Source organism: Callithrix jacchus, chromosome 10 (assembly GCF_049354715.1).
Source record: "Callithrix jacchus isolate 240 chromosome 10, calJac240_pri, whole genome shotgun sequence".
Lineage (NCBI taxonomy): Eukaryota > Metazoa > Chordata > Mammalia > Primates > Cebidae > Callithrix > Callithrix jacchus.
Window position 1 is genome coordinate 33659099 of NC_133511.1, and position 72089 is coordinate 33731187.

Consider the following 72089-nt stretch of genomic DNA (forward strand, 5'->3'; position numbering starts at 1 on the left):
GCAGGGAAGAAGGGGGAACTATTTTTAAATATAATATAAAAAGAAATTATGCTAAATATATAGACAGTGAAACATGGGAATGAACTTAATCTTGCTGGGGGCCAGGAGAAAAGAGGACACATTTCACAGAGAATGTGGCATTTGAGCTGAGTGTGAAAAGGCACGTGGAGTGGCATTCTAGCCTGAAGAGTGAAGATTTGGAGCCTAGGAGGAAGAAGGAGGCCAAAGGGCAGGACCCACAGACGGTTGCAGAGCATGGGCCTCCTCTGTCTGGGATGGATTAGGTAAAAAGTCATCTCATCATCTAAAATAACTCTAGGGAGTAAGGCCTGAAGAGAATTCCGTGCACCCAATCCCTGCACATTGGCGGCCTTCTGAGGACAAGAGTGTATTTGTATTCCAAACCCAACTCACCCATGCAAACCCTTGAGGCTCCTGGGTTTGGAACTGGGAGGGGTCTCAATTCAGAGGCTTGGCAGGGAGGCAGCTTTCACCTGCACTGTCGCCTTCCCTCTCCTGTTGTGGGAAGGAAATGATACACTTCTGCCCATCAGGAATCTAAGTTTGTTCATCGGCAGCATTCATTCTGAGTCTTCTCCCTACTCCTTCAAAGCCCTGGGTGGTGGATGTCTCGATGGAAACACAGTTTTTCTATTTTAAAACGTTCCCCCAGGAGTAGGAGGGAAGAAAGAGCTACGATCCCGCCGGTGTTGTACTGCTCATGGCAGCATTTACTGAGGCACTTAACAAACGAGCAGATCGCTTTCAGAAGCTCAGTGTGCAACTGCTCTGTCCCTGCCATGCAGGTGTTATTATCATTCCCTGTTTCACCCACGAGCTCAGAGACATGAACACGCTTGTCCAAGGCCACACAGCCAATCCAAGGTTTGATCACTCAACACCATTTATTGAATGTCTACTATATGCCAGGCACTGGGCGGCTCCCGAGGTCAGCCCACCTGGGAGCCATTTCACAAACCCAAACTGAGGACAGGAGAATAAGCGGGCCTCAGAGGACAGGACAAAGAACAGTCTATGTTGGCCAGACCCCCAGGCAGGAGGCAGTGAAAGTATTAAACCATAACACTCTTCCCAACTCCAATTTCTCCCAACAATTTTGGCTCAAACCGACTCTGGGTGGTGAGGGGCTTTAATTGTCCCATTTTCCAGAGAGGTAAGCTGGATGCACTGAATGACTCATCTCTTCTCTTCGAAGAAAAGGGGTGCAGCAGGGGAGGGAGGATAACACAGTGACCACCAGCTCTGCCCAGAGACGGTCCTGCGGATTTGCTTGGAGTGCCTCACCCGATACCAAACTGAGAGAAGGACGTTATTAACTCATTGATGGAAAAATGCCACATCTAGAGATATTACATGACTTAATCACTGCCACACAGCTTGGCAAAGGCAGGGCAGTATGGACGCAGTCCTGCAGCCCCCATTGCTTTCTCCTCCCACAACCACACAGCTCCCCAGACTGTTGGCCACAGGCCCTGAGAAAGGGGCCACCTGGTGCAAATTCAAAGAAAAGCACCCTTTTCTTTCATTTCATATGGCATCATTTGACCTTGAGGCCCAGGGGAGTAGAGTGTGTGCACACGTGCAAAGGCACACACAGCCTGTGTGCACATTTCTGCAATATGAGTGGTGACATTGTCCTGTGAGGCTCAGGGAAAGACCGCACACTCATGCTGTTGGTTGGGTCTCTTCTCTGCAGAATGCAGGACCAACCCCTTCTGGTTATATTAGATTAAAGTCAAGGGATCCACGACCAGGGGCAGGGGGTGCTTAATGGGCTCAAATTGGGTGAGATTACCCACTACCTGCTCAACCAAATTGTCTATAACTTGCTCCTCTCCTTTTTGTTAAATTTCCTGGACCAAAGCAGGGCAGAGCACCTGGAGGTGGTTACAAGTATAATTAGCAAAAGATGTTCCCAAAGGCCAGGTGAGGGGCAGATGAAGTAAGCAGAACGTTCTCCTGACACTGATCACAGAGTTGCCAAGTTCTCTTCTGACTGGGAAAAGCACCATGCTTTATCCTTGCGTGTCTCAGCCCTGGCCTCAGAACAACTGTCTCAGAATCCCTAAGACAGAACTGATAAAAAGGTAGGCTCCTGGGTTCCATCCCAAACCTCCAGATGAATCAGGGTGGTATCCAGTCCTCCACATGTTTAGTAAGTACCTCCTAGAAGGCAGTCCGATGCCCAGGAAGGTTGGAGAAGCTCCACTTTGCCGAAGCCTTTGAGGAAGTAGATTCAGAACCTGGGTCCTAAAAGGGGGTTCAATAGCTCTGGGACTCTGATTCATGGTGCTGCTCCTTCCTTTGTCCACCGCTGCCCTTAGGGTCCCCATTCCATCCCTCTTACAAGGCATCCTAGCTAATCGAAGAAGCCCCAAGGTGCCTGCAAGCATGACCTGTGGCTTTGTGGCATGGCAAGGTGAATTCTCTTCCCCAGAAATCAATACCAGTCCCTGCTGCACCCAGAGCCCAATTGCACCTTTTCCGCCCATAATAAAATATAAGGTCTACTGTCCACTGCTCACTCCCAAATCCTGGAGTCAATTTTGCCCAGAGTGGGTAGAGGAACTTCTCCCCACTGGAAGAACAAGCGCAGGGCTAGCTGCAGGATCTAATTGGGTGGGGGGGGGCGGGGGGGCGGGTGCTGGTAGCTTGCGCACAGGGCACTTGGTGGGAAATGAGCAATCAGCAGCTGGGGCATGAGTAGGGGATGGGAGGGCACCCTCCAGGGTCTCGCAGCCTGCACCACTAGACCAACAGCGTCACCTGCTGGCCACAAGATGCCATACCACACTCCTTCCAGTCTAGGCCCCAGGCAGTCTCAGTAGGCACAGAGAACCAGAGGAGCCCCCTCCTCAGAATGAGAGGAGTCCTGGGCCCAGCAGGTCCTCAGGGTAGCCCCTCTTTGAAGCCCATAGAGCCAGAACTCTGATTCTTCCTTGAAAATGTGCAGACCCCACGTTGACCAAACGTGAATCTCCGACAGCACACTGGCTCCCAAATATTTTTATTTTTCCTAAATGTTTGTCTGTGGTTCCCCAGCATCTTTAGAGGCCCTTATAATCTTTCTCCTTCCAGTGTAAGCTCTTAGAGGGCAGAGACTATTTCATTCTGGACTGACTAGGTCACCGACTCACATTACAAAAGGCTTAGGAGACTGTTTTAGGAAAGTGAAGACCAACAATCAGCAGTTACTGTTGCTGGAAAGGGTTGGTGCCTCTTCCCGATACAGGAATCCTCACAGCTACCCAGCACTGGGGGTCTACCAAGTGGTGGGCATGTGATGCCCACTCTTCAGGGATACTAGCTCACTTGATCTTCACCAGGACACAGAATCACAGAGAGGCGAAGCCATTTGCTGAAGATCTGACAGCCGCTAAGTGGTAAAGCCATGATCCCATCCGGGCAATCCGAAGCTGGAACCCGCCTTAGCAGTTATGCTACACTGCCCCCCAGAAGCCCACAGGTACACACACGCTGCTAGTAAGCGCATCGTCCTTGCTGAAAGCGGCTGCTCACTCAGCCTTCCCGCCTCCTCCTCCTAAGGCAGAGGCTGCTGTGCCTGCCCTTCTCCCTTGAATCCTGCTCAGGTACCAGGCTTCCCTTGCACGACCGCTCAGCCTTCATTTTCGGGACCTCCGGGCCTGTCCACAAACAGGTGCCTATGAAGACACAGAAAACGAGGGCCCCGAGAGGGCGGAGGAGGCAGAGAACTGAAGTGAGCACTAACAGCAGCAAGAGCCCACCCAGTCCCTTACTCCTTCCGCAAATGTTTACTGGGCACCGCTGTCCCGCACTGTGTCTGCGGCGCGGGGGAAGCGGCAGGCAGTAAAGGAGGAGGCGATTACAACAGCAGCAACGGTCCGCAGAGAGCAGCGGGCGAGTGACCACGGACGGCGGCCGCGCCCCGAGGAAGCTGCGGTGTGGATTTTCTCCACTCGCCGCCCGGCCCCGAGAAGTTCTGCGCTGTCCTCCGCACCCCGATCAAACCCACCGGCTGGGGACCTTCTGGCTGTGGACCCTGTGGTCCCGACACCCTGAGAATAAGCTCGAAGGAGGCGGGCGGGGGAGGGCAGGTGCTCCGGGAGCGAGCGGGTAAGGGCGCAGGGCCGGGAAGGGGGCGCGGGACTGCCGGTGACGCGAGGCTGGGGGGAGGAGCTGAGAGCCGGGCCTGGAACTGGGGAGGGGCGGAGGGAGGAGCTCGGGCCGCAGGTGGGGGAGCGTCGTGAGCGGGGGGCGGGGGGGCGAAAGCCGGGGAGGAGCGCGGGGCTGGGGTGGGGTGGGGCTCGGGGATGGGGGAGGGGCGCGGAGGTGGGGGAAGAGTGGGGGAAGGGTGGTGACCCCGGGCCGCCCCGTGCCCCCGCTCCCGTTCCGGCTGGCTGCGGCAAAGTTTCCCAACTCGCGGAGAGCAGCTGCTGCCTCCTCTGGTCTGTTTTTCCCCCTCTCAGGATGGAAAATGAATTTCGAGCGTCGCTGCGGAGCCTGCCAAGTAATTGGAAACCATGTCGAACACTGCGTCTGGCTGCTCGGCAAAGGCGGGGTGGCCTCCTCTGTCGAGGTTCCCGGTCCCTCGCGGCGGGTCAGGCCGCGCCCTCCCCGGGCCGGCCCGAGAAGGGAGACGCCGCAGCAGCCGCCGGGCGCGGGCCCGCGTGGGAAATGGGGCAGTGGCCGAGCGCTGCAGCCGTCGCAGAGTCCGCCGGCGGTGTGGGCGCCGCGCCCCACTGGCCGCTGAGCCCCGAGAGGGCCTGGGCTCCCGTGGGCCACCTACTCCGCGGCCGCGCGGCGCCCTGATTGGGGCCCCACTGGAGCCCGGGGCGTCCCTGCACTCTCCATTCCTTCCGCCACCTACCACCGCCCTCCACCTGCTCCTACCCTGCTGAGCCCCCGCCGGGCAGCCTAGTGCTGGGCGCCCTCTCCCGCATCTGAGACCACCCGCCTGGTTTTCAGGTCCGGGTTTGGCTGGGTGCCTAACCTCATCCTCTAGGAATGGAACAGAGCCCCACCCCACCTCGGTGGGCATCCCAGGACAGTGGCTTGTTCTTCACAACATTGGGTGCGGTTCATGGAGCAGCACCTCGCAGCTCCCTGCAGTGACCCACGCAGGAGGCGCCTGCCCTGGTGAACGTGGGCACACCCTCCCTGTCTCCCTGGTTGGCTCTGCCTGGAAGAGTCTGTCTCACGGGAGACCTTCCTGTCTCCTTCCAGAATTAACAAGGTCCTATTAGGAAGTGACCCGCATGAAAGGACAGGCCAGCACCGCACATTGCCACCACCACCAAGTAGTCCCTTGATAGACCTCAACCTGTGGCCCCCTGGAATGGCTCCGTGCACCTGCCACCCCCAGTTCTCACCCCTCACCCCAAAGGATCCATGACCCACAAAGCCTTGATTAGCTCTTTCAGCTCCATTTAACTACACAAATGGCTTGGTCACAGCTGACTGGTCCCAAATTTGCCAGTGATTTTCTTTTAATTTACGGTAGCTCAGTCCCCCTGTAATACAGGTAGAGGAGGCATATTTGTTCCCAAACTCCCTCCTGAGGTTAATCATGCACAGAACAAAACTCCATTTGAGCCACTTAATGATTTCATTTCCACCCTAGGTTTGAGGGAGCTGTGGCTATAATACTAATATGGGTCCCTCTCTCCCCAAACTCCAGATGCGTGAGAGAGACATTGGGAGCCCCTGTGGGTGCCTCAGCCATTCCTACCCAACTGCTGGCCTCCAGCACCTTCTGCAAGCCGTGTGTTCCCCATCTTTTACTGGGCTCATCTTCCCTGGGAAGCCAGGTCTGACCAGCGTGGTGCTCTTGCATCCCTATTCTCCCGGGTCCTCTGCCAGGTCTCATGGGATTATTTTGCACCCACCTGTCCACCTCTCAGCACCTGACCCACCTCCCAGCCTCTTCTCCTGCCATTCCCCCCCCCCCCGCACCCCCGCCCACCATACCGGGCATTCCAGACTTCAGACAACAAAGCCCGGTTCCCGAACCCTCCTCCCTCCTCCCAACATGGGCTTTCCCTTTGCCTGGAGGACCCCTCCTTGGTAGTCAGAGCCTGACGAAAAACTCCGCTCAAACGTCACTGCCTCTGGGAATCAGCTGACACTCTTTCTCTCAAGCAGAGAAAATCACTCCCTTCTGTGCTCTACCATTTATACTCTTTTGGCTTTTTTTCACACAATATTTCATTATTTGTTTGCAGTCAGCCCTTCCACCCGTTTGAGCTCCTTGAGAATGTAACAGAATATTCACCTGGGTATCCTCACACTCACAGCACGGGCCCAGTGCTGGGCATAAATGGTCCACAAATATTCTTGGAATGAATAGCTGCTATATGGTTCAGGTGGATGTGAACTGTATTCACAACGACACAAAGACACTCAGAGACGCTCCGTCTGCAGAGGCTTCCGAAATGGTGCTAAACTCTACTGGCCCAGCCTGCAGGAGCTGACTCAAAGGCAAGACCAGGGCACCTTCAGGAAATGTGTTTTTGTGTGGAAAGAGCACCATCTGGTGGTTTCCAGGGAAACAGCCTCTCAGCTGCAATAGCGGAGAGAAAGGACTCCCTCCCCTTGCTTGCCTCCCACGGCCACCAGGTTCAGAGAAACGTGTTCCCTGCAGCAGCACCATGGGCTCTGGCAAGCCAAGCACCACTCCCTGCCTTCCCAAGAAGGCTGAGTGAGCGTTTGGAGGGGCCCAGCCACCTTGAGGGCTCTGAGGAAGGCTGGCTCACCTCCTCTCCACCCACTCCTCCACTAACATCCAGGCTGCAGCACTCCCGAGCAGACCGGACCCCCTTTCCAGCAGCCTGGACTTGTGCCACTTCTCTGCCTTCAGTGTTCCCCAAGCTTCCCCTGGACCCGTGCCTGCCAACAGGGCCCTGTCCATCACCAATAAAACAGCCTAAGGGGACCCAAACTCAGGACCCAAACTGAACTAATCTCCGCAACTTAGGCCCACCCACCTGAGCTAATGGCAGCACCATCCTCCAGCGGTGCCCCCCAGGACCTTTCTTCTCCCCCATTCCAGGAGAATGTATCGCCAGGTCACCACTCCCATCTCACACTCACCCGCCACTGCCCAGTGGACCCTTCCTGGGCTCTCTGCTCTCATCCTTTGCTGCAACCTGTCTCCACGTGTAAAACCACTTTCTGCTTTAACATTCCTGCACATCCTGTTTCCTTTCTCTGCTGGGATGAGGCAGGATCTTTAACAAGGTTTCCACACCTCACATGGCCCACCCGACCTCTAGACAGCCTCCCCCGTAGCCCCTCTCACTCCATCTCTCCCAGCCAGCCAGAGTAGCCTTTTGGTGTGCCCATGAAGCCAGGCTTCTCTCCCCTCTCAGAGCCCTCTCACTTGCTGCTGCCCAAGGCTGGCTGCTCTCTGCCCCTCTGCCTGGTTACCTCCTACTCATCCTCTATTCCCTCAGCCTACCCCACTGGTGCACGCAGGCAAAGGGAGGCTGGGAGGGAAACGTGGTAGGGAGAGAAAGTCCAGGTGTCTTGGCCCCTAAGAAAAGCGGGGCAGAAGAGGAACCTCAGCCTCTCTCCTTTCCTTCTGCAGCATCTGGTGGATAAATCTCACCATCAACAACAACCGAAGTGATCCTTCATCCAGCTCTGCTAGAGAGGACAGAGGTCAAGGGCACTGGCTCTGGCATGAGATCACTTGGATTCAAACTCTGGCCATGCCATTTCATGGCTGGGTGACATTGGGAAAGCTATTTAGCCTCTCTGAACTGCCTGTCCCTCCTCTTTAAAATGGAATGATGATTTTAAAGTAAAAAAGAAATCTAGGTTTTCTTCTCTGAGTAACGCCAGTTCCCATTATATGTAGGACTTCGCCTTTAGAGTAGTTATGGAAATTGTGACTCACAAATAATGAGTCTGTGTAAAATTAATCTCCCCCATCAAAATGAAAGTTCTACCAGGGCAGGGACCAGCTGGGTCTTATTTACTGCTGTCTTCCTAGGGCTTGCCTGGGGCCCATGCACAGCATAACAAAGTGGTCAAGAAAGCCAGGCTGGTGTTCCAGGAATTCCCAGTCCCCAAAGTGACTCTGATCAAGGTACTTAACCTAAGCCTGGTGTTATCTCCTCTCTAATAATAATAATACTATCTATGCCAAAGGCTGCTTGGCTTAGTGCTTGCATACATTTCAAGTGCTTAGATAAATAAGACCAGGCATATAGAAAATGCTCAGTGAACATCAGTGGTTATTCTTGTGGACACTGAATAAATACCTCAATGAGACTTCCAGGTGCTAGTCTGACACGTAAAGAGCTTGGAAGTCAGCACTCCCATCCTAACAATAAGAAAACTGAATAAACTGAAAATCAACAACTTTTCATAGATCCATCAGAGAATTAAGCTCAGAAGGCAAACCACTAACCTGGAGATTGGAGAGGCAGAAAGGTGGATACGGAGCATCACAACTTACTGGACAGAAGCCCAGGTGCAGAAAACTCCACAGGGACCAGTGCTGGGCAGGAAAACCTAAACTACCAAAACTGTAACTGACAAATTGCTGGAGGCTAAATACGGACAAGGTTGACAATTTAAAAGTCCAGGGCCCAATCAAGTGTGGGGGATCCCCTCACTTTCATGAGTCTGGCCTTTAGGAGCTCTACCAACTCCTCACAATGAAGACTGAAGAAAATCCCGTCATGTTTCCCAGGGGGGAACGGGAAAGTAACCACTTTTTAATATGTCCAAAGCATTCTGTTCTCCTTAACAAGAGCAACCCCAAGGCACATAATCGTCAGATTCAACAAGGTTGAAATAAAAAAGAAAATACTAACGGCAGCCAGAGAGAAAGGTCAGGTCACCCACAAAGGGAAGCCCATCAGACTCACAGCAGATCTCTCGGCAGAAACTCTACAAGCCAGAAGAGAGTGGGGGCCAATATTCAACATCCTTAAAGAAAAGAACTTTCAACCCAGAATTTCATATCCAGCCAAACTGAGCTTCAGAAGTGAAGGAAAAATAAAATCCTTTGTGAACAAGCAAGTACTCAGAGAGTTTGCACCACCAGGCCTGCTTTACAAGAGCTCCTGAAAGAGGCACTACACATAGAAAGGAACAACCAGTACCAGCCATTCCAAAATCACACTAAATGCTAAAGAGCATCAACATAATGAAGAATCTACAACAACTAATGGGCAAAACAGCCAGCTAGCATCAAAATGGCAGTGTCAAATTCACACATAACAATATTAACCCTAAATGTAAATGGACTAAATGCACCAATCAAAAGACACAGACTGGCAAATTGGATAAAAATCCAAAACCCAGCAGTGTGCTGTATCCAGGAAACCCATCTCACATGCAAGGATACACAAAGGCTCAAAATAAAGGGATGGAGGAAGATTTACCAAGCAAATGGAGAGCAAAAGAAAGCAGGAGTTGCAATTCTCATCTCTGATAAAATAGACTTTAAATCAACAAAGATCAAAAGAGACAAAGAAGGCCATTACATAATGGTAAAAGGATCGATACAACAAGAAGAGCTAACAATCCTAAACATATATGGACCCAATAGAGGAGCACCCAGATACATAAGGCAAGTTCTTAATGACTTACAAAGAGACTTAGACTCCCACACAATAATAGTGGGAAACTTTAACACTCCACTGTCAATATTAGACAGATCAACCAGACAGAAAATCAACAAGGATATCCAGGGCTTAAACTCAGACCTGGAGCAAGCAAACCTGATAGACATTTACAGAACTCTCCGCCCCAAATCCACAGAATATACATTCTTCTCAGCACCACATTATACCTACTCTAAAATTGACCACATAATTGGAAGTGAAGCACTGCTCAGAAAATGCAAAACAACTGAAATCATAACAAACAGCCTCTCAGACCATAGTGCAATCAAGTTAGAACTCAGAATTCAGAAACCAACCCAGAATCGCACAGCTTCGTGGAAACTGAACAACTGGCTCCTGAATGTTGACTGGATAAACAAGGAAATGAAGGCAGAAATAAAGAAGTTCTTCGAAACCAATGAGAACGAAGACACAACATGCCAGAATCTCTGGGACACATTTAAAGCAATCTCTAGAGGAAAGTATATAGCAATAAGTGCCCATATGAGAAGAATGGAGAGGTCCAAAATTGACACCCTATCATCAAAATTGAAAGAGCTAGAGGAGCAAGATCAAAAAAACTCAAAACCCAGCAGAAGACAAGAAATAACTAAGATCAGAGCTGAACTGAAGGAGATTGAGACACGAAAAACCCTCCAAAAAATCAATAAATCCGAGAGCTGGTTTTTTGACAAGATCAACAAAATAGACAGACCACTAGCCAGATTGATTAAAAAGAAAAGAGAGAACAACCAAATAGATGCAATAAAAAATGATAAAGGGGAAATCACCACAGATTCCACAGAAATTCAAACCATCATCAGAGAATATTACAAACAACTCTATGCACATAAACTAGTAAACCTGGAAGAAATGGATAAATTCCTGGACTCCTGTGTCCTCCCAAGCCTAAACCAGGAGGAAGCTGAAACTATGAATAGACCAATAACAAGGTCAGAAGTCGAGGCAGCAATTAAGAGCCTACCACACAAAAAAAAGCCCAGGTCCAGACGGGTTCACAGCCAAACTCTACCAGACACACAAAGAGGAGCTGGTACCATTTCTTCTGAAACTATTTCAAATAATCCAAAAAGAAGGAATCCTACCCAAATCATTCTACGAGACCAATATCATCCTGATACCAAAACCCGGCAGAGACCCAACAAGAAAAGAAAACTTCAGGCCAATATCCATGATGAACATAGATGCAAAAATCTTCAATAAAATATTGGCAAGCCGATTGCAACAGCAAATCAAAAAACTTATTCATCATGATCAAGTAGGATTCATCCCGGGGATGCAAGGCTGGTTCAACATACGCAAGTCTATAAACGTAATTCACCACATAAACAGAACCAAAAACAAAAACCACATGATTATCTCAATTGATGCAGAGAAGGCATTTGACAAAATTCAATAGCTCTTTATGCTAAAAACCCTCAATAAATTCAGTATCAATGGAACGTATCTCAAAGTAATAAAAGCTATTTATGACAAACCAACAGCCAATATCATATTGAATGGGCAAAAACTGGAAGCATTCCCTTTGAAATCTGGCACTAGACAAGGATGCCCTCTTTCACCACTCCTATTCAATATAGTACTGGAAGTTCTAGCCAGAGCAATCAGGCAAGAAAAAGAAATAAAGGGTATTCAAATAGGAAAGGTGGAAGCCAAATTGTCTCTATTTGCAGACGACATGATAGTATACCTAGAAGACCCTATTGCCTCAGCCCAAAAACTCCTGAAACTGATAAGCAACTTCAGCAAAGTCTCAGGATATAAAATCAATGTGCAAAAATCACAAGCTTACCTCTACACCAATAACAGACTTAAAGAGAGCCAAATCAAGAATGAACTGCCATTCACAATTGCTACAAAAGGAATAAAATACCTTGGAATACAACTCACAAGGAACGTAAGGGACCTCTTCAGGAAAAACTACAAACCACTGCTCAACGAAATCAGAGAGGACACAAACAGATGGAGAAACATTCCATGTTCATGGTTAGGAAGAATTAATATCGTGAAAATGGCTATACTGCCCAAAGTAATTTACAGAATCAACGCTATCCCCATCAAGCGACCATTGACTTTCTTCACAGAACTGGAAAAAACCACCATGAACATCATATGGAACCAAAAGAGAGCCCGCATAGCCAAGTCAATTCTAAGCAAAAAGAACACAGTGGGGGGCATCACACTACCGGATTTCAAACTATACTACAAGGCTACAGTAATCAAAACAGCATGGTACTGGTACCAAAACAGAGATATAGATCAATGGAACAGAACAGAGGCATCGGAGGCAACACAACATAGCTACAACCATACAATCTTTGATAAACCTGACAAAAACAAGCAATGGGGAAAGGATTCCCTGTTCAACAAATGGTGCTGGGAAAACTGGCTAGCCATGTGTAGAAAGCAGAAACCGGACTCCTTTCTGACACCTTACACTAAATTTAACTCCAGATGGATTAAAGACTTAAACATAAGACCCAGCACCATAAAAACCCTAGAAGGAAATCTAGGCAAAACCATCCAGGACATAGGAGTAGGCAAGGACTTCATGAACAAAACACCAAAAGCATTGGCAACAAAAGCCAAAATAGACAAATGGGACCTAATCAAACTCCACAGCTTCTGCACAGCAAAAGAAACAGTCTCTAGTGTGAATCAGCAACCAACAGAATGGGAAAAAATTTTTGCAGTTTACCCATCTGACTGATATCCAGAATTTATAAAGAACTCAAACAGATTTACAGAAAAAAAAACAAGCCCATTCAAAAGTGGTCAAAGGATATGAACAGACACTTTACGAAAGAAGACATATATGAAGCCAACAATCATATGGAAAAATGCTCATCGTCACTGGTCATCAGAGAGATGCAAATCAAAACCACATTGAGATACCATCTCATGCCAGTTAGAATGGCGATCATTAAAAAATCTGGAGACAACAGATGCTGGAGAGGATGTGGAGAAAAAGGAACACTTTTACACTGTTGGTGGGAGTGTAAATTAGTCCAACCATTGTGGAAGACGGTGTGGCGATTCCTCAAGGCCTTAGAAATAGAAATCCCATTTGACCCAGCAATCCCATTACTGGGTATATATCCAAAGGACTATAAATCGTTCTACTACAAGGACACATGCACACGAATGTTCATTGCAGCACTGTTTACAATAGCAAAGACCTGGAATCAACCCAAATGCCCATCAATGATAGACTGGATTGGGAAAATGTGGCACATATACACCATGGAATATTATGCAGCAATCAGAAATGATGAGTTCGTGTCGTTTGTAGGGACATGGATGAATCTGGAGAACATCATTCTCAGCAAACTGACACAAGAACAGAAAATGAAACACCGCATATTCTCACTCATAGGCGGGTGATGAGAAATGAGAACACATGGACACAGAGAGGGGAGTACTAAACACTGGGGTCTATAGGGGGGAAAGGGGAGGGCCAGTGGGAGGGGGAGGTGGGGAGGTATTGCCAGGGGAGAAATACCAAATGTGGGTGAAGGGGAGAAAGCAAACAAAACACACTGCCATGTGTGTACCTATGCAACTGTATTGCATGCTCTGCACATGTATCCCAAAACCTAAAATGCAATAAAAAAAAAAAGAAAAGAAAATGCCAGTAATCAAAAACACTATATAGAAAAAAGAATGTCGTTGAAGGACTCATAGGTAGACTGGACAAGGCCGATGAAAGAATTGGAGCTTCAAGAAATGTCAGTAGAATTTCCCAAACTGAAAGGCAAAGAGAAAAATAAAATAATGGGGAAAAAAAGTGAAACATTTTCCAAAAGCTGTGGGACAATCACCAAATATGTAACATATGTGTAATGGGGAGACCAGAAAGAGAATAAAAAGAGAGAGGAATACACACAAAAAAGTTTGAATAATAGTTGATAATTTGCCAAAATTAATGACAGACACCAAACAACAGACCCTGGAATCTCAGAGAACACCAAGCAAGATAAATGCAAAATATAAATAAATAATAATGAGAGGATCCAAGATGGCCAAATAGGAACAGCTCCGAGTGCAGTTCCCAGCAAGAACAATGCAGAGGGTGAGTGCTCACTGCATTTCCAAATGAGTTTTCACTGCCCACAGACCAGGAGATTCTTGGAACAAAAAGTGCCATGAGTTTTCAGCATGGCTGGTGCCACAGGTGGCACACAGAAACTCACACAAATCTGGGTGGCCATTTCAACTGGTGCCTGGAATGCCTGGGAGACAGAGTCACTCATTCAACTGAAAGAGAGAGGGCTGAGACAGGGAGCCAGGCGATCTGGCTCAGCAGGTACCACTGCCACAAAACAAGCAATCTGAAATGCTCTGGATTCAGAGTTTCACAGCAAGTGCAGCTGGACCCAGGACGATCCAGCTCAGGAAGGGAAGGGCATCCACCACCACAGAGGCAGTCTGCCAGTACCGAGGCAGTTCACATAGCAGCTGGGTGGAGGCTGCAGCAGCTCAGCAATACCTCTGCTGGCAGACTATGACTAGACTATTCTGTGCAGGGCAGGGCATCTCCGAAAAAAGGCAGTAGCATGTCAGGAACTTATAAATAACGCCAACTTTCCCAGATCAGAGCACCTGGGAAAAGAGGCGGTTATGATTTCCACTGCAGCAGACTTAAAGTTAGCTGCCCAGCAGCTGTACACAGAACAATAGAGCTCCCAGCACAGCACTTGAGCTCCTGTAAGGGATACACAGTTTCCTCAAGCAGCTCCCTGACCCCCATATACCTAAAGAGACACATCATAAAGCAGAGCTCAGGCCAACATCTGGCAGGTACCCTTCTGGGACAAAGCAACAGAAGAAGAAATGGACAGCAACCCTTACTATTCTGCAGCCTCCATGGGTGATCCCCAGGCAAGCAGGGTCTAGAGTGGACCTCCAGCAGTCCTGCAGTAGAGGGGCCTGACTGTTAGAAGGAAAACTAAGAAACAGAAAAAAATAGCTTCAACATCAACAGAAAGGACATCCACTCAGAGAACCCATCTGAAAGTCACCAACGACAAAAACCACAGGTAGATAAAGCCACTAAGACTGGAAGAAACCAGCAAAAAAGGATGAAAACACCAAAAGAAAGAACACCTCTCCTCCTCCAAGGGATCACAACTCCTCACCAGCTAGGAATCAAAGATGGATGGAGAATCTGATGAATTGACAGAAACAGGCTTCAGAAAGTGGATAATAACAAACTTCTCTGAGCTAAAAGAACATGTGCTATAACCCAGTGCAAAGAAATTAAGAATCTAGAAAAAAAGGTTAGATGAGCTGCTAACTAGAATAAACAGCTTAGAGAAGAATATAAACAACTTGATGGAGCTGAAAAACACAGTCCAAGAACTTTGCAAAGCATACACAAGTTTCAATAGCCGAATTGATCAAGCAGAAGAAAGGATATCAGAGATTAAAGAGCAACTCAATGAAATAAAATGAGAAGGCAAGATTAGAGAAAAAAAGAGTGAAAAGAAATGAACAAAGCCTCCAAGAAATATGGGATTATGTGAAAAGACCTAATCTATGTTTGATAGGTGTACCTGAATGTGATGGAGAGAATGAATCCAAGCTGGAAACCACTCTTCAGGATATTATCCAGGAGAACTTCCCCAACCTAGCAAGGCAGGTCAACATTCAAGTACAGGAAATACAGAGAACACTGCAAAGATATTTCACAAGAAGAGCAACCCCAAGACACATAATCATCAGATTCACCAGGGTTGAAATGAAGGAAAAAAATGCTAACAGCAGCCAGAGAGAAAGGTCGGGTTACCCACAAAGGGAAGCCCATCAGACTCACAGCAGATGTCTCTGCAGAAACCCTACAAGCCTGAAGACAGTGGGGGCCAATATTCAACATCCTTAAAGAAAAGAACTTTCAACCTAGAATTTCATATGAAGCCAAACTAAGCTTCATAAGTGAAGGAGAAATAAAATCCTTTACGGACAAGTAATTGCTCAGCAATTTCATCACCACCAGGCCTGCCTTAAAAGAGCTCTGGAAAGAAGCACTAAATAAGGAAAGGAACAATCATTACCAGCCACTCAAAAAAAGTACCAAATGGTAAAGACCACTGACACAATGAAGAACATGCATCAATAACAGGCAAAACATCCAGCTGGCATCAAAATGGCAGGATTAAATTCACACATAACAATGTTAACTTAAATATAAATGGGCTAAATGCTTCGATCAAAAGACACAGAATGGCAAATTGGATAAAAAGTCAAGACCCATTGGTGTGCTGCATCCAGGAAATCCATCTCACATGCAAGGACACACATAGGTTCAAAATAAAGGGATGGAAGATTTATCAAGCAAATGGAGAGCAAAAAAAAGCAGGAGTTGCAATCCTAGTCTCTGATAAAATGGACCTTAAGCCAAGAAAGATCAAAAGAGACAAAGAAGGGCACTACATAATGGTAAAAGGATCAAAGCATCAAGAAGAGCTAATAATCCTAAATACATACGCATCCAATACAGGAGCACCCAGATACATAAAGCAAGTTCTTAATGACCTATAAAGAGACTTAGACTCCCACACAATAATAGTGAGAGACTAACACTCCACTGTCAGTATTAGATCAATGAGACAGAAAATTAACAAGGATATCCAGGACTTGAACTCAGATCTGGACCAAGCAGACCTAGTAGACATCTACAGACCTGGCCACCCCAAATCCACAGAATATACATTCTTCTCAGCACCACATTGCACCTACTCTAAAATTGACCACATAATTGGAAGTAAATCACTCCTCAGCAAATGCAAAAAAACGGAAATCATGACAGTCTCTCAGACCACAGGGCAATCAAATTAGAACTCAAGATAAAGAAACAAACTCAGAACAGCACAACTTCATGAAAACTGAACAACCTGCACCTGAATGTCAACTGCATAAACAATGAAATGAAGTCAGAAATAAAGATGTTCTTTGAAACCAACAAGAATGAAGACACAATGTACCAGAATCTCTGGGACAGATTTAAAGCAGTGTCTAGAGGGAAATTTGCAGCAATAAATGCCCACATGAGAAGCAAGGAAAGATCTAAAATCGACAGCCTATCATCAAAATTGAAAGAGCTAGGGAGCAAGATCAAAAAAAAATCAAAAACTAGCAAAAGACAGGAAATAACTAAGATCAGAGCAGAACTGAAGGAGATAGAGACACAAAAAACCCTTCAACAAATCAATAAATCCAGGAGCTGCTTTTTTGACAAGATCAACAAAATAGACTACTAGCCAGATTAATAAAAAAGGGAAAAGAATCAAATAGATGCAATAAAAAACAAAAAAAGGGGATATCACCACCAATTCCAAAGAAATACAAACTACCATCAGAGATTACTATGAACAACTCTATGCACATAAACCAGTAAACCTGAAAGAAATGGATAAATTCCTGGACATTTGCACCCTCCCAAGCCTAAACCAGGAAGAAGTTGAAACCTTGAACAGACCAATAACAAGGGCTGAAGTTGAGGCAGCAATCAATAGCCTACCAACCAAAAGAAGTCCAGGTCCGGAGGGGTCCACAGCTGAATTCTATCAGAAATACAAAAAGGAGCTGGTACCACTCCTTCTGAAACTATTCCAAACAGTACAGAAAGAGGGAATCCTTCCCAAAACATTTTATGAGACGAACATCATCCTGATACCAAAATCCATCAGAGATTCAACAAAAAAAGAAAACTTCAGGCCCATAACCATGATGAACATTGATGCAAAAATCTTAAATAAAATACTGGCAAACCGATTGCAACAGCACATCAAAGAGCTTATCCATCACCATCAAGTAGGCTTTATCCTGAGGATGCAAGGCTGGTTCAACCTACACAAGTCTATAAAGGTAACCACATAAACAGAACCAAAAACAAAGCCACATGATTATCTCAATAGATGCTGAGAAGACCTTTGACAAAATTCAATAGTCCTTTATGCTAACAACTCTCAATAAACTAGGTATCAGAGGAACATAGTTCAAAATAATGAAAGTTATTTACCACAAGCCTACAGCCAATATCATACTGAATGAGCAAAAACTGGAAGCATTCCCTTTGAAATCTGGCACTAGACAAGGATGTTCTCTCTCATCATTCCTATTCAATATAGTATTGGAAATTCTAGCCAGAGCAATCAGGCAAGAAGAAGAAATAAAGGGTATTCAATGAGGAAAGGAGAAAGTCAAATTGTCTCTCTTTGCAGATGACATGATTGTATATTTAGAAAACCCTATCATCTCAGCCCAAAATCTCCGTAAACTGATAAGCAACTTCAGCAAAGTCTCAGGATACAAAATCAATGTACAGAAATCACAAGCATTCCTATACACCAATAACAGACTAACAGAGAGCCAAATCATGAGCAAAATCCCATTCACAATTGCTACAAAGAGAATAAAATACCTAGGAATACAACTAACAAAGGATGTAAAGGACCTCTTCAAGGAGAACTACAAACCACTGCTCAAGGAAATAAGACACAAACAAATAAGAGAAACATTCCATGCTCATGGTTAGAAAGAATCAGTATTGTGAAAATGGCCATACTGCCCAAAGTAATTTATAGATTCAATGCTATCCCCATCAAGCTACCAGTGACCTTCTTCACAGAACTGGGAAAAATCACCTTAAACTTCATATGGAACCAAAACAGAGCCCACATAGCCAAGACAATCCTAAGCAAAAAGAACAAAGCCAGGGGCATCACGCTACCTGATTTCAAACTATTACAAGGCTACAGTAATCAAAATAGCATGGTATGCAGACCAAAACGGAGATATAGACCAATGGAACAGAACAAAGGCCTTGGAAGTAACACTACACATCTACAACCATCTGATCTTTGACAAACCTGACAAAAACAAGCAGTGGGGAAAAGAGTCCCTGTTTAATAAATGGTGTTGGGAAAACTGGCTAGCCATGTGCAGAAAGCAGAAACTGGACCCCTTCCTGACACCTTACACTAAAATTAACTCCAGATGGATTAAAGACTTAAACATAAGACCTAACACCATAAAAACCCTAGAAGAAAACCTAGGCAAAACCATTCAGGACATAGGCATAGGCAAGGACTTCATGACTAAAACACCAAAAGCATTGGCAACAAAAGCCAAAATAGACTAATGGGACCTAATTAAACTCCAGAGCTTCTGTGAAGCAAAAGAAAGAATCTTTAGAGTGAACCAGAACCAACAGAATGGGAAAAAATTTTTGCAATCTACCCATCTGGCAAAGGGCTAATATCCAGAATCTACAAAGAACTAAAACAGATTTACGAGAAAAAAAAAAAAACAAACAAACAAACAAACAAAAAACCATCCAAAAGTGGGTGAAGGATATGAACAGACACTTTTCAAAAGAAGACATATATGAGTCCAACAAACATATGAAAAAATGCTCATCATCACTGCATTAGAGAAATGCAAATCAAAACTACATTGAGATACTACTTCATGCCAGTTAGAATAGCAATCATTAAAAAATCTGGAGATAGCAGATGCTGGAGAGGATATGGAGAAACAGGAACAGTTTTACACTGTTGGTGGGAACGTAAACTGGTTCAACCATTGTGGAAGACGGTGTGGCAGTTCCTCAAGGACCTAGAAATAGAAATTCCATTTGATCCAGCAATCCCATTTTACTGGGTATATACCCCAAGGATTATAAATAGCTATTATAAAGACACATGTACACGTATGTCCATAGTGGCACTGTTTACAATAGCAAAGACCAGAAACCAAACCAAATGCCCATCAATGATAGACTGGACAAGGAAAACGTGGCATATATACACCATGGAATACTACGCAGCCAAAAAAAATATGAGTTCATGTCCTTTGTAGGGACATGAATAAATCTGTAAACCATCATTCTCAGCAAACTGACACAAGAATAGAAAATCGAACACTGTGGGTTGTCACTTATAGGCGAATGTTGAACAATGAGCACACAAGGACACAGGGAGGGGAGCATCACACACTGGGATCTGTTTGGGGGGGCCAAAGGAGGGACAGCAAGGGGTTAGGGAGGTCAGGGATAACATGGTGAGAAATGCCAGATGTAGGTGACGGGAGAATGGAGTCAGCAAACCACATTGCCATGTGTGTATCTATGCAACAATCCCGCATGATGTGCACATGTATCCCAGAATCTAAAGTACAATAAAAAAAGAAAAGAAAGTGTAAAATAAAATAAAAATAAATAAATAATGACTTTACCTAGTCATATCATTTTCAAACTGCAGAAAATCAAAGACAAAATTTCTTGAAAGGAAAAACACCTTATCTATAGCGGAACAAGAATAGAAATTATATCCAGCTTCTCCTCGGATACCATACAAGCAAGATGAGAGTGAAGTAAAATATTTAAGTGTTGAAAGAAAAAAGATTGCCAGAGTAGAATTCTGTATCTTGCAAAATTACCCTTCAAAAGAGGGAGAAATAAAGACTTTCTCCAACCATCAAAAATTGAGGGAAATTGTCACTAGTATACCTACCTTGCAAGAAATGTTAAAAGAAGTTCTTCAAAGAGAAGGAAAAGGATATAGGTCAGAAACACAAATCTACATTAAAAAGGAACAGTGCTAGAGAAGGAATAAGTAGGTAACATAAATGTCTGAAACAAGCCAGCACACTTCCCTCAAAAAGTTCTCCATGCCCCAGCCACACAGCATTCCTTCTTATGTTCCAGGAGCACCCACATCGCCATTGTCAAATTGCCAGAATGGCTGCTATCTTCCTCAAGGCTGTAAGTCATGTGTCCCCAGAGCCAGGTCTGTGAGGTGCTCAGTGTCTGACGAATGAACAAATGAATGACAGAGCACCCCAACCAGCAACTGGGTGGGTTGTTAAATAGCACATCTCTTTATTTGCAGTTCAGCAAGAAGACTCCAGTGCTGACACTCTCGCACGAAGAGCTCACCTGCTGGAGTCTTTCTGCCCAGGTCTGGCCCTTCTTCAGGTCAAGCAGGAGACAGATGTTCTTCTGACACGGGTTGCTCCTGGACCCTGAAGAACTTCCACCTAGGAGGTAGAGAAATGCCCAAGGGATACAACAGGGAGATGTGGTTGGCCAAGGGGTAGGACTGAGGATGACTCCCTGTAACCCCACTGTTCTCCATGTTCCCCGAGCTCCATCTAGACAGCAGAAACCCATGTAAGAACAGGCAGTGGTACATTGGGCAGCTGGAATTGAAGCCTGAGTCTGTTTCTTCCAACTCAGAAGCCCCTGCTAACAGTTCTTCATCTCTAGTCATATGCGCAAACAATTGATGTGGCATTTATCATGTGCTAGACACCATCACCCCCAAGACAACCCTCCAAAGTAGATACTTCTATTGCAATGAGGAAATTGAGGCACAGAGGTATTATGTAACTTGACCATGGTGGAGCTGAATTGGAACCCAGCTTCTGCTCCCGAGTTTGGTTTAAGTTCTGCCTTCTGTATAATAGGCACAAACAATGCCCCCTCTTAAGGTTGTTTTTGGATCAAATGAGAAACCCTGACAAACTACCTTGTGCAGAAGCTGGCATACAGTGAGTGCTCAATAAATGCCAGTACTGCACTCCAACAGCCTTCTTGTAAGCATGCTGAGGTCACTGTGCCTAAATCTCTCCCTTGGCCCCAGGATGGTCAGCGCAGCTGTTCACCACAGACAGGATCAGGGACTGCATCCCAGATAACTACTGTGGTTATTCACCCTGCCATCAACCCTCCACCTCCCACGGCCCCATAAACAGCCCCTGTGGGACCATTGGGCCAAGCACAGGGAAGGAGACCATGGGACCCAAAGTCACATCTCGGGATGTGGCAGGTCTAAAACCTAGGCAGCATCACTCCTTACACTACCATCTGTGACTCAAGGTAAGGTCAGCAGACCAGCAATAACAATGCCCTGAAACTTTTAGAAATGCAAAATTGCAGGCTCCACCACAAACTCCTAAACACAGGAGCCCAGGCCAATGAATGATGGAGAGGCGGTGCTCTCTGACACCACAGAGTCAGAGAAGCCAATATGAAACTTGACTTCAAGTCCTTCCACAAACTTAAGAGAAGCATTGCAGGAGCCCAAGACAGCCAGCCCCCACCCACCTCTACTGGCCCTTCCCCAGTAGGGAAAGGCTAAGCCTCTTTACCAAGTTCCCCACTGCAGTGCCCCTTCCCACTGCCCAGGATAACCATCTTCTCTGCCCAATTCTTCATTCATCAGCTCTCTCACCTGTTGCTCTTAGCAGTCCCAATAGGAGGCTCTCGTACTGGAGTCCTGAGCTGAGCAATCCGTAAGACGTGATATGCTGCAAGGAATAGAGAAGAAGGGCCAGGTGGAGGGAGGCTGCCTGATAGCAGAGCCTACCCAGACCACGGTACAAGGGCTGGGGTGGGAGGGCAGGCCATGCCTGGGCTGTGGCTGCAGTGGGCCTGGGATCAGAGTCACATGAAAGGGCCCTCAGCCTGGAGCCCTTCCGTGCACTGGCAGACACCATGAAAGGCTGGCAACACCCTGTCATGTGAAGCACAGAAGACACGACACAGCCCTGTGAACTGCATGCCTCTGCTCTTGATGTTGGCATACCAGAGAGAGCATTGTTGGGTGTGGGCAGGAAACCCAGCGGTCACCCCCACTCTACCTGCCCCCAGTCAGGAACACAAATCAACCAGTCCCAAACAGCTTACCTTCGTCTCACCTGCTCTATTCGTTCTTGCATGAGGTCCTCTGTGATCTCACTTGGCACTTGGAAGATACGAGTGTGGCTGCGAAAGGCCATTCATACATTGGCATATGGGATCTGAGATTCTTTCTTACCAGCATAGAGAACTGTTGGAGTTGGGATCCTGCGAACAGTGGCTCTTGCTCTGACACCATGAACTTTTGAGGTGGTCTCTTCCCCTTCTCGACTCATGAGCACAAAGTTTTTTTCACTAACCAGGTACCCTGGAGCCCCCAGTAATGCTGAACAGGTAGCAGACCGTCCCAGGGAGAGCCAGGAGCACAGAGTTGAGCGCCCTTACTGAGAGCAGCAGGCATCGGTCTCGTGAGCTGTGGAATTCACCCTTCTGAATTCACCCTTCTGAATTCCTCTCGAATTTATCATCAGCTCTTGATGAGCTGCATCACCCCAAACCCACTGTGGTTCAGAGATGATTCTAGGAAAGCCTACGGCGAGGAAGCTGCAGGGCTTCCTGGGGAGCCTCCTTGCTTTGTTTCACTGTACTGCCTCCACCTTCCTGCCTCTGGCCCACTTCACCTCCCTTCCCACCCTTTCCCTCATGAGGCCCCCCTTTCCACCGAACACCCTAGTTCTGTCTCTGTAGATAGCGCTCTCGCGGTAACGCTAGGCACTTTTGACAGTGATGACAGCATGGATGCTGCAGCAATGACCACAGCCAATGGGGAGGTAAGGTGGGCTCATGAATATTCCTCCTGCATGGCAGAGCCAGGTCTTTGGCCTAAAAGGAAGATAAAGAATGCAGGGATCCCCGAGGAGGGAGGGATCCCTGTCCTAGGAGGAAAGGGGAAGGCCTCAGAGAAGAAGGGGCAATAGCACTGGGCCCGGAGGCCATGTGGATTGGCCAGCTTGCCCAGGCTCCTGTGCTGTAAAGTTCCAGACACCCTCCCGGCTGCTATTTCTCCACTTCCTGCCCAGGTCACCAGTTCCAGGACCAGTCCCAGCAAACAGTCCACTAAGCAGTCTTTCCTGAGTGCCCCGGGCAGAAGGACCCAGCCCTTCTGTGACCTGGGTCGCCCGCACTACGCTCTCCAAGATACTCCGCAAGGCTTCCCTTTAACTAGCACAACCTTATCCACGTAGCTAACTTTTTTGAAACTGGGGACTATGTCATATTATTTTCTCTCTTTTTCCAAAAGCCTAGCAAATACCAGGTGGCCAGTACATGCCTATCAAACAAACGAATATTCAATAATGCTTCATAAGGGGATATATTTCCTGACTACATACTTATTTCAATAAGAGGGGGACACCAACATGAGTAGGCTGTGGAAGAAGGCAGGCAGAGGCTTTCGGTTTAAAACCTTTGTAGAAAACCCAGAGTGGAAAAATTATAAGTAGATAATTGACTGACTCCTGCAGGCTGTCTCAAAAGCTTAAACCTAGTCTTGTTATACAGCCAAGATTTTTTAAATATTGGCGTGTGTTATCCAAACCAAGAGCACAACGTCTGCAATTCCATAGCACAACCACGTCAGGCACAGAAAAGCCTGGATTATAATCAACAACATTTATGGTTTTAGGGGCCTCAGAAGGTTTCCCATCCAAAAAAACTGTTTCCCAGGAAGGTCTCAAATCCCACCAAGTTATTCCTTTCAGTTATGTAATTACTGTGCATTTGAATCTTCTTAAAAGGCAGATGCCACTAAAAGGGGTAAGCACATGAAAACCCTTTCTCGAGAGATGGAGCCTCCTTGATACAAGAAATTAATGCCAATGATAAAGCAGGGAGAGGGAAAAGAAAGGAGGAAAGGAAGAGGGTTCCCTCAGTTTCCTGGAGGACCAGTCTAAGCCCTTAGTCCCTCTCCTGAGAAGGGTGGCTGATGTGCTCCAGCGAACCCCAGTGAACACAGGTGCAGGAAAGGAAATAGGAAAGCCTCCCCCAGAAGAGTGACAGCTTCAGGACAGCTCCCTGGGCCTCGTTACTTGGCATCTGCAGAGCCAGGAGAGGCGGTGGGGATGGCTGTGCACTGGCAGGCACCCGAGAGGCTGGTAAAGCCACCATAACCGAGCACAGAATTCTAGCCCCGGGCGCTGGGAAGCCTCCACACACCTCAGTTGCAGATGACAACTTTGGCTTCTGCATTTTAAGAGCTTATTTTCTTTTAGCTCTTTAAAGTGCAGCCACTTCTGAGCAACTCAAGTGCAAAAAGAACAGAAGTCTGAAATGTATTCAGAAGCATTTAAGAAATGGAGTGCAAGCCCAGTTTTCCAACCCCTCAAGTCATTTAAAACTGTAGAAATGAGCTGGCCTTTCAAGATAGCAAGAATATTCCCTTAAGACCCCAAAGCAAGGCTGAGAAATTTGTCAGCCAAAGACGACATCTCCAGAGAAGAGCATCTGTGGGTTCGTGAGGAGAGGGGCTTGCACATCTCTCCCTATCCTTCTCCCTCTCCCCCCTTCACCCAGGGCAAATGGGATGCTTTACCTCCATCTTATGAACTGGATTCGTGTTCTCTCCTCCAAGACCTCCTGGCTCTGATTTGCTGACAAATCAGACTTAGAGAGGTGGTGCTTCACCTGGGAAAGCCAAAGGGGTCCATGTGATTCCTGCCCAGTGTAGCCCCCAGCTTGGCTGGCACAGAGCCCAGAAAAGCACCTCACTCTTGCCCAGAATCACTTATGGTTCGCCTCCTGGCTCTCCCTTCTCCTCACCCCCATTCCCAGGCAACATCTCAAACTCTTAGTTACCACATCTCTGGTCACATGGATGTCCTGGCCATGGGTGGGAGGCGAGTCGATGGACATCTTCTCCCTTATGCCCTGGGAAGGGTAGTTGATGGACAGCTTTTCCTTTATGCCCTGAGAAGCCTCTTCTTCTGTCTGAAAGGTGAGCAATTCCCTCTGAAAATGTCACTCTGCATCCAACCCTGAGTCTTCTTCTCCTCTTCCTTCCTGTTTATTCCTTCTCCATCACAACTCACACACCACATATTCACACACACACACACACACTCCTTACCTCACTGTTCCTGTGACGTCCTCGGAACTCCCTAAGTCCCCAGCCCTATCCCAAGCTGTTCCTGAGACACCCTTGAGCTGGAAAGGATGTAACTGAAACCCTCAAGCCAGAGTGCTTGAGAAGCAGGATGGCATTAGTGGCTGTGCTAACACATTTCCTACCAGGACACAAGCCATGATGTCCTCCAGGACATGTGAAAAAATTAGACTCAAATCTAAGGAGGGCATCTGCCAGTGAACTTGAGCTCCAGTTCCATGAAGAAGGAAGTACAGTTCCTCACACCCACTGAGACCAGCTCTTTAGGATTTTGGATACCCTGAGTCATAGAGAAATCTTACTCACTTTTTTCAACCAGTGCTGTACTACAGATACAGCCTCGCTTTCCACAACGTCAATGTCCTGGAACAAATTGGCAAGTTGGTGACCTCAGGAAACCTAGAAACCCAGCTCCTCCCACCCACCCCCACCACTGTTACTCAAAATATTTGTAATATCTCTCTGAAGTGCAGCAGGGCCCCAGAGGGGGAGATGATATATGAGAAACTGTGACTACCACCAAGCTGCTTACCGAACTGGTTATTGGTAGGAAGGGAAGCCCTACACCTTTCCGAGCGAGAATATACACAATCCAGGTTGTAATTATCATCTCTGAATTTATACCAGGCCCCCTTCTTGGCTCCCACCTTCCATTGAAGCTGCCTGAGGACTCCTATGGGACAGGGAGGTCATTGAAGGGAGGTGTCCCCCTGATTGGCTGACCCGTGATGATGTGACAATGGCCTCCCTTTGAAAGTGGTATATGTGAGTATAAATGCAGTTGCCAGGAGACCCTGAATTTTAGGCTCTGGGTGCAATGCCTATGAGTTACCGTGCTTCAAGGAGCAGAACCATTCAATAAAAGATGGCTTTCTAACACCACTGGCTGACCCTTGAATTCTTTTCTTGGGAAAGCGCTAATTTGCGAGTTCACCTTGAGGCAGAAGAATAGGGTCTGGAGGCAGGAAACCTAAAGCTGATTCACTCTGACTTCTTAGAACTAAATCAAAAGGAAAACCCCAACTTTCCATGCCCAAGTAACAAAAGGACCAGAGGCTACTCCCTTTGCAACCCTCCCCTCTTCTGCATGGCAGATGAAAAGCTGAAAGTACCTCTGATTGGTCACCTACCACAACCAATCAGGCTGGTCATGGGCCAGGTCTTCATTTTCATAGAGATATATAACTTTGTAACTTCACTTCAACCTCTGATTGGTCACTTTCCACAACAAATCAGACTTTGCATAGGGTGTAACATTGTAATTTCACTTCAGCCTCTGATTGGTCACTTTCTGCAACCAATCAGACTGATCACGAGCCACTACTTCATTTAATAGGGTATTTACCAAGTAACCAATGGGAAACCTCTAGAGGATATATAAACCCCAGAAAATTCTGTAACCAGCCTACTCCTAACCTGTGGAGTGTACTTTCATTTTCATTAAATCTCTGTCTTTGTTGCTTCAATCTTTCTTTGCTTGGTTTGCGCATTTTGTCCAGTTCTTTGTTCAAGACGCCAAGAACCTGGACACCCTCCACCCATAACAACCTGTCCTGTAACAACTTGTTATGTGCTCTTAACCTAATCATTAGTTCTTGTGGTCTGAGTTTCTTTGTCTTATACTGAAAGGGATAAAGTTGTGTCTCGTTGTGTCTCTAGTTTTCTTCTAACTGTAATAGTCCATAAATTTTCCCATGTTTTATTCTTCTCGGGACTATAGAAAACCATTTATCACTTTCTCCAATTCCCCTGATACAACCACTACACCTCTTGCCTCTCAACAATTTGCCTCAATTTTGTGTCATCCCTGACATAGTCAGAATAGACTAGGCTCTGCTGAGGACTACGGCAACAAACCAACCGCCAAATTAAAAATGTTTATTTCTCACTCTCAAAACTCTAGTGCAAGTTGGGGAACTTCCGAGTGGTTGTGTTTGTGACCTCCATGACTGCCAAATCAGGGAAGAGAGCACAGAGAGGAATCAGGTTAGTGTTCCACGTTTCAGCCCAGAGGCTCCTACTTAGAGCCTTTGAGCTAGAACTAGTCCTATGGCCTCAACCTATCTCCAAGGAAGACTGGAAATTGTAAAATAACAAATGAAATTACCTGTCAACATTTCTGTTTCTGCTGCTATCCCCTAAAATTTGTTTTCATTCTTACTGATGTAATTTTATTTTTGAATATTTAAAATATGAATGTGATTCCTAAATCAAAACTACATGAACAGATATATTCAAGGAACTTTCATCTCTTCCCCTATACCTTCAACTGTGTTCTAACTCACTTCAGAAGTAAAATTTTCATTAGTTTCTGAGCTACACATCCTGTGTTTATGTTGACAAAATGAAGCTGATACATAAACCTATTTGCTTTTTGATTACTATTTTATAAAGTGCATACAGTAAAATGTACAAATGTACATACAGCCGAGAAATATTTTTACACACACACACTCTCTCTCCTCTCTTTCACCTGTTTAACCACTGCCCAGATCAAGATAGAAAACATTTTTAGTAGGCCATTTGTATTATACTTGATTTGATGCTGTTTAAATTAATGCTGCTATGAAATTTTTATACTGTACTTATCTTTTGGTTGCCATAAGCACTAAATCTTCTGAGCATATACCAAAGATTAAAGTTGCTAGGTCATAGGCTTCACGTATGTGTAGCATTAGTATATACCAAACAGTACTGCAAAGGGGTTGCACTAACCTACTGCCCATAAGCAATGTATGAAAGTTGCAGTTACTCCATATTTCTTCCAACACTTGGTATTGTCACTTCTTTAAATTTAGCCAGTCTAGTAGAGGTGTAGTGGTAATATACTCAAATTTTTGTTTAACTGATTATCAGTGTCATAATGCATGTTTTTATTTGCCTATTGATTACTTTGGATATTCTTTTTTGTGAAGTACCTCCTCAAGCTTTGTGTCTTTTCACTGAATTGTTGATCTTTTCCTTATTGATTTGTAGATTTCTCAATATATTGTAAATAGTAGTCCTTTATCAACTATGTGTTTTGCAACTATTTTATCTCAACTTATGACTTGCCTTTTCACTCTTTTAATACTGTCTTCTGAGGAACAGAAACTCTTAATTTTTAAAGTCAATCTTATTGTTATATATTTAAATAATATAAAATTTACCCATAATAATGTATAACTAAATAATTGTTAGTAGATTCAGATAATAATGCAACCATCACAACAATCCAATTATAGAACATATCTATCACCCCAAAAATATCTGTCATGCCCATTTACAGGCAACCACTGCTTCCATTCTCAGCCCCACCAACCTGCTCTCTATCTCTAGAGATGTGTCTTTTCTGGACATTTCATACACGTGGAACTATACCATATTATGTCTGGCTTTTTTCACCAATTATATTTGGAAGGGCTGTCTACATACATTGTAGCATGTGTCGGTAATTCATTCCTTTTTATTGTGGTGTAGTATTCCACGGCATGGACATATCACATTTTGTTTGTCCATTCACCAGTTGATGTACCTTAGATGGTGTCCAGTTTGGAAGCTACTATGAATAACACTGTGATGAACATTTTTTGTTGTCGTTGTTTAATTTTTTTATTTTTCCATAGGTTATTGGGATACTGGAGGTATTTGGTTACATGAGTAAGTTCTTTAATGGTGAATTCTGAGGGTTTGGTGCACCCATCACCCAAGCAGTGTACACTGCACCATATTTATAGCCTTTTATCCCTTGCCCCCTCCCACATTTCCCCCTCAAGTCCCCAAAGTCTATTGTATTATTCTTATGCCTTTGCATCCTCATAGCTTATCTCCCACATATCAGCGAGAACATATAACACTTGGTTTTCCATTCCTGAATTACTTCACTTAGCATAATAGTCTCCAATCTCATCCAGTTCACTGCAAATGCCACTAATTCATTCCTTTTTATGGTTGAGTATTACTCCATCATATACATATATACCACAGTTTCTTTATCCACTTTTTGATTGATGGGCATTTGGGTTGTTTCCACAATGTTGCAGTTGGAAATATATATGTGCAAGTTCTTTTTTGAATAATGACTTTTTTCCTATGGGTAGGTACTCAGTATTGGAATTGTTGGATCAAATGGCAGTTCTACTTTTGTTTGTTTAACGAATCATCACACTGTTTTCCATAGCAGCTGTACTAGTGTACATTCTCACCCGCAGTGTGTAAGTACTGATCACCACGTGATGCCAACATCTACTGTTTTTTTATTTTTTTTTTTATTATGGCCATTCTTGGAAGGAGTAAAGTGATCTCAAATTGTGGTTTTGATTTGTATTTCCCTGAGCATTAGCGATGTTGAGCATTTTTTCATATGTTTGTTGGCCATTTGTATATCTTCTTTCAAGAATTGTCTATTTATGTCCTTACCCTACTTTTTGATGGGGTTGTTTGAGTTTGTTATAGATTCTGGATATTAGTCCTTTGTCAGATGTATAGATTGTAAAGATTTTTCTCCCACCCTTTGGGTGGTCTGTTTCCTCTGCTGACTGTTCCTTTTGACCTGAAAAAGCTCTTTAGTTTAATTAGATCCAGCTATTTATCTTTGTTTTTATTGCATTTGCTTTTGAGTTCTTGGTCATGAACTCCTTGCCTAAGCCAATGGCTAAGTTTTTTCCAATGTTATCTTCTAGAATTTTTGTAGTTTCAGATCTTGGATTTAAGTCCTTGATATATCTTCAGTTGATTTTTGTACATGGTAAGAGATGAGGATCCAGTTTCATTCTTCTACATGTGGCTTGTCCAGCACCATTTGTTGAAAAGGGTGTCTTTTCCCCACTTTATATTTTGTCTACTTTGTCAAAGATCAGTTGGCTGTAAATATTTGAGTTTATTTCTGGGTTTTCTATTCTGTTCCATTGGCCTATGTGCTTATTTTTGTACCAGTGCCATGCTGTTTTGGTGACTATGGCCTTATTATATAGTTTGAAATCAGGTAGTGTGATGCCTCCAGATTTGTTCTTTTTGGTTAGTCTTGCTTTGGCCGTGTGGGCTCTTTTTTGATTCCATATGAATTTTAGAATTGTTTTTTCTAACTCTGTGAAGAATCATTGAAGTATTCTGATGGAGATAACGTTGAATGTGTAGATTGCTTTTTGCAGTATGGTCATTTTCATAATATTAATTCTACTCATCTATGAGTATGGGATGTGTTTCCATTTGTTGTTGTCATCTATGACTCCTTTCATCAGTGTTTTGTAGTTTTCCTTGTAGAGGTCTTTTGACTCCTTTGTTAGGTATACTCCTCAGTATTTCAGTTTTTGCAGCTATTGTAAAAGAGGTTGAGTTTATGATTTGATTCTTTGCTTAGTGGCCGTTGGTGTATAGAAGACCTGATGATTTGTGTACATTAATCTCATATCTGGAAACTTTGCTAAATTCTTTTATCAGTTCTAGGAGCTTTCTGGAGAAGTCCTTAGGGTTTTCCTTGTAAACGATCATACTGTCAGCAAACAGGGACTGTTTGACTTCCTCTTTACCAATTTGGATGCCCTTTCTTTCTCTCTCTTGTCTGATTTTCTTGCTAGGATTTCCAGTACTATGTTGAAGAGGAGTGATGAGAGTAGGCATTGTTCCCATTCTCAGAGGGAATGCTTTCAACTTTTCCTCATTCATATTATGTTGGCTGTGGGTTTGTCATAGATGGCTTTTATTACGTTAACCTGTGTCCCTTGTATACCTATTTTGCTAAGGGTTTTAATCATAAAGGGATGCTTGATTTTGTCAAATGCTCTTTCGACATCTATTGAGATGATCACGTGATTTTTGTTTTTACGTGTTTATGTGGCCAATGATATTTATTGACTTGTGTATGTTAAACCATCCCTGCATCCCTGGTATGAAATCCATTTCATTGTGTTGGAATTTTTTTTGACATATTGTTGGATTTGTTTGGCTAGTATTTTCTTAAGTATTTTCACATCTATGTTCATCAAGGATATCAGTCTGTAGTTTTCTTTTTTGGTTGTGTCCTTTCCTCATTTTGGTATTAGAGTGATGCTGGCTTCATAGAATGAATTAAAGATGGGTCTTTCTTTCTCTATCTTGTGGAATAGTGTCAAAAAGATTGGTACCAATTCTTCTTTGAATGTCTGGTAGAATTCCGCTGTGAATCCCACTGATCCTGGACTTTTTTGTTGATAATTTTTCAAGTTTAATTACCATTTCAATCTCTCTGCTTGTTATTGGTCTGTTCAGTGTATCTAATTCTTCTTGATTTAAGGTAGGAGGATTATATTTTTCCAGGAATGTATCCATCTCTTCTAGGTTTTCTAGTTTATCTGCATCAAGGTGTTCATAGTAGCCTAAAATAATCTTTTGTATTTCAGTGGTGTCAGTTGTAATACCTCCTGTTTCATTTCTTAGTGAGGTTATTTAGATTTTTCTCTCTTCTTTTCTTGGTTAATCTTGTTTTGTCTGATATAAGAAAAGAAGAGAGAAAATCCAACTGGTCTATCAATTTTATTTATCTTTTCAAAAAAACAGCTTTTTGTTTCATTTATCTTTCGCAATTTGTTGTTGCTGTTGCTGCTGTTGTTGTTGTTTCAATTTCATTTAGTTCTGCTCTGATCTTGTTTATTTCCTTTCCTCTGCTAAGTTTGGGTTTGGTTTGTTCTTGTTAGCCTGTGTCATGATTGTCGTTCAGTTTGAAGAAATTTTTAATTTCTATCTTGATTTTGTTTTTGACCCAATGCTCATTCAAGAGCAGTTATTTAATTTCCATGTATTTGCATGGTCTGGAAGGTTCCTTTTGGAGTTGATTTCCAGTTTTATTCCACTGTAGTCTGAGAGAGTGCTTGATATAATTTTACATTTATTGAGGTTCTTACATTTATTGAGGTTCATTTTATGACGTCATATGGTCTTTCTTAGAGAAATTTTCATGCTCTGTTGAATAGAATGTGTTTTCTGCAGTTGTTGGATGAAATATTCTGTATGTATCTGTTAAGTCCATTTGTTCCAAGGTATGGTTTAATTCCATTTTTTCTTTATTGATATTCTGTCTTGATGACCTGTCTAGTGCTGTCAGTGGAGTACTGCAGTCTCCCACTATTATTGTGTTACTGTCTATCTCATTTATTAGGTCTATTAGTAATCATTTCATAAATTTGGGAGCTCCAGTGTTAGGTGCATATATGTTTAAGATTGTGATAGTTTCCTACTGGACAAGGCCTTTTACCATTACATAATGTCCCTCTTTGTCTCTTTTAACTGCTATTGCTTTAAAATTTGTTTTACCTGATATAAGAATAGCTACCCTTTGCTCACTTTTGGCATCCATTTGCATGAAATGCATTTTTCCACCTCTTTACTTTAAGTTTATGTGAGTCTTTATGTGTTAGGTGAGTCTCCTGAAGGCTGCAGATATTTGCTTGGTGAGTTCTTACCCATTCTATGGTTCTGTGTCTTTTAACTGGAGCATTTAGGTCATTTACGTTCGATGTTAGTATTGAAATGTGAGGTACTATTGTGTATATCATGGTCTTCGTTGCCTGTGTACTTTTCTTTGTTTTTTGTATTTTTTTTTTTTTGATTCTTAACTTGTATTTTTGTTTTATAGGTCCTGCATGACTTGTGCTTTAAAAAGGTTCTATTTTGGTGTGTAGGACTCGTTTAAAGATTTACAGCTCTTTCTAGCAGTTCTTGTATTGGTAATGACAAATTATCTTAGCTTTTATTTGTCTAAAAATGACTGTATCTTTCTTTCATATATGATACTACATTTTGGGGGATACAAAATTCTTGACTGATAATTGTTTTGTTTGAGGAGGCTGAAAATAGGGCCCCAACCCCTGCAGCTTATAGGGCTTCTGCTGAGAAATCTGCTGTTAATCTGATAGATTTTCCTTTATAGGATACCCGAAGCTTCTGTCTCACAGTTCTCAGGATTATTTTCTTCATCTTAACGTTGGATAACCTGATGACATGTGCCTAGGCAAAGGTATTTTTGCAATGAATTTCCCAGGTGTTCTCTAATGATTGTTTCTTTTGCTGTACAGAAGCTTTGGAGTTTAATTAGGTCCCATTAGTCTATTTTGGCTTTTGTTGCCAATGCTTTTGGTGTTTTAGTCATGAAGTCCTCGCCTATCCTATGTCCTGAATGGTTTTGTCTAGGTTTTCTTCTAGGCTTTTTATGGTGTTAGGTCTTATGTTTAAAGTCTTTCATCCATCTGGAGTTAATTTTAGTGTAAGGTGTCAGGAAGGGGTCCAGTTTCTGTCTTCTGCACAAGGCTAGCCAGTTACCTCAACATCATTTATTAAACAGGGAATCCTTTCCTCATTGTTTGTTTTTGTCAGATTTGTCAAAGATCAGATGGTTGTAGATGTGTAGTGTTACTTCCAAGGCCTTTGTTCTGTTCCATTGGTCTATATCTCTGTATTGGTACCAGTACCATGCTGTTTTGATTACTCTAGCCTTATAGTATAATTTGAAGTCAGATAGCATGATACCTCTAGCTTTGTTCTTTTTGCTTAGGATTGTCTTGACTATGCAGGCTCTCTTTTGGTTCCATATAAAGTTTAAGTTTGTTTTTCCCAGTTCTGTGAAGAAGGTCATTGGTAGCTTGATGGGGATAGCCTTCAATCTATAAATTACTTTGGGCAATATGGTCATTTTCACAATATTGATTCTTCCTAACCTTCAGCATGGAATGTTTCTCCATCTGTTTGTGTCCTCTCTTATTTCCTTGAGCAGTGTTTCATAGTTCTCCTTGAAGAGGTCCTTTACATCCTTTGTTAGTTGTATTCCTAGATATTTTATTCCCTTTGTAGCAATTGTGAATGGAAGTTCACTCTTGATTTGGCTCTCTGTTAGTCTGTTATTGGTGTATAGGAATGCTTGTGATTTCCATACATTGATTTTGTATCCTGAGACTTTGCCAAATTTGCTTAACAGTTTCAGGAGCTTTTGGGCTGAGATGATGGGGTCTTCTAAATATACAATCATGTCATCTGCAAATAGAGACAACTTGACTTCCTCCTTTCCTAATTGAATACCCTTTATTTCTTTTTTTCTTGCCTGATTGCTCTGGCTAGAATTTCCAATACTATATTGAATAGGAATAATGAGAGGGCATCCTTGTCTAGTGCCAGATGTCAAAGGGAATGCTTCCAGTTTTTCCCCATTCAGCATGATATTGGTTGTGGGTTTGTTGTAAATAGCTTTTATTATTTTGAGATACGTTCCACTGATACATAGTCTACTGAGAATTTTTAGCATAAAGGGCTGTTGAATTTTGTCAAAGGCTTTCTCTGCATCCATTGAGATAATAGCGTGGTTTTTGTCTTTGGTTCTGTTTATGTGGTGGATTACGTTTATAGTTCTGCATATGTTGAACCAGCCTTGCATCCCTGGGATGAAGCCTACTTGATCATGACAGATAAGCTTTTTGATGTGCAATCAGCTTGTCCGCATTTTACTGAAGATTTTTGCATCTATGTTCATCATGGATATTGGCGTAAAGTGTTCTTTTCTTGTTGAACCTCTGCTGGCTTTTGGTATCAGGATGATGTTGGTCTCATAATATGATTTGGGAAGGATTCCCTCTTTTTGTATTGCTTGGAATAGTTTCAGAAGGAGTGGTACCAGCTCCTCATTGTACGTCTGGTAGAATTCACCTGTGAACCCATCTGGACCTGGGCTTTTTTTTTTTGGTTGGTAGGCAATTAATTGCTGCCTCAATTTCAGCCCTTGTTATTGGTCTATTCAGGATTTCGACTTCTTCCTGGTTTAGGCTTGGGAGGGTGCAAGTGTCCAGGAATTTATCCATTTCTTCCAGGTTTACTGGTTTATGTGCATAGAGTTGTTTATAGTAATCTCTGATGGTAGTTTGTATTTCTGTGGAATTAGTGGTGATAGCCCTTTTATCATTTTTTATTTCATCTATTTGATTCTTCTCTCTTTTCTTTTTTAATAATCTGGCTAGCAGCCTGTCTATTTTGTTGATCTTTACAAAAAATCATCTCCTGGATTTATCAAATTTTTGAAGGGTTATTTGTGTCTCTATCTCCTTCAGTTCTGCTCTGATCTTAGTTATTTCTTGTCTTCTGCTAGCTTTTGAGTTTTAGCTCTTTCAATTTTGATGATAGGGTGTCAATTTAGATCTTTCCTTGCTTCTCTGGTGGGCATTTATTGCTATACATGTCCCTCTAGACACTGCTTTATATGTGTCCCAAATATTCTGGTACCTTGTGTCTTCGTTCTCATTGGTTTCAAAGAACATCTTTATTTCTGACTTCATTTCATTGTTTATCCAGTCAACATTCAAGAGCCAGTTGTTCAGCTTCCATGAAGCTGTGCGGATCTGAGTTAGTTTCTTTTTTTTTTTTTTTTTTTTTTGAGACGAAGTTTCACTCTCGTTACCCAGGCTGGAGTGCAATGGCGCGATCTCGGCTCACCGCAACCTCTGCCTCCTGGGTTCAGGCAATTCTCCTGCCTCAGCCTCCTGAATAGCTGGGATTACAGGCACATGCCTGAGTTAGTTTCTTAATTCTGCATTCTAATTTGATTGTCCTGTGGTCTGAGAGACTGTTTGTTATGATTTCCATTCTTTAGCATTTGCTCAGGAGTGATCTACTTCCAATTATTGGTCAATTTTAGAGTAGCTGTGATGTGGTGCTGTGAAGAATGTATATTCTGTGGATTTGGGGTGGAGAGGTCTGTAGATATCCATTAGGTCTGCTTGATCCAGATGTGAAGTCCTGGATAACCTTGTTAATTTTCTGTCTCATTGAACTGTCTAATATTGACAGTGGAGTGTTAAAGTCTCCCACTATTATAGTGTGGGAGTCTAAGTCTCTTTGCAGGTCATTAAGAACTTGCTTTATGTATCTGGGTGCTCCTGTATTGGATGCATATATATTTAGGATTATTAGCTCTTCTTGTTGCTTTGATCCTTTTACCATTATGTAGTGCCCTTCTTTGTCTCTTTTGATCTTTTTTTTTGGTTTAAAGTCTATTTTATCAGAGACTAGGATTGCAACTTCTGCTTTTTTTTTTTTTTTCTCTTCATTTGCTTGGTAAATTTTCCTCCATTCCTTTATTTTGAGCCTATGTGTGTCCTTGCACGTGAGATGGGTTTCCTGGATATGGCACACCAATGGGTTTTGATTTTTTACCCAATTTGCCAGTCTGTGTCTTTTGATTGGGGCATTTAGCCCATTTACATTTAAGGTTAGTATTGTTATGTGTGAATTTGATCCTGCATTTTGATGCTAGCCCACTAGTTGTTTTGCCCATTAGTTGATGCAGTTTCTTCATTCTGTCAATAGTCTTTACCATTTGGTATGTTTTTGGAGTGGCTGGTAGTGGTTGTTCCTTTTATGTTTAGTGCTTCTTTCAGAAGCTCTTATAAAGCAGGCCTGGTGGTGATGAAATCTCTCAGCAATTGCTTGTTCATTAAGGATTTTATTTTCCTTCACTTATGAAGCTTAGTTTGGCTGGATATGAAATTCTAGGTTGAAAGTTCTCTTCTTTAAGGATGTCGAATATCGGCCCCCACTCTCTTCTGGCTTGTAAGGTTCCTGCCAAGAGATCCACTGTGAGTCTGATGGGTTTCCCTTTGTGGGTAACCCGACCTTTCTCTCTGGCTTCCCTTAGCACTTTTTCCTTCATTTCAACCCTGGTGAATCTGACGATTATGTGCTTTGGGGTTGCTCTTATTGAGGAGTATCTTTGTGGTGTTCTCTGTATTTCCTGGGCTTGAATGCTGGCCTGCCTTGCTAGGTTAGGGAAGTTCTCATGGATAATATCTTGAAAAGTGTTTTCCAGCTTGGATTCATTCTTTCTGTAACATTCAGGTACACCTATCGAATGTAGATTGTCTTTTCACATAATCCCATATTTCTTGGAGGTTTTGTTCATTTCTTTTCACTCTTTTTTCTCTAATCTTGCCTTCTCTTTTTATTTTATTGAGTTGATCTTCAATCTCTGATATCCTTTTTTCTGCTTGGTCTCTTCAGGTTTTGAAACTTGTGTTTGCTTCCTAAAGTTCTCCCGTTGTATTTTTCAGCTCCATCAAGCCATTTATATTCTTCTCTACGCTCTTTATTCTCATTAGTATTTTGTCTAACCTTTTTTTCAAAGTTCTTAGTTTCTTTGCATTGGGTTAGAACATGTTCTTTTAGCTCTGAGATGTTTGTTATTGCCCACATTCTGAAGCCTGTTTCTGTCAATTCAGCAGACTCATTCTCCACCCAGCTTTGTTCACTTGCTGGTGAGGAGCTGTGATCCCTTGGAGGAGGAGAGACATTCTGGTTTTTGGTATTTTCATCCTTTTTGTGCTGGTTTCTTCCTGTCTTCATGGATTTATCTACTGGTGGTCTTTGAAGTTGGTGACTTTCAGATAGGGTCTCTTAGTGGACATCATTTTTGTTGATGTTGAAGCTATTTCTTTGTGTTTTTTAGTTTTCCTTCTAACAGTCAGGACCCTCTGCTGTAGGACAGCTGGAGGTCCACTCCAGAGCCTGCTTGCCTCTGGATCACCTGCGGCAGCTACAGAACAGGAAGGATTGCTGCCAGTTTCTTCTTCTGTTATCTTTATCCCAGAAGGATACCCACCAGATGTCAGCCTGAGCTGACCTTTATGAGATGTCTCTTTGGATATATGGAGGTTGGGGAGCTGCTTGAAGAGACTGTCTGCCCCTTATAGGAGCTCAAGTACTAAGCTAGGAGCTCCATTTTCCCATTCAGAGCTGCTGGGCATGTATGTTTAAGTCTGCTGCAGTGTAACTGATGATTACCTTTTTTTCCAGGTGCTCTGCCCTAGGAAGGTGGTAATTTATTTGTAAGTTCCTGACATGCTGCTGCCTTTTTTCAGAGATGCCCTGCCCAGCAAGGAGGAAGTCTAGTCACAGTCTACCAGCAGAGGTATTGCTGAGCTGCTGTGGGCTCCACCCAGCTGCTCTGTGAACATCCTTGCTGTTTTGTTTACAGAGGTACAGTTAGAACTGCCTCTGTAATGGCAGACTGCCTTAGTAATGGTGGACTGCCTTGGTAATGGTGGACTGCCTCAGTAAAGATGGATTGCCTTGGTAATGGCAAACTGCCTTGGTAATGGTGGACTGACTCAGTAATGGTGGACTGCCTTGGTAATGGTGGACTGCCTTGGTAATGGCTGACACCCTTCCCCCCACTGAGCTGGACCGTCCCAGGTCCAGCTGCACTTGCTGCAAAACTCTCAATCCAGAGTATTTCAGATTGCTGGTCTTTGTGGGAGTGGGACCTGCTGAGCCAGATCACCTGGCTCCCTGTTTCAGCCACCTTTTTTTCAGTTGAATGGGCGGCTCTGTATCCCAGGAGTTCCAGGCACCAGTTGAAACAGCTGCCAGATTTGTGTGTTTTCGTGTGGAGACCTGCAGCACTGGCTGAAATAGCCATGCTGGAAACCCATGGTGCTTTTCAGTCCAGGAATTTCCTGCTCTGTGGGCAGTAAAAACTCATTTGGAAATGTGGTGATCACTCACCTTCTGCATTGTTCTCACTGGGAATTGCACTCCAGAGCTGTTCCTATTTGGCCATCTTGGATCCCACTATTTATTTATTTTTGAGATGGATTGTCACTCCATTCCCCCAGGCTAGAGGGCAGTGGCATAGTCTCAGCTCACTGCAACCTCCGCCTCCCAGGTTCAAGCAGTTCTCCTGCCTCAGCCTCCCAAGTAGTTGCATGCCACCATGCCCAGCTAATTTTTTTTTTTTTTGTATTTTTAATAGAGAAGGGATTTCACCATGTTGGCCAGGCTGGTCTCGAACTCCTGACCTCAGATGATGCAACCACCTCAGTCTCACAAAGTGCTGGGAATTACAGGTGTGAGCCATCATGCCCGGTCTCTTTATTCTTCTTATATTTGCCTGTCTAGGTCTGTAGCAAAACCAGGGAAGTTTTCCTTGATTATTACCCCAAATATATTTTCCAAGCTTTTAGAATTGTCTTCTTCCTCAGGAACACCAACTATGCTTAGGTATGGTCATTTAATATAATCCCAGACTTCTTGAAGATTTTGTTCATATTTTCTTTTTCTTTTTTCTTTGTCTTTGTTGGATTTGGTTAATTCAAAGACTTTGTCTTCCAGCTTGGAATTTCTTTCTGCTACTTGTTCAATTCTATTCCTGAGACTTTCCAGAGCATTTTGCATTTCTAAAAGTGTTTCCAAAGTTTCCTCAATTTTTTATTGTTTTTTCTTTAAGCTGTGTATTTCCTTGAATATTTCTTCCCTGACTTCTTGTATTATTTTTTGGATTTCCTTGCATTGGGCTTCACCTGCTCTGGTTCCTCCCTGAGTAGCTTAATAACTAATCTCCTGGATTCTTTTTCAGGTAGATTAGGGTTTTCTTCTTGGTTTGGCTCCATTGCTGGTGAGCTATTATGATTTTTGGGGGGTGTTGAAAAACCTCGTTTTGTCATATTTACCAGGGTTGGTTTTCCAGTTTCTTCTCATTTGGGTAGGCTGTCAGAGGGAAGCTCTAGGGATGAAGGCTGTTGTTCAGATTTTTTTGTCCTGTGAGGCATTCCCTTGATGTAGTACTCTCCTCATTTTCCTGTGGATGTGGCTTCCTGTGAGCCAAACCGCAGTGATGGTTGTCTCTCTTCTCGGTCTAGCTATCCAGAGAGTCCACCCAGCTCCAGGCTGGTACTGGGGGTTGTCTGCACAGAGTCCTGTGATGTGAACCATCTATGGGCCTCTCAGCCATGGATACCAGTGCCCATTCCAATGGAGGTGGCAGAGGATGCAATGGACTCTGTGAGGTTCCTTAGCTTGGTGCTTTAATACTCTATTTTTGTGCCGGCTGGCCTCTGCCAGGAGATGGTGCTTTTCAGAATGCATCAGCTATAGTAGTGTGGAGAGGGATCAGTGGTGGGTGGGGCCCTAGAACTCCCAAGATTATATGCCTTTTGTCTTCTGCTACCAGGGCGGGTAGGGAAGGACCGTCAGGTGGGGGCAGGGCTAGGCATGTCTGAGCTGAGACTCTCTTTGGGTGAGTCTTGCTGCAGGGCTGCTGCAGGGGATGCAGGTGAGATCCCAGATCACTAGAGTTGGGTACCTAGGAGGATTATGGCTACTTTTACTGAGTCATTCAGGTTGTCAGGGAAGTGGAGGAAAGCCAGCAGTCATAGGCTTCATTCAGATCCCACAGAATCCAAAGGGCTAGTCTCACTCCCACTGTATCCCCAGCAACATTCCTGAGTCTGTTTCCAAGTGGAGGGAAAGATGGGCTTGAAAACTTGCCTAAGGCTTTCTGCCTCCCAGCTATGGTGGGTGAGGAGGGCTTTAGTTCTTCCCCCTGCCTGTGAAGTCTGCACCCCAGATTTGTGCCCTCCCCCAAGTTCTGGCCAGGAGGCTTCTCGCCCTGTTCAAATTGTTACAAAGTTGAGTTAGAGAATTCCTTCTTCCTGTGGAGTTTTGCCCTCTGCTCCTCTGGCCACCCTCCTGATGGATCCCTGTGGTGTCAGGAAAGAATGGGCTTCTGAAGACTCAGCAACCTCCCAGGGCCTTCCTGCTGTTTTCTCTACTCTACCCCTGTATTTCACTCAGCTCAGCTCTCTAACTTGACTCAGTTCCAGGTAAAGTTGAAAACTTCCGATTATTGTAGACTCAAGATGGCGCTGTGAGAACAACCCAGGATTGGAGCCCGCGTTGAATTCGCAAACGGTGAGTCAGTGCTGCATTTCCAGACTGATCTTTGTTGCCCACAGAACGGGGAAACTCCCAAGTATAAAAAGACACGGGACGCCAGGCAGTAGGTCTGCCTGGTGAAGCCGGCAGCCGGGGCGGCGGCGGCCGGCCCTACCCAGCAATCCCCACAGGGCGCGCTTGTCCGGGTGCCTTGTTGAACCGGCAACCTGAGACTTGAGAGGGCTGGACTTGAGACTGAACGAGACTTGCACAGTAGCCCAGCCCAGGGGATTGCAGGGACAGATCGTTTGGGATACCCAGTGGGACGAACAAAACCGCGATTTCAAACTATCCCGGGCAGACGGTCCGAGACGCTCTGTGGGGGAGGGGCGTCCACCACTACGGAGGCAACCTGCCCCAACTGATATACACGCCCACTGCTGAGGCAGCCAGCCGTTGCCGAGGCAACCCGCCCCAACTGAGATACACGCCCACTGCTGATGCAGCCTGCCGTTGCTGAGGCAACACGCTACAACGAAGAGACTCCGCCGCAGGGCGTGGCGGAGACCACAGCAGAGCCGGCAGGAACAGCGCGAATCACACAACAGCAGGGCGGAGCCTCGGCAGCCAAACAGTGGCTAGTCTGCCTTTGAGCTGGGCAGGACACCTGATCGGACATCCAAAAATAAAGCCCAAACCCCTCAACACAGAGCATTTGAGAAAAAAAAAGGGTTGTTTAATGAGCTGTGTTGCAGCAGAATCAAACATACAGCCTAACAGCCCTGAATGAACAACAGAGTGCACAGCTCAGCAATTAAACCCCTATAAAGTACAAACTGTCTCCTCAAGCAGCTCCCTGACCCCTCTATATCCAAAAGACTGTCATTAGGCAGGCATCATCCTGGGACAAAGAGAGCAGAAAAAGAAACTGGTAGCATCCCTCGCTGTGCCACGGCTACTAGAGGTGCACCCCAGACAAGCAGGGTCTGGAGCGGACCTCAACAGTCGTACAGCGAAGGGGCTAGACTGGTAGAAGGAAAACCAAGCAACAGAAATACTTCATCATCAACATTCTGGGTGTCCACTCAGAGACCCAAACGAAAAGTCAGCAACTACGCAGACGACCAGCGGACAAATCCACAAAGATGGGAAGAAACCAGCGCAAAAAGGAGGAAAACACCCGAAACCAGAACACATCACCTCCTAGAAAGGACCAAGTCTCCTCACCAGCAAGGGAACAAAGCTGGACGGAGAATGACTGTGACGAAATGACGGAATTAGACTTCAGAAGATGGATAATGAGAAACTTTGGTGAGCTAAAAGATCATGTATTAAATCAATGCAAAGAAACTAAGAACCTTGAAAAAAGATTTGAAAAAAGATTCGAGGAAATGATAACAAGAATGGATACCTTAGAGAGGAATATGAATGAATTAAAGGAGCTGAAAAACACAATACGAGAACTTCGCGAAGCAAACGCAAGTTTCAATAGCCGAATTGACCAAGCAGAAGAAAGAATATCTGAAGTCGAAGACCAACTCAATGAAATAAAACGAGAAACCAAGATCAGAGAAAAAAGCGCAAAAAGGAATGAACAAAGTCTCCAAGAAATGTGGGACTATGTGAAAAGACCTAACCTACGTTTGATAGGTGTACCAGAAGGGGACAAAGAGAATGAATCCCAGCTGGAAAATACTCTTCAGGACATCATCCAGGAAAATTTCCCCCACCTAGCAAGACAAGCCAACACTCAATTGCAGGAAATACAGAGAACACCACAAAGATATTCCGCAAGAAGAGCAACCCCAAGGCACATAATCGTCAGATTCAACAGGGTTGAAATAAAGGAGAGAATACTAAGGGCAGCCAGAGAGAAAGGTCGGGTCACCCACAAAGGGAAGCCCATCAGACTCACAGCAGATCTCTCGGCAGAAACTCTACAAGCCAGAAGAGAGTGGGGGCCAATATTCAACATTCTTAAAGAAAAGAACTTTCAACCCAGAATTTCATATCCAGCCAAACTGAGCTTCAGAAGTGAAGGAAGAATAAAATCCTTTGCGAACAAGCAAGTACTCAGAGATTTTGTCACCACCAGGCCTGCTTTACAAGAGCTCCTAAAAGAGGCACTACACATAGAAAGGATCAATCAGTACCAGCCATTCCAAAATCACACTGAATGCAAAAGAGCTTCAACATAATGAAGAATCTACAACAACTAACAGGCAAAACAGCCACTTAGAATCAAAATGGCAGTATCAAATTCACACATAACAATATTAACCCTAAATGTAAATGGACTAAATGCACCAATCAAAAGACACAGACTGGCAAATTGGATAAAAATCCAAAACCCATCAGTGTGCTGTATCCAGGAAACCCACTTCACATGCAAGGATACACAAAGGCTCAAAATAAAGGGATGGAGGAAGATTTACCAAGCTAATGGAAAGCAAAAAAAAGCAGGAGTTGCAATTCTCATCTCTGATAAAATAGACTTTAAAGCAACAAAGATCAAAAGAGACAAAGAAGGCCATTACATAATGGTAAAAGGATCGATACAACAAGAAGAGCTAACGATCCTAAACATATATGGACCCAACACAGGAGCACCCAGATACATAAGGCAAGTTCTTAATGACTTACAGAAGGACTTAGACTCCCACACAATAATAGTGGGAGACTTTAACACTCCACTGTCAATACTAGACAGATCAACCAGACAGAAAATCAACAAGGATACCCAGGGCTTGAACTCAGACCTGGAGCAAGCAAACCTGGTGGACATTTACAGAACTCTCCACCCCAAATCCACAGAATACACATTCTTCTCAGCACCACATCACACCTACTCTAAAATTGACCACATAATTGGAAGTAAAGCACTGCTCAACAAATGCAAAACAACTGAAATCATAACAAACAGCCTCTCAGACCATAGTGCAATCAAGTTAGAACTCAGAATTCAGAAACTGACCCAGAACCGCACTGCTTCATGGAAACTGAACAACTGGCTCTTGAATGTTGACTGGGTAAACAACGAAATGAAGGCAGAAATAAAGAAGTTCTTCGAAACCAATGAGAATGAAGACACAACGTGCCAGAACCTCTGGGACACATTTAAAGCAGTCTCTAGAGGAAAGTATATAGCAATAAGTGCCCATATGAGGAGAATGGAGAGATCCAAAATTGACACCCTATCGTCAAAATTGAAAGAGCTAGAGGAGCAAGATCAAAAAAACTCAAAACCCAGCAGAAGACAAGAAATTACTAAGATCAGAGCTGAGCTGAAGGAGATTGAGACACGAAAAACCCTTCAAAAAATCAATAAATCCAAGAGCTGGTTTTTTGAAAAGATCAACAAAATAGACAGACCACTAGCCAGATTGATTAAAAAGAAAAGAGAGAACAACCAAATAGATGCAATAAAAAATGATAAAGGGGAAATCACCACAGATTCCACAGAAATTCAAACCATCATCAGAGAATATTACAAACAACTCTATGCACATAAACTAGTAAACCTGGAAGAAATGGATAAATTCCTGGACTCCTGTGTCCTCCCAAGCCTAAACCAGGAGGAAGCTGAAACTATGAATAGACCAATAACAAGGTCTGAAGTTGAGGCAGCAATTAAGAGCCTACCTCGCAAAAAAAGCCCAGGTCCAGATGGGTTCACAGCCGAATTCTACCAGACACACAAGGAGGAGCTGGTACCATTCCTTCTAAAACTATTTCAAACAATCCAAAAAGAGGGAATCCTTCCCAAATCATTTTATGAGACCAACATCATCCTGATACCAAAACCCGGCAGAGACCCAACGAGAAAAGAAAACTTCAGGCCAATATCCGTGATGAACATAGATGCAAAAGTCTTCAATAAAATATTGGCAAGCCGATTGCAACAGCAAATCAAAAAACTTATTCATCATGATCAAGTAGGATTCATCCCAGGGATGCAAGGCTGGTTCAACATACGCAAGTCTATCAACGTAATTCACCACATAAACAGAACCAAAAACAAAAACCACATGATTATCTCAATTGACGCAGAGAAGGCATTTGACAAAATTCAACAGCCCTTTATGCTAAAAACCCTCAATAAACTCGGTATCGATGGAACGTATCTCAAAGTAATAAAAGCTATTTATGACAAACCAACAGCCAATATCATACTGAATGGGCAAAAACTGGAAGCATTCCCTTTGAAATCTGGTACTAGACAAGGATGCCCTCTCTCACCACTCCTATTCAATATAGTACTGGAAGTTCTAGCCAGAGCAATCAGGCAAGAAAAAGAAATAAAGGGTATTCAAATAGGAAAGGTGAAAGCCAAATTGTCTCTATTTGCAGACGACATAATAGTATACCTAGAAGACCCCATTGCCTCAGCCCAAAAACTCCTGAAACTGATAAGCAACTTCAGCAAAGTCTCAGGATATAAAATCAATGTGCAAAAATCACAAGCATTCGTCTACACCAATAACAGACTTAAAGAAAGCCAAATCAAGAGCGAACTGCCATTTGCAATTGCTACAAAAAGAATAAAATACCTTGGAATACAACTCACAAGGAACGTAAGGGACCTCTTCAAGGAGAACTACAAACCACTGCTCAACGAAATCAGAGAGGACACAAACAGATGGAGAAACATTCCATGTTCATGGTTAGGAAGAATTAATATCGTGAAAATGGCTATACTGCCCAAAGTAATTTACAGAATCAACGCTATCCCCATCAAGCTACCATTGACTTTCTTCACAGAACTGGAAAAAACCACCATGAACTTCATATGGAACCAAAAGAGAGCCCGCATAGCCAAGTCAATTCTAAGCAAAAAGAACACAGCGGGGGGCATCACACTACCGGATTTCAAACTATACTACAAGGCTACAGTAATCAAAACAGCATGGTACTGGTACCAAAACAGAGATATAGACCAATGGAACAAAACAGAGGCACCGGAGGCAACACAACATACATACAACTATACAATCTTTGATAAACCTGACAAAAACAAGCAATGGGGCAAGGATTCCATGTTTAACAAATGGTGTTGGGAAAACTGGCTAGCCATGTGCAGAAAGCAGAAACTGGACCCCTTCCTGACACCTTACACTAAAATTAACTCCAGATGGATTAAAGACTTAAACATAAGACCCGGCACCATAAAAACCCTAGAAGGAAATCTAGGCAAAACTATCCAGGACATAGGAGTAGGCAAGGACTTCATGAACAAAACACCAAGAGCATTGGCAACAAAAGCCAAAATAGACAAATGGGACCTAATCAAACTCCACAGCTTCTGCACGGCAAAAGAAACAGTCACTAGAGTGGATCGGCAACCAACAGAATGGGAAAAAATTTTCGCAGTCTACCCATCTGACAAAGGGCTGATATCCAGAATTTACAAACAACTCAAGCAGATTTACAGAAAAAAAACAAACAAGCCCATTCAAAAGTGGGCAAAGGATATGAACAGATACTTTACGAAAGAAGACATATATGAGGCCAACAATCATATGAAAAAATGCTCATCATCACTGATCATCAGAGAGATGCAAATCAAAACCACATTGAGATACCATCTCACGCCAGTTAGAATGGCGATCATTAAAAAATCTGGAGACAACAGATGCTGGAGAGGATGTGGAGAAAAAGGAACACTTTTACACTGTTGGTGGGAGTGTAAATTAGTTCAACCATTGTGGAAGACAGTGTGGCGATTCCTCAAGGCCTTAGAAATAGAAATTCCATTTGACCCAGCAATCCCATTACTGGGTATATATCCAAAAGACTATAAATCGTTCTACTATAAGGACACATGTACACGAATGTTCATTGCAGCACTGTTTACAATAGCAAAGACCTGGAATCAACCCAAATGCCCATTGATAATAGACTGGATTGGAAAAATGTGGCACATATACACCATGGAGTATTATGCAGCAATCAGAAATGATGAGTTCGTGTCGTTTGTAGGGACATGGATGAATCTGGAAAACATCATCCTCAGCAAACTGACACAAGAGCAGAAAATGAAACACCGCATATTCTCACTCATGGGTGGGTGATGAAAAATGAGAACACATGGACACAGAAAGGGGAGTACTAAACACTGGGGTCTATTGGGGGGAAAAGGGGAGGGCCAGTGGGAGGGGGAGGTGGGGAGGGATAGCCTGGGGAGAAATGCCAAATGTGGGTGAAGGGGAGAAGAAAAGCAAAGCACACTGCCATGTGTGTACCTACGCAACTGTCTTGCATGCTCTGCTCATGTACCCCAAAACCTATAATCCAATAAAAAATTTAAAAAAAAATAAAATAAAATAAAATACTTTTCTGCAAAAAAAAAAAAAAAAGAAAACTTCCCCCACAGAGAGACCAGCTTTTTCTCCAGTGGGGATGTGTGTTTGGGAGAGGAGGGTCTCCCATTCCCACTTCCACAGTTGGGGCACTCACAGTATTTGGAGTGTCTCCTGGGTCCTGCAGGAGCCATCCACTGCCTTCAGAAAGTCTATGAGTCCTCTCAGAATTGCTGGTTGGTTCTTGCAGTCAGTCTGGAGCTAAAATTCATAAAGCAAGCTTCTGCATGCTGCTCTGTCTAGAACTGCAGTCTAGTCCTGCCTCCCATCCACCATGATCTGTGATGAATATAATGGTTACTGCCAAGTTTAAAATGAGGAAACTGAGGCCAGTATAAGGACAATCAGATACCAATATGTTTATCTCCCAGGTGAGGTTCTGTGGTCCTAAGGAAAGGGGGCTAGAGCAGTCGCACTTGACTTCTCAGGGCAGGGGGTTTTATGGGGGTTAGAGGGGGGCTGGCCTAGGATGCATGGGGTGGGCTGCCATTGGGTAAGGCTTGGCAGGATTTCTTCAATTTTCGCGGGTTCAGATGTATAGTTTAGTGCTGAGAATGCACAGTTTAGTGCTGAGGTTCAAATGCATAGCTTGGTGCTGACAGTGCATAGTCTAGTGCTGAATATAGACCTGGGGGCAGAATGCAGAAGTGGGCAAGGGGAGCCCACATGGAGGAGCCAGGTGCTGAATAATGTGTTCTGCCTGATAAACTGTTCTCAGGCATAGAGAGGGGTGGGTGTTATTCATCCAGCTCTTAGCAAGGCTATCGGCCTTACAATGAACATTTGAAAAAATATTATGTGGAATGGAGATTTTGCTTATCTTGAATAAATTCCTAGGACTGGATTGATAACTTTATACTTAACATGTTTTTCTTTTTCTTAACAGCTTTACTGAGATATAATTCACATTCCATAAAATTCACCATTTAAAAATACAATTTAATAGTTTTTAGTATATTCACAGAGATGTACAACCATCACCTCAACCTAATTTTAGAATATTTTTATCACTCCAAAAAAGAAAGCCTGTCAAACCCATTTTTCTCCAACCCTGTGTTTCAGCCCTAGGCCACCACTAATCTACTGTCTCTACAGATTTCCTTATTCTGCACAGTTCATAAGAATAGAATCATACAATATATGATCTTTTATGACTGGCTTCTTTAACTGAAGATAACGTTTTTGAGGGTCATCCACATTATAGCACATATCAGCAATTCATTCCTTGTTACTGCAGTATAGTATTCCATTATATAAATGTACCACATTCTGTTTATCCATTCATCAGTTGATGAACATTTGGATTGTCTGTATGTCTTCATATGAATAATGCTGCTATGAACATTTGTGTACAGGTTTTTGTATAGACCTATGTTTTTGGACATATGTATGGACATATATTTTTATTCTCTAGAATATATATTTATATCTAGCAGTAGAATTCCCAGATCATACGGTAAACCTATGTGTAACATTTTGAGGTACTGTCAAAATGTTTTTTCAATGGCTGCATCATTTTACTTTCCCACCATCAACGTGTGAGTGTTCTGTTCTCTCCACATTCTTGCCATCATTATTATCTGTCATTTTGATTTTTGCCATCCTAGTGAGTGTGAAGTGGTATCTCATTGTGGTTTGATTTGTCTCTTTCTAATGATTAATGATCCTGAGTATCTTTTCATGTGATTATTGGCCATTTGTATATCTCCTTTGGATAAATATATACTCAAATCCTTTTTCATTTTATAATTGGATTATATGTCTTTTATTGTAGAGTGGTTAGAGTTTTTATATATCCCCTGTACAAGTGTCTTATCAAATATGTGATTACAGATATTTTCTCCCATCCTGTGGGTTGCCTTTTCACTTTCTTAATGGTGTCATTTTTAGCACAGAAGTTTTGAATTTTTATGAAGCCCAATTTACCTCTTTTTGTTTTTGTTACTTGTACTTTTGGTGTCAAATCAAATAAACCATTGCCCAGCTCATGACCATCAAGATTTAATCCTATGTTTCTTCAATGAGTTTAATAGCTTTAGCTCTTGTATATATGTCTATGGTTCATTTTTAGTTAATTATTGTAGAAAGTATGAGGTAGAGGATCCAACTTTATTCTTCTGCATGCAGATATCCAATTGTCTCCACACCATTTACTAAAAAAGAATATTCTTTTTCCATCTAATTGTCTTCTCATCCTCGAAAAAAATCAACTTATCATAAATGTAAGAGTTTACTTCTGGACTGTCAATTAACCATTGTGTCTATCTTTATGCCAATACCACACTATCTTGATTACTGTAGCTTTGTAGTATGTTTTAACACTGGGAAGTTTGAGTTCTCCAACTTGGTTCTTTTTCAAAATTGTTTTAGCTATCGCAGGATCCTTGAATTTTTATATGAATTTTAGGATATAAAAAGAGCTTTCTGGCATTTTAATAGGGATTTATTGATCAATTTGGGGTGTACTACTCTTTTGACAATGTTAAGTCTTCCATCCATAGACATTTATTTCTATTTATTTAGAGCCTAAATTTCTTACAACAAAGTTTTGTCATTTTCAGTGTACAAGTCTTACACTTCATTTGTTATTATTCTTAGGTATTTAAGTTTCTAGTGCTAGTGGAAGTGGAACTCTTTTAAAATTTCATTTTGGAATTTGCATTGCTAGTGTATAGAAGTATAGTGGATTTTCAAATAATAATCTTGTATCCCACAACTTTGCTGAACTCATTTCTTGTAATAGATTTTTAGTGAATTCCTTGGAATTTTCTATGTACAAGATAAGATCATCTGCAAATAATTTTCCTTCTTTATTTCCAATCCAAATGCCTTTCATTTCTTTTTCTTGCCTAATCATCCTGGCTATACATGATTAAATAGAACTGGAGAGAACAAACATCTTTTTCTTGCTCCTGATTTTAGGAGAAAAGCATTATCTTTCACCACTAAGGATAGTGCTAGCTGAGAATTTTCATAGATACTTTTTATCAGTTTGATAAAGTTTACCTTTTAGTCCTAGTTTTTGTAGTGTTTTAATAATCAAAAAGCATTGGATTTTGTCCAGTGCTTTTTCTGCATTTATTGAGTGAACCCTGTGCTTGTGGCTCTTACTCTATTAATATTATGTACTATATTAGTTTTTGACCTTCAAATGTTAAACCAACTCCAGGGACGATCCTACCCAGTCACGAAGTATAATCTTTTTATATGTGCTGAATTCAGTTTGCTATTATTTTTGCAACTATAACAGATATTGGGCAATAAGTTTGTTTTCTTGTGATGTCCTTGTCTGGTTTGGGTATCAGGGTTTTGTAGCATTCAATTCCTCTTGATTTTTAAACCTCATAGAGTGGGTTGGAATGCTTTATTTTTTCTTCTGTTTTTTGGAAGAGTCTGTAAAAAGATGAGTCGTAGTTCTTCTTTAAATATTTGTTTTACATTTAACTTTTTAAGAAATGCCAAACTTTTTTCTGTAACATTTTACATTCCTATCAGCAAGTTATAAAGGCTCAAGTTTCTCCAGATCCTCCTAATATTTGCATTACCTTTTTTATCATAGCCATTCTAGTTGGTGTGTAAAGAGGTATAACATCTGTCTTGAGGAGAACGATCCAAGATGACTGATCTCTAACATCTCGGGATCGCAGCTCCCAGTGAAAGCACAGAAAACGAGAGGACGCCACACTTTCAGACAAATTTTTGTCAATCACGGAGCAGAAGAGTCCCAGTGGAGGAGCCCCACGGGTCGCCAGCACGACTCTTGTGGCCAGCGCAGTGGTTTTGCCGGCACCTCGGTGTGGCAGCTCTTGGTGCAGAGTAAATGGGACTGGTTCCCCTTCTGACCAACGTTTGGAGCTCTGGGAAGGCAGAGTCGCCTATTACAGACTCAAGAAGGAAGCCAGACTGGAAATTCCTGGGCAGAAAAGCACCAACAGTCTTAATGTCACTGTTTTGGCCAGCACAGTGGGTTGCTCATATTTCGGCCCTGGGAATTAACAACTTGGATGTCCACTCAGAGACCTAATTTGAAAGTTGGCAATTACAAAGACGACAGGTGGATAAATTTACAATCATGGGAAGAAACCAGCATAAAAAGGCTGAGAATACTCAAAGTTAGAATGCCTCTCCCTCTAAAGATCACAGTTCCTCATCAACAAGGGAACAAGGCTTGATGGAGAATGAGTGCATCCCATTAACAGAATCAGGCTTCAGAAGATGGATAATAAGAAACTTCTGTGAGAACATGTTGTAGCCCAATGTAAAGAAACTAATAACTTTGAAAAAAGGTTTGACAAAATCCTAATGAGAATAGACAATTTAGAGAGGAATATAAGTGAATTAATGGAACTGAAGAATACAATACGAGAACGCCGAGAAGTATGCACAGGTTTAAACACTCGAATTGATCAAGCAGAAGAAAGGATATCAGAGGTCGAAGTCCAACTTAATGAAATAAAATGAAAAGACAAGATTAGAGAACAAAGGATAAAAAGGAATGAGCAAAGTCTACAAGAAATGTGGGACTATGTGAAAAGACCAAATTTATGTTTGATAGGTGTACCTGAATGCGACGGAGAGAATGAATCCAAGCTGGAAAATATTCTTCAGGATACTATTCAGGAAAATTTTCCTAACCTAGCAAAGCAGGACAATGTTCAACCCCAGGTAATACAGAGAACACCACAAAGATATTCCTCAAGAAGAGCAACCCCAAGGCACATAATCGTTAGATTCACCAGGGTTGAAATGAAGGAGAAAATACTAAGGGCAGCCAGAGAGAAAGGTCAGGTTACCCACAAAAGGAAGCCTATCAGACTCACAGCAGATCTCTCAGCAGAAACTCTACAAGCCAGAAGAGAGTGGGGGCTAATATTCAACATCCTTAAAGAAAATAACTTTCAACCCAGAATTTCATATCCAGCCAAACTAAGCTTCACAACTGAAGGAAAAATAAAATCTTTTATGAACAAGCAAGAACTCAGAGATTTTATTACCACCAGGCCTGCTTTACAAAAGCTTCTAAAAGAAGCATTACACATAGAAAGAAACAACCAGTATTAGCCTTTCTAAAAATATACCAAAAAGTAAAGAGCATCAACATAAAGAAGAATTTACATCAACGAATGGATAAAACAGCCAGTTAGCATCAAATGGCAGTAATCCTAAATTTAAATTGACTAAATCCCCCAATCAAAAGATACAGCCAAAACCCAACGGTATGCTACATCCAGACGCATTTTACATGCAAGGATACACAAAGACTCAAAACAAAGGGATGGAGAAAGATTTACCAACCAAATGGAGAGCAAAAATAAATAAATAAATAAATAAAAAGCAGGAGTTGCAATTCTCGTATCTGATAAAACAGATTTTAAAGCAACAAAGATATAGTGGTAAAAGGATCAATGCAACAATAAGAGCTAACAATCCTAACGCCCAGATACATAAAGACTTAGACTCAATGAGACAGAAAATTAATAAGGATATCCAGGACTTGAACTCAGATCCAGAACAAGTAAACTTAATAAATATTTATAGAGCTCTCCACTTTAAATACACAAAATATACATTTTTGTCAATACCACATCACAACTACTCATAGGTTTAAATGAAATATTGATTGGCCATTATTAATACCCATTTTCTTTAGAATAAAGCAACATTTCCATTCTCTCTCCCTCTTTTTCTTCCTCTTTCTTCCTCTCCTTCACTCCTTTTTTTCTTTCCTTGTCTCAAAAAAAATCTGTCTTAACTTGCATTTTTCTAATAGCTTATAACATTGATAATTTGTTTACATTAGATAGCTAATATAACTATATACTAGATATTACACCAACACACATATATAACATATGTATGTTATACATATATCTAAATCTTTATATACATATAGCATATATAGTTATATATAAAGATTTTTACATATCTTTATATATATAAAGATTTTGATACATATGATATATATACACACATAAAACTTATATATATGTTATATATATGTATATATATATGTTTGTATAGTATCCAAATATTTCTTTTTCAAGAAAATCAAGTTGTCTTCTTTTTATCGAATATTGTTTTTTTTGTATCCTGAATGCTAGTCCTTTATCACATGTATGATTTGCAAGTACTTTCTCCCAGTCTCTTGCTTGTCTTTCAATTTCTTAATGTTTTCTTTTCAAAGCAAAAAGGTTTTAATTTTGATTAATTCAAATATTTTTTCATGTATGAAATATGTTTTTGGTATCATATCTCTAAGAACTCTTTGCTCAATCTAAAGTCATGAAGAACATTTTGTTTTCTTTGAAAGTTTTATTATTTTATAATAGCTCTTATGTTTAGGTGTATGATCTCTTTGAGTTGTTTTTGTAGATATGCTGTAGGTAAAGATCTGTATATACTTTTTCATATAAACATATGAACATACCAGCATCATTGTAAAAAAAAGACTGTTTTTTGCCCTCACTGAATTGCCTTGGCACCTTTGGTAAAAATTAAATTGACCGTAAGAGTTTATTCTTTTGTGCATTCTCAATTTTACTTCCTTGGCCTATGCTTATCCTTACACCAGCATCACAATGTCTCGATAATTATACCTAGGTAGTAAATTTGAGAACAAGTAATATAAATCTTTTTTCTTAAAACTTTCCTGGCTATTCTAATTTCTTTGCCTTTCAATGGAAATTTTAGGATAATTTTGCTAATTTCTACCAAAAAAAAAAAGCCTACTGGGAATTTGATAGGCATTGTTTTGAAGCTACAGCTCAACTCACCTAGATTGTCTAATTTGTTGATTATAAAGTTATTCGGCCGGGCGCGGTGGCTCAAGCCTGTAATCCCAGCACTTTGGGAGGCCGAGGCGGGTGGATCACGAGGTCAACAGATCGAGACCATCTTGGTCAACATGGTGAAACCCCGTCTCTACTAAAATTACGAAAAATTAGCTGGGCACGGTGGTGCGTGCCTGTAATCCCAGCTGCTCGGGAGGCTGAGGCAGGAGAATTGCCTGAACCCAGGAGGCGGAGATTGCGGTGAGCCGAGATCGCGCCATTGCACTCCAGCCTGGGTAGCAAGAGCGAAACTCCGTCTCAATAAATAAATAAATAAATAAATAAATAAATAAATAAATAAATAAATAAATAAATAAATAAATAAATAAATAAATAAATAAATAAAAAGTTATTCACAGTATTGCCACAGAAACTTTTTAATATCTATAGGGTTGGTGGTCATGTCCTGTCTTTCAGTCCTAATTTTGGTAATTTATTATGTTTTCTAGTTTTTCTTGGTCATCCTATGTAAAGGTGTGTGAAATTTTAAAAAGTCTTTTCAAAGACCACCTTTGATTTACATTGAAATTCCCTATTTGTTCTTCCTCTGTTATTTTTTTATTTTCTATTTCATTCTTCCTAATCATCTTTTGTTTTTTCTTTCTTTACTTTTGCTTGTGTTGGGCTTAGTTTGCTCTTCTTTTTCTAGTTCACTAGGTGGAAGTTCAGATTATTGTTTTGAGAGCTTTATTTTTTTGTAATATGGGTGATATGTATAAATTTCCCTCTAAACATAGCTTTAGTTGTATTCTGTAAGTTGCATATTCTTATAAACTGAATTCAAGATACATTGACTTATTTCACTAAGGGTTATCTAGAAGTACGATAGTACTCCCTTACCCACAGGGAATATGTTGCATGATAATCATGGATGCCTGAAACCTCTGATAACACCAAACCCAATTCCTGTCCATCCGTACATGTCCTGTCTTCCACCTGCAAATAAAAAGGCTTTTTCATCTTAACTAAGCACTTACACACTGTGGCCATAGCTTCTGCGGTTTGAGGCATGTCAGCAAAACTAGCATGAATTTATTTTTCTTTCATCATAATTTCATGGACAGATTTGTTCTTACCATAGATCTCAGCAACATTAGCATATAGTTTTTTTCTTTTCTCATTGAGAACTTTTGACTTTTCCCTTAAAGGAAGCACTTCATAGCTCCTCTTAGGTGTATCCAAACTGCCAGCATCACTACTCTTGTGCTTTGGGCCATAAAGTAGAATAAGAGTTACTCGAACACAAGCACAGTGACACTGGGACAGACAAACATAACCAAGAGGGCTGCTAAGTGGGCGGGTAATGGGTGGGTAAGGTAGACAGCATAGAGACCCTGGACATAGTAATAATTCATTTCCCAGGAGAAACAGAGCAGGATTTCATCATGCTACTCAAAATGGCTTATAATTTAAAACTTATGAATTGCCTATTTCTGAAATTTTCCATTGACTGTTTCAGACTGCAGGTAACTAAAACCACAGAAAGGAAGGATAAGGAGGGATTAATGTATGTTGTTTAACTTACAAATGTTTGAAAAATTCCCAGATTTCTCCCCACTGTTGATATCTAATTTAATTCTTCTGTGTTCAGAGAATATCCTTTTTTATTTCATTTCTTTTAAATTTGCTGAGATTTATTTGATAGTATAGCATATGATCTGTCTTAGAGAAGGTTTCAAGTGTGCTTAGAAGAATATGTATTATGCTGTCATTGGTTGACTCAAGTGTTCTCTCGCTCTCAGATGAAGCTGGTCAATAGTGTTGCTCAAGTCCTCTATTCATTTAATGATTTTCTGTCTACTTTTTCCATCATTTATTGAAAGTCAAGTTTTTAGGTCTGTAACTTGAATGGTTTATTTTTCCTTCCAATTCAGTTATTGCTTCAAATGTTTAACAGCTCTCTTGTTTCATGCATAGACATTCACAATTGTTATGTCTTCCTTTTGTCGTTATGAAATATCACTTTGTCTCCAGAAATATTTTTGTCTTAAAATATATGTTGCTATTAATACAGCCATTCCTGCTCTCTTACCGTTATTGTTTGCATGGTATATATCTTCCCCCTTTTATTTTTAAATTCTGTGTCTTTGAAGCTAAAATATGACTCTTACAGACAGCATATAGTAAAATTCTTTTTCATCCAGTCTAACAACCTCCGCCTTTTGATTAGTCCATGCATATATGTTATTCTGATATGGTTACATTTACATTTGCCATTTTACTATTTGTTTTCTATTATGTCTCATGAGTTTTTGTTCCTTGTTCCTTATTCATTATATTCTTTTGTATCAAATAGATACTTTTAGTGTAACATTTAATCCCTCTTGATTTTTTAAACTGTATTTTTGTACTTTTTGTAGTGGCAGGTTTAGGGATTACAACATACACCTTAATTGTGGTCTACATCAAGGGAATCATAACAATTCTGGAAAACTGTGGAAACTCTGGTCTCGTATACCTTCATTCCCTCAGCTTCCTCTGTACAATTACCATATATATTAAATCTATATATGTTTTAAATCCAATAATACAATGTTATAATAATTGCTTTATGTAATCGTATAAAAGAAATTAAGTGAAATATATATATTTATACAGATTTCTTTTTACTATTTTTAACTGTGGTAAACTAACATAACATAAAAATTTCCGTGTTAATCATATTTAAGTGTACAGTTCAGCGTTATTAAGCTCATTCACATTGTTGTGAAACTACTGCCATCATCCATTTCCAATTCTCTTTTTATTTCATAAAACTGAAATTCTATCGTTAAACAGTAACTCCCCATTCTCCCTACCCTCAGCACCTAGCAACCACGGTTTTACATTCTTTGACTATGAGGTTAACTATCCTAGGTATCCTGTATAAGTAGAATCATACAATATTTGTTTTCTTTGTGACTGACCTATCTTACTTAGCACAATGTCTTCAAAGTTCATCCATGTGGTAGTATATTTTAGAATGCCTTTCCATTTTTAAGGCTGAATTATAGTCCATTGTGTACACCGCATTTTAAAAATACGTTTACCTACTGATGAACCTGTGGGTTGCTTTCACCTTTTGGCTTTGTGGATAATGCTGCTATGAACATAGTTGTGCATATAACTCCTCAAGATCCTGCTTCCAGTTCTTTTGGATATATAACCGGAAGCTGAATTTCTGAATCATATGATAATTTCATCTTAAAAAATTGTGTAGCGACAGGTCTCACTCTGTTGCCCAAGGCTAGAGTGCAGTGGCATGATCATAGCTTACTGTAGCCTCGACCTCCTGGGATCAAGTAATCCTCCCACTTCACTCAGCCTTCTGAGTAGCTGGGACCACAGGCATGCACCACCATGCCCAGCTGGGTTTATTATTATTTTGTAGAGACAGTTTGTTGCCCAAACTGGTCTTGAACCCCTGGTCTCAAATGACCCTCCTGCCTTGACCTCTCAAAATGCTGGGATTACAGGCATGAGCCACCACATCCAGCATCATTTTTAACTGTTTGAGGAACCACCATATTGTTTTCCGTAGCAGCGCTACCAAAAGGGTTCCAATTTCTCCACATTCTCACTAACATTCATTGTTTTCATTGTTGTTTTGAATGTGTACATAGTGGCCATTCTAATGGGTATAAGACAGTATTTCATTGTAGTTTTAATGTGCTTTTCCCTAATGACTAGTGATGCTGTGCTTCTTTCCATGTGCTTATTATCCATTTATGTATCTCCTTGAAAGAAGCATCTGTTAAGTTCTGTGTCCATTTTTTAATCAAGGCATTTGGTTTTTTGTTGTTGCTGTTGTTGTTGGGTTGTAAGTGTTTTTTATATGGTCTGGACATAAACCTCTTATCAGATATATGACTTACCAATATCTTCTCCCATTCTATTGGTCCCTTTTCCCATCTACTGATAGTGTTCTTTGATGCACAGAAGTTTGGAATTTTGAGGAAATCCAATTTATCTGCTTTTTATTTGGTTTTGTTTTGTAGCTTGTGCTTTTGGTGCTTTACCCCCCAAAAAAAATCATTGCCAATTTCAATGTCATGCACCTTTCCCCCTGTGCTTTCATCTAAGGATTTTATAGTTTTAGTGACTACAGTTAGGTCTTTGACCAATTTTGAGTTAATTTTTGTATATGGTTTAAGTGAAGGGTCGATTTTATTTCTTTGCATATAAATATTCAGTTTTTCCAACACCATTTTTTTAAAAGGCTATTTTCCCCCATCCAATAGTCTTGGAACTACTGTCAAAGTTTATTTGACTATATATGTGAAGGATTATTTCTGGGCTGTCTGTGCTTTTCAATTGGTCTATATGTCTTTTTTTCTTTTTCACAGAGGTTTTATTGCATTTGGTCCACAGTCTGTAATTATCTCATGGTGGGGGTCACTGTGCAGTACTTGACAGGGTGTGTGGCCCGTGGGGGTGAGGGGAAGACAGAGCGGTATAGCTGGTCAGGTCCTGAAAGGGGAGAAGGATGCTCCTTAAAACCTACTGAGAGACTGGGTGTCGTGACTTATGCCTGTAATTCTACTTTGGGAGGCCAAGGCGGGCCAATCACTTAAGGTCGGGAGTTCAAGACCAGCCTGACCGACATGGTGAAACCCTGTCTCTACTAAAAATACAAAAATTAGCCAGGCATGGTGTAGAACATGCATTCCCAGCTACTCGGGGGGCTGAGGCAGGAGCATCCCTTGAGCCCAGGAGGTGGAGGTGCAGTGAGACAAGGTTGCCCCACTGCCCTCCAGCCTAGGCAGTAACAACAACAAAAAAAACCCACTGAGGCCCCAGTGGGGGTGGGGGAGGTTAGCATGGAGAGGGGGTCAGGCTTAGCCCCAACAACTCAGAATTCCATTTCCTTGTACAGGTCTCAGTTTCCCCACTGGGCCCTGGGACAGGTCTGAGGGTCTAAGGTCTGTTGTTCTGTGGGTCTTAGGAAAATACAGCCATTCAGGAGCCTGATATATTTAGCATCGTGGCTGGGCCCCCTCTTCCAGGGGACTCATTTTCCAGCACCCTCTCCACTTCCCCCTCCCCATTCCTCAGGAAAAAAATATATATATATATTTTTTTTAATGCTACCTGAAACTTCTGCAGGTACAGAAACCGCAAACTGATTGGCTGACAAAGGGGGGAAGAGGCAAAGCAACTGGAAACCTTCAGGGACCCGTTCCCTCCGTGCGCAGGTATCTTCTCAGCACAGCTCAACCCACAGCCTGGACGTGCCAGCAGGAGACCCTCACCCTATACGCATGGGGATACGTCCTTGACCCCTTCCACCACAGCCCAGTGGCTCAGTCCTGCGAAGGAACCAAGGCAAGAGGGGAAAAAAGCCCTGCTGCCTGATCCCACGCTGCCACTCACGGACCCTCGGTTGATTGGCAGCACTAAACAAAATAAAACAAAAAAAGATGTGGGAAGAGAGCGTGCTGGGAGCCTCAGCAGCCGGCCTTCTCCTGGTAGTAAGGGGGATATTCAGGGGCCTCCCCCGGCACAGGCCATCGCCGGCATCCGAGGGAGCCCCGTGGGCCACTGTGCCTTGCGGGCAGTACCTGAGGTCGTGTATCTGCAGGCCCAGGCTGAAGACCTGGCCGCCCTGGTTGGCGCCCTGCGTGTAGCCCATCTGCAGGGGCACGGAGGAGTTGTCACACTTGTCAGTTCCCAGCTCGGTGTCACAGATGTGCCTCCGGGTCCCGGGAGCCATCATGCCCACCTGGCTGGAGCACTTGTTTATCCCCATCTGGAGGCTGATGGTCGAGTTGTCCGTTGGGGGCAGAATGCGGTTCTTGGGGTCGTAGAATGCCTCCTCGTGCCGTACGCGGTCATGCCCAACTGGCTGGCGTATTTGTTGGTGCCCACCTGCAGCCCGATGACACCCTGGCTGGCCTTCGTTGTGGCGTCGTGGGAGTTCCGCTCCTGCCTCTCCAAGTACTTGACGCAAATGTCCGCCCTGCTCTGCAGCCCTAGTCTTGGCCTTCCCTGCCAGGGCGAGAAAAGACACCTGCACCTGCATCATGTTCCAACATTCAAACTGGTGGTTAGCCTCAAATAGGTCACGGCTGGCTTGTAAGAAGTTTGAAACCCGGAAGTGTGAGACCTCCAACTTTAATTCTTCATTTTCAAGATTGTTTTGGCTATTTTGGGGTCTCTCGAGATTCCGTATAAATTTCAGCATGGATTTTTCTATTTCAGAAAAAAAAAATTGGAATTTTGATAGAAAATACACTGAAACTGTAGGGCAGTATTGACATCTTAGTGATATTAAGTATTCTAATCCACGAACACATTTACATATGTCCTCTTTAGTTTCCTTCACAATATCTTATAGTTTTCAGTATACAAGGTGTATTAGGTCATTCTTGCATTGCTATAAAGGAATACTTGAGATTGGGTAATTTATAAACAAAAGATATTTAATTAGCTCATGGTTCTGTAGGCTGTACAAGCATGGCTCTGGCATCTGCCTGGTTTCTGGAGAGGCCTCATGAGCTTTTATTCATGGTAGAAGGTCAAGCAGGAGCAAGCACTCACATGGTGAGAGCAGGAGAGAGGGTGGGGTGGGTGCTATACAGTTCTTAACTACCAGATCTCACAAGCAATCCTTTCTTATCATGGGAACAGCACCCAGGGGATGGTGCTAAATCATTCATGAGAAATCCACCCCTGTGAATCCAATCACCTCCCCCAGGCCCTGCGTCCACCATTGGGGATTACATTTCAACATGACATTTGGCAGGGACAAATATCCAAACTGTATCACAAGGCCTTTGCCTTCTTCAATAAGTTTATTCTTACGTATTTTTGGTGCTGTTTTAAGTGGAATTATATTATTAATTTCCTTTTCTGATTATTCATTTTAGCATATAGAAAGCAATTGATTGTACATGTTATTTTTGTATCCTGTAACTTTGCTGAATTTGTTTATTAATTCTAACAGGTACTTTTTGTATGTGACACCATTAGGGTTTTCCTTTTTTTTTTTTTTCCTTGAGATGCAGTTTTTGCTCTTGTTTCCCAGGCTGGGGTGCAATGGCATGATTTCAGCTCACCGTAACCTTCCAGGTTCAAGCCATTCTCCTGCCTCAGCCTCCTGAGCAGCTGGGATTACAGGCACAGGCCACCATGCCTGGCTAATTTTTTCTACTTTTTTAGTAGAGACTGGATTTCTCCATGTTGGCGAGGCTGGTCTCGAACTGCCAACCTCAGGTGATCGGCCCACCTTGGCCTCCAAAGTGCTGGGATTACAGGTGTGAGCCACCACGCCAGGTCACCAGTAGGGTTTTCTACATATAAGATCATGCCATTTGTAATCACAGATGATTTTGCTTCTTTTCCAATTTGGATGCCCTTTTTCCATCCTAATTGCAATGGCTAGAACTTCCAGTATCATATTGGGTTTGGGGGTTTTTTGTTTGTTGTTCTGTTGTTGTGGTTGTTGTTGCTGTTGTGGTGGTTGTTGTTGTTTGAGACAGATTCTTGCTCTGTTGCCCAGGCTGGAGTGCAATGGCATGAGCTCGGCTCACTGCAGCCTCCATCTCCTGAGTTCAAGCAATTCTCCTGCCTCAGCCTACCGAGCAGCTGGGATTACAGGCATCTGCCACCATGCCCACACAATTTTTGTATTTTTTTATAGAGACAGGGTTTCACTATGTTGGCCAGGCTGGTCTAGAACTCCTGTCCTCAAGTGATCTGCCTGCAGCAGTCTCCCAAAGTGCTGGGATTACAGGCATAAGCCATTGTACCAGGCCTCCAGTATCGTATTGAATGAAAATGGCAAAAATAGACATCCTTGCCTTGTTCTTAGCCTTTGAGGAAAAGCCTTCTGTCTTTTACCATAGTGCGTGATGCTTGCTATAAGCTTTTTATATATGGTATTTATTATGTTGAAGTAGTTTGATTCTATGACTAGTTTGCTGAGTATTTTTATCATCAGAAGGTGTTTAATTTTGTCAGATGTTTTTTCCACATCAATTGAGAGGATCACGTGTTTTTATTTCCTTTATTTTACTAATGTAATGTATTACATTGATTAATTTTTGCATGTTGAAACATCCTTGCATTCTAGGAATAAATTCTACATGGTCCTGGTGTATAATCTTTTTAGTATGCTGTTGAATTCGGTTTGCTATATTTTGTTGAGGATTTTTTGTATCAATATTTATCAGGGACACTGGTCTCTAGATTTCTTGTAATGTATTTGGCTGGCTCTGGTATCTGGTATTTTAGGGCAATGATCATCTAAAAGAATGAGTTTGGAAGTATTCCCTCCTCTTCAACTTTTTGGAAGAGCTTGAGAAGGATTGGTGTCAATTCTTTAAGTGTGTAGTAGAATTCACCAGTGACGTCATCTGGTCCTGAGATTTCCTTTGTTGAGAAGTTTGTGATTATTGACTCATTCTTTTAGTATTTATAAGTCTGATCAGATTTTCTATTTCCTCATGATTCAGTCTTTGCAGGTTGTATATTTCTAGGGTCCATTTCATCTATATTATCCAATTTGTTGGTATACAATTGTTCATAGTATTCTCTTATAATCCTCTTTATTTTTGTACAATTGGTTGTAATGTCCTCTTTGACTTCCAATTTTAACCATTTGAGTCTCCTTTCTGTTTTTTCTTAGTCAGTCTAGCTGAAGGTTTGCCAGTTCTGTCAATCTTTTCTAAGAACCTATTATTGCTTTTGTTGATTATCTCTGTTATTTTCCTATTCTCTATTTTATCTCTGCCCTAATCTTTATTATTGCCTTTCTCCTGCTAGCTTTTTTTTTTTGAGACGTAGTTTCGCTCTTGTTACCCAGGCTGGAGTGTAATGGCGCAATCTCGGCTCACTGCAACCTCCGCCTCCTGGGCTCAGGCAATTCTGCCTCAGCCTCCTGAGTAGCTGGGATTACAGGCACGCGCCACCGTGCCCAGCTAATTTTTTGTATTTTTAGTAGAGACGGGGTTTCACCATGTTGACCTGGATGGTCTCAATCTCTTGACCTTGATCCACCCACCTCGGCCTCCCAAAGTGCTGGGATTACAGGTATGAGCCACCGTGCCCGGCCTCCTGCTAGCTTTATGTTTAGTTTGTTCTTCTTTTTCCAGTTCCTTAAGGTATGAACTTAGTTTGTTGATCTGAAATATTTGTCCTTTTTATTGTAGCATTTCTAGCCATAAATTTCTCACTTAGCACTGTTTTCACTGCATCCCAAAAGTTTTGGGATATTCTGTTTTCATTTTTACGTGTCTCAATTGTTTTCTACTTTTCCATGTGATTTCCTGTCAGCCTATTGGTGTTCAAGAATGCATTATTTGATTTCCATATACTTGTGGATTTTCCAGTTTTCCTTCTGCTATTGATTTCTTGTTTTATTTCATTGTGATCAGAAAAGGTATTTTGTATGATTTCAGTGTTTCTAAATGTACTAAGATTTGCTTTGTGGCCTAACATATGTCTACTCTGGAGAGTGCTCCATGTGAACTTGAGAAAAATGTGCATCAGCTGTTGTTCAGTGGAATGTTCTTCAAAAGCCGAGTAGGTCCAGCTGGTGCATAGTGTTGTTCAAGACCTCTATTTCCTTATTAACCTCCTGTCTCTTTGCCTACATAGAATTTTCTACTAGCTCACATACTGACTTTACCAGTACTCCTCATTTCTTCATGTGGATTTGAGTTACCATAAAGTTTCATTCCTTTCAGTTTAAAGAAATCTCTTTAATATTTTTTGTAACACAAGCATGATAGCAACACATTTTTTCGATTGTTATGTATTTAGAAATAAGCAGCAAGGTTCTGGTAACCTTATGCAGTCATGCACTGCATAATGACATTTCAGTCAGTGACGGACTGCACGTACAATGATGTTTCCATAAGGTTTTTTGGGGGTTTTTTTGAGACAGGGTCTTGCTCTGTCACCCAGGCTAAAGTGCAATGACAAAATTACAGCTCACCACAGCCTCGACCTTCTGGGCTCAAGCAATCCTCCCACCTCAGCCTGCTGGGTTACTGAGACTACAGGCACATGCCACATGCCTGGTTATTTTTATTATTATTATTATTATTTACAGAGATGAGGTCTTGCTATATTGCCCAGGCCTGTCTCAGAATTCTGGGCTTAAGTAATCCTCCTGCTTTGGCCTTTTAAAGTTCTGGGGTTATAGATGTGAACCACTGTGCTTGGCTCCCATAAGATCATAATACTGTATTTTTACTATACTTTGTCTATCAGACATGTTTAGATACACAAATACTGACCATTGTGTTACAGTTGCTTACAGTATTCAGTACAGTCACATGCTGTACAAGTTTGTGGCCTGCAGCAATAGCTTATACCATATAGCCTAGTTGTGTAGGAGGCTATGCCATCTAGATGTGTGTAAGTACATTCTGATAATCACACAGCAAAATCACCTAATGATGCGTTTCTCAGGACATATCCCCATTGTTAAGCAACACATAACTGTATTTAATACAATAGAACATTTTTGTCAAACTAAGGAGTATAATGACTTTGACCAGTATCTCCTAATCACACTGGACAATGTGGGGAGGAAGAAAAGATATGCTCACAGACTCAGATTTCCAGCTTAAGCACTGCATAAATGACATGAAAGTTTCTATAACTGTCATGAAAGTTTCTATAACTGTCCTCTAGTTACGGAGCTGAGATTGCTGAAAACTAAGCCTAGAATCTCATCCTGTGAATAACTGAAATACAACACAAATTGAATTCCCAACTGTGTTCCTCTGATTGAGCTGCTATAACAAAATATATTAGACTGGGAAATTTATAAGCAACAGACATGCATTTCTCACAGTTCTGGAGGCTGGGAAGTCCAAGATAAGACACTTGTAGATTCAGTATCTAGTGAGGACTCACTCTCCGCCCCAGAGACCATGCCTTGTTACTGCATCCTCATGCAGTGGAAGGGCAAGTCAGCCCCTTTCAACCTCTTTTATAAGGACAGGAATCCCAGTCATGAGGGCAGACCCTCATGACTTAGTCGCTCCCCAAAGGCCCCACATCTTATACTATCAACTGGGGATTAAGTTCCAACATAGGAATTTGAGGAGAGGGGACATCAGCATTTAACCACAGCACCAACCTAGCAAAATGCCTGGTGTTAAAGTGAAGGCCTTGACTGGGACGTAATGGGATCTGGAAATTGGAATGGGAATATACGGAAAGACCTTCATGAAGGTGGGAATGTTGAAACTCAAATTCTTCTGAGTCTTTCTTGCCAGTAGAAGAAGTTCTTCCATCCACATTGAAGGATCTTAACTCTGCTCTGCCTAAGGAACATGTAGTGGGCCTTCTGAGTCATCTACTGCTGAGTCTCCTTGGGGCCCATCTCCACCAGCCCTCTTTGATTCTAGACCTGTAAGTACATTCAAGTCCCAGCAGCCTCTAAAAGGTGAAGCACAAAGTGACCAATATGGAGGTGGGCTACATTCCAAAAGAACTACATGTTTTTCAGATTTATACAGACAGAACTTTGGGGAATATGTGTGGAAAGAGATATTAAGGACATGGGAGAAGAGTGGAAGGAGCATAAAGTTGGGTCATGTCAAGTTTATCAATATGGGCCCATGAAGCAAAGGTTCTAGACATAATGCTACAGCTCGGAGAGCAAGAAACTACTCTAACCATGTGTTTTGTTGGTTGGCTGCAACATGGAACAAAATGTGGGGTACACTAAATGAGGTTGAAATGCTGGAGCTGCCTTTCTGCACTGTAGAACACCAGTCTCCAACCCCCGGACTGGTCTATGGCCTGTTAGGAACCGGGCTGCACAGAGGAGGTGAGCAGGGTGGGGGTGAGAAAGCAAGCTTTACTGCCTGAACTCCACCTCCTGTCAAATCAACAGTTACATTAGATTCTCATAGGAGCATGATCCCTATTGTGAACTGTGCATGTGAGGGATCTTGGTCACTTGCTCCTTATGAGACTCTAATGCCTGATTATGAGGTAGAACAGTTTCATCAGGAAACCACCCCGCTAACCCCCATCCATGGAAAAATTGCTTTCCATGAAACCAGATTCTGGTGCCAAAAATATTGGGGACCACTGCTGTAGAGGAAAGTGTCCAAAGGCTCAAGAATGTTCGAATGTTAATATGGGCTCATCACTTAAGACCTGCTCACCCAGCCCAGGGTCCAGAGGACCCACCTGTCATCACACTGTGAGAAAGAAATTTGCAAGAGGAGCCCCAGCATCTTTGAAGAGCTCTGTAGTCACTCCTCTGCTGGTCAGAAATTGCAGCGAGAACTCCTGCCACTGAATTGGGAAACCTAAATGAAATGGAGATAATTGGGTCCTGGGATGGCAGGGGCCAAGTGATGACATAATCACCAGAGGCAAGGCCAGTGTGGTTAATGGAACACAGAGCAGAGTCAAAGCCATGATAAGAACAGTCTGGCTCACAGAGACTGTGACGTTGGCAGGTTGTTTATGATGTCTCTAGTGTGCTGAAGTCTTATTTGATTTGTGTAAGTGTAAGGGTTCTAGGCCAAGTAGACAGAAGTCTAACTTGAATCATGAAAATAGAGAGTCACAACCCATTTGTCAATTCTCAGACTTGACCCAGTGTACAGATCCAGAACCCCCTGGAGGGGGCAGGCCAGATTCTATTGAGGAAGGATCCCACTAATCAGCCAAAAGTGCATACTATTAATTTTTCTCCCCTGCCAACAATAGCCCTTTACTGTGGTGACAGTGCATTGGGGAGAGAAAATTGACTTTTCAGGGATTACTGGTTCTGAACTGATACTAATTCTAAGAGACTCAGAAAGTCTGTGTGGTACACAAGTTAACACAGGGGTTTACAGAGGTCAGGCAATTAATGGAGTTTTAGCTCAGGTCTATCTCACAACAGATAAAGTGGGTCCCTGAAACCATTCTATGATTATTCCACTATGTATAATTGCAAGACATATACTCAGTAACTGGCCAGGTCCCCATATTGGCTTCCTGACCAGTGGAGTGAGGGCTATTATGGTAGGAAATGTCAGGCAGAAGCCCCTAGAACTGCCTCTACTTAGGAAAATAGTAAGCAAAAAACAACACTATTTAATACATTCCTGGAGAGATTCCAGATATTAGTGCTGCCACCAAGATCTTGAAGAGGAATGCAAAGGTGGCAATTCCCACCACATCCTCATTCAACTGGCTGGTTTCACCTATGCAGAAAGCAGGCAGGTTTTGGAGAATGGCCGTAGATTCTCATAAGCTTAACCAGGTGGTGACTCCAAGATATGGTCCAGATGTGCGGCCCCAGATGTGGTTTCATCGCTTGAACAAATTAACACATTCCCTTGTATCTGGTATGTAGAAATTGATCTGGCAAGTAATTTTTTTCCTCAAAATCTGTTAGTAAAAGCCATCAGAAGCAGTTCTTCCACATGGGCCTTATGATCCAGCAGATTCAATGATGCTTGAAGTGTCAGTGGCAGATAGGTATGCTGTTTGAAGCCTTTCACAGGCCTCAATGGGGAAATCACAGTGTGAATCATCAGGATTTGGGAGCAAGATTTGCCACTCTGTATAGATAACTTGTCTCCTTTTGAGAAACGGCTTTTGGAGTACTACTGGACCTTATTAAAGACTGAGTGTTTAACCAAACCAACAACTTTCCATGTAACCTAATCTGCCCATCATGACCTGGGTGTTGTCCGGCTTACCAAGCCCTTAAGCTGGGTGTGCACAGCAGCTCTTCATCATCAGTGAAAGTGTTATACTTGAGATCAGGCTCAAACAGGCCCTGAAAGCACAAAAAAGCCCATGAGGAAGTGATCCAAATGCCCATGTTCTCCATCCTGCTCCACTGCCTTCTCTCTCCCAGTACACATGTGCTGCCTCATGGGGAATTCCCTGTAGATCAGTTGGCAGAGGAAGAGAAAACTCAGGCCCGGTTTACAGATCATTCTGTGCAATATGCAGGCCTCACCCGAAAGTGGATGCTGCAGCACTGCAGCTCTTTTGTGACACACCCCCGAAGGACAATGGTGAAGGGGAATCCTTCAAGTGGGCAGAATTTTGACCTGTACAGCTGTTTTTTCACTTCGCTTGGGAGGAATAACGGCCAGACATCTGATTGTATGCCAATCCATGGGCTGTGGCCAATGGTGTGGTTAGATGGTCAGGGTCTTGGAAGAAATACGATTGAAAAATTGGTGACAGAGGCCTAGATAAGAGGTATACAGATAGACCTCTCTGAGTGGGCAAAAGCCATGAAGATATTTGTGTCTTATGTGAATGCTCACTAAATGATGAGCTCAGCACAGGAAGATTTTAATAATCAAATGATAGAATGATCCACCATATGGATTTCAGTCAGTCTGTTTCCCCAGTTACCCGTGTCATCATCCAAAGGGCTTATGGACAAGTGGACAGGGTGGTAAGGATTAAGGTTTTTATACACGGGATCAGCAACATAGACTTCCACTCACCAAGACCAACCTGGCTACAGACAGTTGGTGCCCAATCTGCCAGCAGTAAATTCAGTCCTGATGTGGTGCCATTCCCCTGACCACCCAGCTATCTGGCAGGAGGGTGATTACAATGGCCTACTTCCACCATGGAAGGGGCAGTGTTTTGTTCTTGCTGAACTGGATATTAACTCTAGATACAGACTTGCCTTCCCTGCACTCAATGCTTCTGCCAAAACTACCATTCATGGACTTATAAAATGTCTTATCCACCATCATGGTATTCTACATAGCATTGTTTCTGATCAAATAACTCACTTCATAGCAAAAGAGTGGGGCCCATTCTCATGGTATTCACTGATCTAACCATGTTCTCCACCATCCTGAAGCAGCTAGATTTGATAAAAACATGGAATGGACTTTTGAAGACTCAGTTACAGTGCCAGCTAGGTAGAAATACCTTTCAGGCATAAGGCAGTGTTCCTCAGGAAGCCGTATATATTCTAAATCAGCATCCAAAACATGGTGCTATTTCTTTCTTAGTCAGGTTTCATAGATCTAGGAATTGAGGCATGAAAATGGGAGTGGCGCCACTCACTATCACCCCTAGTGACCTACCAGAAAAATTTTGCTTCCTAGCCCCATGCCATCATGCTCTGCTGGCCCAGAAGCCTCTTAGTTCCAGAGGGAGGAATGCATCCACTAGGACTCAACAATTTCATACAACATAAAGTTCGTGGCCACCCAACCACATTGGGCTTCTCGTGCCTCCGCATCGACAGGCAAAGGAGGGAGTGTACTGGCTTCAGTGATTAATCTTAATTACCAAGAAAACACTGGATTCTACTCCACAATGGAGGTAAAGAAGAGCATTATGGAATACAGGATGTTCTTAGGATGTCTCTTAGTATTCCTATGCCCTGTGATTAAAGCCCATGGGAAACTACAACAACCCAATTCAGGCAGGACTACTAATGGCCCAAACCTTCAGAAATGATGCCCAATTTATCCATTTTTTTCTTTATATGTTTTTTTCTTATGTTGAAAGAAGCTCTACATCAAAGTCATGAAGACATTCTCTTAAGTTTTTTTATAATATTCATTGTTGTAGAAGCCTTTACATTTAGATCTGTGATCCATGTCAAATTAACTTTGTGCATTGTGTGATGAGGAAGGAATCAAGATTTTTTCATTCAGATATTCATACTGACCCAACACTATTTATTGAAAAGACCACACTTATCCTACTGAATTGGAGAGTTACCTTTATCAGAAACAAATGACAATGTATGTACAGTGCTATTTCTGGACTTTCTTTTCTATTCTATTGGTTTATTTTTTGCATCAACTGTCATTTTTCTTAATTTTTGTCTTACTATTGATCTTGATATTTAATAGTCTAAATTCTCCTGCTTTTTTATTCTTCATGATTGTCTTGATTATTCTAGGTCTTTTGCATTACATATATATATATTTAAAATCAGATTATCACAAAATATTTCTGGAATTTTTATCAGTATTTTACGAAATCTGTAGCTCAATAAATTAAAGAGAATTGACTTTTTGAAAAAGTAAGTTTTCCACCCTGGAACATACTATACTTCACCATTTATTTAGGTCTTCAACTTTATCAGCAATATTTTATATTTTTCTGTATAGAGAATTTGCCTATCTCAGATTAAATTTGTTCTTAAGTATTTGGTATTTTAGTGCTTCTGTGTGTGTGTGTGTGTGTGTGTGTGTGTGTGTGTGTGTGTGTGTTTGAGGTAGGATCTCACTCTGCCACCCAGGTTGGAATCCAGTGGCTCAATCATGGCTCATTGCAATCTCGACCTCCTGGGCTCAAGCAGTCCTCCCACTCAGCCTCCTGAGTAGCTGAGACTGTAGGCACACACCACCACATCTGGCCTTTTATTGTGTAGAAATGGGTTTCACTATGTTGACCAGGCTGGTTTCTATCTCCTGTCCTCAAGAAATCCTCCCACCTCAGCCTTCTAAACTGTTGGGAATACAGGTGTGAGCCACCATGCCTGGCCATATCTGTTTATTCTGTTCTATTTCTATTTTTTGTAGGTAGTAAATAGAACTTGTTATGTTATCCCTGTGTTCAGCAAGCTTATGAATTTCACTTTATTCATAGTAATTTTTTATAGATTATTTGGGATTTTCTACATACCCAGTCATGTCTTATGTAAATAATGATTTTTCTTTCTATCCAATTATTATAGTATTTCTTTCTTGTTCTTGCCCTATTGCATTGGCTAGTACCATCAATAAAATGTTGAATAGATGTGATGAAAACAAGCTTTGCCTTATCTCTAATCTTAGAGAAAAAGTGTTCATAATTTCACCATTAAATATGATGCTAACATTTTAATAGATTTCCTTCATCAAATTAAGTAGCATTCTTTCTATTCCTAGTTTGCTGAGACTTTGGTTATGAGTGTTAAGATTTATCTATTTTTTCTGTGTCTGTTGAGATGATCATATGGTTTTTCTTTTGTTCTATTTTATAGTGCATTATGTTGACTGATTTTCAAATGTTAAACCAACATTATATTTCTATGACAAATCCCAGCTATTTAGGAAATAAATCCAGTCATCCCACAGTGGGGGATTGGATTCAGGGATGTCTGTGGATATCTAAATCCACAGGTGCTGAATTCCCTTATATAAAATGGTGTACTACTTGCATATAACCTATGCCATCCTCCCATATATTGTGTCATCTCTAGATTACTTATAACACCTAATACAATTTAAATGCTATGTAATAGTTGTTATACTGTACTGTTTAGTGAATAATGACAAGAAAGGTCTGTACATGTTCAGCACTGATGCAACCACCCATTTTTTTCCAAATATATTTGATCTGCAGTTGGTCGAATCCAGGAGTGGAGAACATACATATACAAAGGGCCAAGTGTGTGTGTGTGTGTGTGTGTGTGTGTGTGTGTGTGTGTACACAAAGCTGTTATAAATGACACTATAGCTTCTATCTCTGTTTTTCAGATTTCTTGATCTTAGGAAACTTGATGACTTTAATCCAAGTAGTCCTGTGGTGACATGCACATGGAGAATAACTGAAGTCTCCCATCAACAACTAATATCAACTTGCCAGCCAGGTTGAAAGCAAATCTTTCAGCCACAGGAAAACCTTCATATGACTGAACACCAACAAACATTCTGAAACTTCACAAAACACCCTAAGCCTGAACCACCCAGTTAAGCTGCTCCCAAATTCCTGACCCACAGAAACTGAGATAATAAACATTTATTGTTGTTTGAAGTCAAAGTTTAGATGTGATTTGTTATGAAGGAATATATAAATAATATTAAATATATATATACATTCTTTTGCAGCTTGTTTTTTTATTTAACAATATGTCCTGAAAATTATCTTGTGATTTCAGAAAAATCTTCCTTGTTCATTTTACAGTTTATAGCACTATATGTTGTGAGTGTATTGTAGTTTGCTGAA

General features: G+C 42.3%; 1 protein-coding gene across 4 annotated transcripts; it reads right to left on the bottom strand.

Annotated features, from left to right (window-relative positions):
* Positions 1-20503: 20503 nt before the first annotated feature.
* SPATA19 (spermatogenesis associated 19) lies at positions 20504-60216 on the bottom strand. Of its 4 annotated transcripts, XM_009007160.5 has the most exons (7): positions 25917-26059; positions 25691-25747; positions 25078-25209; positions 24815-24906; positions 22333-22410; positions 21878-21953; positions 20504-20681 (listed from the first exon to the last, which is right to left on the bottom strand). In XM_009007160.5, exons 1-6 carry the CDS (start codon positions 25992-25994, stop codon positions 21887-21889), a joined length of 504 nt encoding a protein of 167 aa, XP_009005408.3. In that variant the 5' UTR covers positions 25995-26059; the 3' UTR covers positions 20504-20681; positions 21878-21886. The 4 variants fall into 4 exon arrangements, 3 of the variants coding, with proteins under 3 accessions (XP_009005408.3, XP_078195338.1, XP_078195337.1); XM_078339212.1 differs by lacking the exon at positions 25691-25747; XR_013522835.1 differs by lacking the exons at positions 20504-20681; positions 21878-21953; positions 22333-22410; positions 24815-24906; positions 25917-26059 and adding exons at positions 47480-47583; positions 59753-60216 and having other exon boundaries at positions 25127-25209.
* Between the last annotated feature and the right edge of the window lie 11873 nt (positions 60217-72089).

Bases quoted from the DNA above. Each gene is read 5' to 3' on its own strand.
- SPATA19 (XM_009007160.5), bottom strand. From the start codon at position 25,994: ATGATAATTACAACCTGGATTGTGTATATTCTCGCTCGGAAAGGTGTA. The intron at 24,907-25,077 runs GTAACTAAGAGT...TGGCTTTCCCAG, and splicing joins TCCATGTGACCAGAGATGTG to GTGAAGCACCACCTCTCTAA. The intron at 21,954-22,332 runs GTAAGCTGTTTG...TATTCCTTGCAG, and splicing joins ATAGAGCAGGTGAGACGAAG to CATATCACGTCTTACGGATT.